Source organism: Mytilus galloprovincialis, chromosome 1, assembly GCF_965363235.1.
Source record: "Mytilus galloprovincialis chromosome 1, xbMytGall1.hap1.1, whole genome shotgun sequence".
Lineage (NCBI taxonomy): Eukaryota > Metazoa > Mollusca > Bivalvia > Mytilida > Mytilidae > Mytilus > Mytilus galloprovincialis.
Window position 1 is genome coordinate 126,745,709 of NC_134838.1, and position 72,089 is coordinate 126,817,797.

Sequence of the window (72,089 nt, forward strand, 5' to 3'; positions counted from 1 at the left end):
ACTGAAAATTTGAGCTTTTTTTTAACCTTTTTTTTAAATCCATAAGAATGACAGCAATACACCAAACTACCAATCAACCTGGCATTCTATAAGATCAATATATAAATGAAATAGCTGTAGAGTTTTATAAAAGTCCATGTTGATTTAAAAAAGTTATAAATAAATCAAAGATGACTATCTAGATTCAGCCTAAACTTAAAATTTGAGCTTTTTTTTCTTACCTTTTAATTAAATCTATAAATTTAACAGCAATACACCTAACTACCAAGCAACCTGGCGATCTATAAGAGCAATATATCAATGAGATAACTGTAGAGTTTTAGGAAAATCCAAGTTGATGTGAAAAAGTTAGAAAAAAATTTAAAGTTCACTATCTGAATTGAGCCTTATCTAAATATTTAAGCTTTTTTTTCTTACCTACTACTTAAATCCATAAATTTTACCGCAATACACCAAACTATTAAACAATTTGGTATTCTATAAGGTCAAAATAATTTAAAAGATAGTCTGAACAGAAAATTCTAGCTTTTTATTCCTTAATTAAATCCTTAAAATTGACAGAAATGAGCCAAGCTACCAGTATGTTGAGACATGTTTTGAGTGCCCGCAAAAGAAATATCCTACAAACCAATAAAATTGATAGCAAAATTTTTCCTATAAAATATGTTCTGGCCCATCCACTAAATATTTTAAAAAAAGTTCTTGCCTATCCAAATATTTCCACAAAAAAAGTGCTTGCCCCGACCCATTTTGCACCGGCCCATCCATCTGATAAATATTGAACGGTCCCTTATAACCGAAACTGTTTAGTCCATTTTTGTTGATATCATATTGGCGTGGCTTGGTACTTGATACATCCCGTCATTTTTTATTGTGCTATTATATATGGTGATTTTTCGTATTCCAGTTTTTCATTTTGCTATGTCTATATGCTATTTGCTGACATAATTTTATATTATTTATATTAATATTATAACATAATGATGACTGCTGTACCCCTTTTTGACAATTTTACCGATTATGTCCGTTTGAACCCATTTCTTTTCAACATAACGTTATACCTATACCAAGTCAACATGTCAATTGTTTTCCATTTGTTTGGTGGGTTCGAGATTTTTATTTTGCCAGTTGTTAGGGACTTTCCGTTTTTAAATTTCCCTTGGAGTTTGATAGTTTTTTATTTTACTTGTACTACTTGAGGACCAAAAATGGAAACCAGGAGACGGTAAAATCAATTTGGCTGCAATGATTGTGGAAATCAACTGTGCCTGATTAAACGCTTTACCAAATTCCACAATGAAAAGAATTGTTACAACTGATCAATGAAGTGAATAGTGTTATTTTGTTGATATTTGACTGTTTTACTTACTTATTGAAATATGATAATATTTCACAGTTAAAAAGAATCGTATAAACCCATACATATATGAATGAATTTACTGAACTGTTATAAGAAAAGGTTGGTGTAAAATCTATTTATTTACTAACCCAAGTGGGTTAAAAGGGATGATAAACGATTATCTATTCCAAATTCATCTATTTGGTTTTGATGTTATATTTGTTATTCTCATAGGATTTTGTCTAATGCTTAGTCCGTTTCTGTTTGTGTTACATTTTAATGTTGTGTCGTTGTTCTCTTATATTTAATGCGTTTCCCTCAGTTTTAGTTTGTTACCCCTATTTTGTTTTTTGTCCATGTATTTATGAGTTTTGAACAGCGGTATACTACTGTTGCCTTTATTGCTACATATTTAAGTGTTAATTTTGCTTGCATTTGTGCCTGGATTTTGTTAGGTACCACATTCAAATTCTTGCTTTATAATTTACTATTATGGTAGAATTAATTTTCCTCAATATGTTAGAGTTGTCTGTCATCTTTAACCGTCTTAACAATAACACGGTCGCAATATTGTAATATATGAGTATTCCATTAGTTCCAATGTAGATACAAACGTAAGTAGTAGTCAATACAATTGCATTAATCCCTCATAAAAGACCAACTTTTTCTTTCACCAAGTGGAACAACGATTTTAATTTAAACGAACAATTTACTGTTGTGCCCGAATTTGTCGATTTCCATACTCACGATTTCTTTCGATAGCACCTGTAAAAACAGATGATACCAGGCCTAAAATAAAATCGATGAAAATCGATTTAATAGAAAACTAAGGCAATACAAACACTACCAGCCCGTTGGGTGTAGCCATATCCCCCGAAAATTAATTGCTGCTTATCTAAGATGACCTCATGTTTAGAAAGAAATCTGTGATTTGACGATTATAGAATGAAACCGGATGGAATTATTGCGTAGACAATTGTTACATCTCCGTTGTCAACTGTAAAGCATACTGTATTTTCTGAAATCTGCTGTTACAAAATATTTGAAATTATTTGAAATTGAGGAATGTATCTTCCTCATACAAAACTCCGATGTATTGCCCGATACCTTTTGTACTTTTTGGTTTTATCAGCTCTTCAATTTTGAATTTGAATTTAAAAATTTGGACTTGAGAATCACTGAAGACATTTATTGTCAAAATGATCATCTGATGTGGTAAAATGTACCGTTAATTTTATTACAAGTTAAACATTATTTAAAAAGTGTTTTGTTTATTTTTTACAGTATAAAATCCAAACAGTTTACAAATAAAGAAAAAAATACTATAACATTAACTTTAAATATGAATCTATGGATTAATGTACATTATGATATGTATTTATAATATGATATAATATTCTATATTCTATTTACATGTTCATGATAATTGAAACAATGACTTATATGATTTAGTTGAAGTATGTTACAAACAAGAATATCAGTAGATACTTGTAAACATAATTACACCATCATTTGAATACTTTCTCCGTATAGTCACTAATATAAATAATGATGGAGACCAATTTAAATTTTGTTCGGCTTGCCACAAAAACAGGTTCAACCCACCATTTTTTCTAAAAATGTCCTGTACCAAGTCAGGAAAATCGCAGTTGTTATGTTCTAGTTCATTTATGTGTGTGTTGCATTGTCGTTTATGTTGCACTTCAGTGCTCCTGTTGTTCCGTTGTATTCCTCGTATAGTTGATGTGTTTTCCTCGGTTATAGTTTGCAATCTGGATTTGTTTTCTCCTTTCCGATTTATGACTTTTGAACAAAGATATACCACTGTTGCCTTTATTTGTAATACCAAAAATGTATTCACCGATTAATTTAAAAATTGGCGAACCAAAAGCTATGTTTTTCGCGTGAAATGGTTAATTGCAAAACCTTTCAGTTTAACTATATATACCATTCTTTTAAGTTAAAAATATTTTCTTCAAACCATAAAAACATTTCTTTAGAAAAGTGTGTATTGGAAATACAACAAACAAAATATACTACTATGTATGAACATACTAAGATGTCAACAATGTACAAAACGTTTTAACATAGGTCTGGTGTCTTTATTGAACATCCCTTCTGGCGATGTTGCAAATATACATTTTAAAATATTTACCAAGAATAATTTAATATATTATAAAAACATATTAAAATTAAAAATAACCTTGAAAATTCACGGCAGATAATAATACTAAATTTGATAGTTTAATTTGTATTTTTCTGATTTTTCAAGAAAATAAGTCATTTGACCCCCTATCTTTATTTAATATTTCGAAAGTATTATAAAAATTAGTTCTCTCATTTAATTCTAATGTTTCGACAATAAGGACATTTAAATTTACCAATATAAAATGACTGTCATTGCGTTAAATTTAATGATTTTTAGCGAAAAAAGAAAGTTCATGACCCCTAGGTTTTTCTGTCGATAATGAAGTCGAAAAAGTGAGATTAAGGCGCGCTATTTCCGACGGCAGTGAAGTTGATTGGGAACCACTAGTGTGACTAGTGATATGTCAATTTTATTATAATGCAGTTGGCATATGCATTGGGAAATCTCACTTCGATGGAGATTATTTGGCCCTACCTCCTATGTGATGGTCTATTAACTTTTAAATTTGCTTTGTCAATATGGATTAATTTGTGATTGTGGCAGTTTGGGAGTAATCATTAGTAGAAGGCAATTGTATTAGGTATGCAGCGTTTCCATGGAGCTTACTCATCCCTTATTTTAAGTCATGGTTCATTAGCTTTGAATGTTTTGTATTATTTACATGTTTGCCATAACTAAGATCAGTTTAAGATGAAACGACTAAAGTTGAGTCAGTGATATTGGGTGTTCAGTTGTATTAGCATTTGCAAGTCTGATTTCTATTGATATTATAAAGCCTCACCTCCTCTCATGATTCATTGACTATGAAACTTCAACATAGTTTTCAAGTTAAAGTATGTATATATTTTAATTTAAAGGGAAACAACTATGATAAGTCAATGGTATTTGGTATGCAGTTTTATAAACATAGCCATGTCACATTTCGATGGTGAATATTTCGCCCTGCACCTTTTTTTAGACTATAGTTTCAACAATGCACTTATGTGTGACTACAAATAAATGACAACATATTTCTATACAAAAATATACAATAAGAACAGTATGCACTTTGAAAACAAATGTGTTTTTTTTTCTTGTGATTCGTTTAAATTAAAATTTTTATCAAGTTTAACAGATTGTAATGTATAAAATTATCTAATCTATAAAATAACATACTCCTCAAAAACTCAAACTTTAAAAACATGATGATATTTAAGCAATACAACTTACATTGTGTATGTACACGATAAAACGATAGGTTAAGGAATTAAATATATAACAAATATTCTAACAAAAAACTGAGATTAACAAAAAGTGTTTACATGGTTAAAGTTATAAAAATTTGAGACAAATTATTGATCAATGATTATAATCATTTTTATAAGACACAGCCTTTTTTCTTATAAAGTCTATATCATTCTGTTAGCTAGTGGCACGCCATTTTGTTTTAATACTTTTATCAACTGTCTTCTTGTTCTGCAATATCCGACAAGGAAAGAAATAGATAGAGCTGCAAGAACTATACATATAGATATTAACACCCACGAGTTCGTTTCCTGCACAAAATAACTTTTAGTAACAGTTCTACTTTGGTCGATGGTTTGTCTATGTGTATTTGATAACAATTGAGGGAGTTTTTTATTCCAAAAATGTATCTTTTTATCTTTATAATTAGCGTTGACTTCGACTTTCGGCACCATTTCTCCGTCGAAAATATTGCTGTACTGTTTTCTATGGAGTGAATAAGGTGCCATGTGGAACTCCTTGTGTGGAACGAGACTTGGAAGTCTGAAAAAGATAACCACTAGTAATACAAAAAGGATAAATCAAATGAGAAAATGCTACTTGCATGACTGGTGGTTTATAAATTTGGTGATGTATTAGGGTTAGACAATAGTCAACTACCAATACGCAATAGCGTGATGCCTAATCACTTGATATAAATCATCAAGTTTTTTAAGGGAGTAATATGATGGCTGTCAGAAGAGAAGAATCAGCTTACCATTCAGCGATCCCCTTTTTTCGTTTATTTCGTGTTACTCATTCTTTCGTTTTCTATGTTGTGTTTTATGTACTGTTGTTTTGTCATTTCATTGTTTTACGATTCTTTTCCATTGTCTACAGATATTAGAAGATGAGATATGAGTGGCAATGAGACAACCCTCCATTCAAGTCACAATTTATAAAGGTAAACCATTATAGGTCATAGTACGGTCTTCAACACGGAGCCTTGGTTCACACCGAACAGCAAGCTATAAAGGACCTAAAAATAACTACTGTAAACCCATTCAAACGGGAAAACCAGCGGTCTAATCTATATATAAAAAACGAGAAACAAGAACCACTTATGAACCACATCAACAAACGACTACTACTAAACATCAGATTTCCTGACTTAGGACAGGTGCAAACAATTGCAGCGGGTTTTCAAGTTTTGTTTGTTTTCGACTTAAGAGATCTACTGCCCTTTGATATCTTTAACATCTATTAAGATACATCGAATATAACTCTATGGTAAACGTATTTTCACATTTTTATTCCAAGGTTAGTTATATACGGAGCCCTGCTAGGGACATGCAAAGAAAAAAAATTATATTGTGCGCACAACTTAAATAAATTGTGCGCACAAAATAATATATTGTGCGCACAATTTTAATATATTGTGCGCACAACTTAAATATATTGTGCGCACAAAATACTACAGTGTGCGTTAAATTCTTTGACCTTGCACATGGTACGGGTCTTCAATGTCTCCTTTTTAAAGTGACAGAATGGAGAAATGCCTATGGTTTTCTTTTGGAATAGGTCTAGAATACATGGAAATATTCATCACTGCATTTGTGTTAACTCCTGACAGGAATACTGAAGAAATTACGTTTATTTCGTCTGACACTTGGTTTACCAACAAATGCGTTGGAAGCCTCCACTTTATATCAGAGTTTATTGGAACGGTTTGAAACAGAATTGACAAAAGAGCGAGGAAACTATCGAACTTATGTAGACTCTATAGTCGGGTTGTTGTCGCTTTGACACATTCACCATTTCCTTTCTCAATTTTATTTGATACTATGGCTTTACCTGTTTTCTTGTAACAAATATAAAAAAAGTACTTTTTGCACTTATGCATTATACTTTATGTCTAATAATCTCAAGATTTTGTTTATGTTGATTGACTCAAGACTGACATGTTACTCAATTCACGACATTGATTTTGTTACCCTGTTCGACGATAGAGATGGTCATTATATTTAAAAGTCTTTACGTCCGTTCATCCGTCCGTCTCTGTTTATTGTAAATGTTTTGGTTATAGTTTATGATGAAGTTTTAGTGTCACCAACTTCATTGAACTATGTGGTTTCTTAAAAGGTATCATTGTAAAAGTGTAGCGTAAGTCAAATCCACTGAAAACTGAATACACGTACAAGTTGTTTTTTTGTTGTTTGTTTTTTTTATTAAAGATGACTATGTTTGATCATGATTAAGTACGGTTTTGACCCAAAATGTACTGTTCGTTATTGAAATGTGACGGTGTGTTCAGTCTAAGAAATTCATCATGAAGTTGTGATCAAATAAAGATAAAACTGGGTACATAAAAAAATATTATATAAAGCAGAAGATGCAATATGAGTGCAAATGAGACAGCTCTCCATCCAAGTCATAATTTATTAAAAGTTAATAATTATTGGTTATAATACGGTCTTCATCACGGAGCGTTGGCTCACACCAAACAGAAAGCTATAAAAGGCCCAAAATGACTATAACAAAAGATAAACAGATATGAACCACACCAATAAACGACAATCACTGAATAACAAGCTCCCGACATAGAACAGTATGCTTATTATGATTTAAATTTTTAAGCGTTGTATACAAATGTTTCAGGTCAAGTTATAGTTTCATTCTGATTAATAGAAGAGAGGACAAGAGGTCACTTATAGGATCTATTTTTGATCGATTTCATTATAAATTTTACAGTATGTTGTTCGTATTCATTATGAAACTGAAATGTTACGAAACAATTTAGGAATAGTCAATGAAATTTCTCAGTGGAATATTTTGAAAATAAACGAAACAATTATGATTCATTTTTTCCAAATATGGTCCGTTTTGGGGTATCATTTATTCAAAACATTGTGGCCCGATTGATCGCGATCGATGCGATTGCCAAAGAGACAACTATAAAAATATTAACCATAGCTCATATATTTTTATGATGGTATGATACTCAACCCCTAAGGGGAAGGATTGTGCTTGATATTCATATGATTAAAACATAATCTTTCAATCAGTTTAATTGAGGTGTTGAGCTTGCATGGCAGTAACTGCTAGTAGTCCTTGTTATTTTATGTATCATTGTCATTTTGTTAAGTTTCATTTGTTACCTATTCTGACAACGGACACGGGCTTCTTTACTGTCAGTATTGCTGTGTGTTTTTTTTTTTTATCTGCATTGGCTAGAGGTATAAAAGGAGGGTTGAGATCTCACAAAACATGATTAACTCCGCCGCATTTTTGTGCCTGTCCAAGGTCAGGAGCCTCTGGCCTTTGTTGGTCTTGTATGATTTTTAATTTGAGTTTCTTGTATATACTTTGGATAGATAAAGGAAGAGGTGGTATGAGTGCAAATGAGACAACTCTCCATCTAAGTCACAATTTATAAAAGTAAACCATTATAGGTCAAGGTACGGTCTTCAACACATAGCTTAGGCTCACAACGAACAGCAAGCTATAAAGGGTCCCCAAAATTACTAGTGTAAAACCTTTCAAACGGGAAAACCAACGGTCTAATCTATATAAAAAACGAGAAACAACTGTAAAGTTTAGTATGACGTCCATTATCACTGATCTTATCGAGGCCTTTTGTAGCTGACTATGCGGTATGGGCTTTGCTCATTGTTGAAGGCCGTACGGTGACCTATAGTTGTTAATGTCTGTGTCATTTTGGTCTTTTGTGGATAGTTGTCTCATTGGCAATCATACCACATCTTCTTTTTTATATAGTCCATATTTTTGTTTATAGGCCACGCATTTGGGTGCGGGATTTTTTCTTGCTGTATTGAAGAACCAAATGTATCTGAGAAACAAACCTTATATGATTTGCGCGCCTTATAATTATTTTGTACATTAAATACAGTTTAACTATACCTTTATCATCGTATCTGAAAAATAGACCAATTCTGAGATATTTAACATTAACCAATAAACCATGAAAACAAAGTCAAGGTCAGATGATAGCAACCAGCCAAATATATATACATTACAATCATTCCATAAAACAAATATAGTTAATTTATTCCTTTTAGTATCTGAAAAACAGACCAACCAAACATCAAATAACATGGACCAATGAACCATGAATATAAAATCAAGGTCAGATTAAGATAATTGCAAGATAGACAATTTCACCATACAAACATTCCATACTCCAAATATATATCTAACTAAATGCTTATAGTATACGAGACATACAACAAAACACAAACATTTTACTTTGCCGGACCACTTAACCCTGAAAATGATGTCAAGGTCAGATGACACCTGTGAAGTGGACATTTAGACATTAAAATCGTTCCATACAACCAAATAAAGAAGAACTATTGCATTTGGTATCTAAGATTTTGTCTAAACCACGAACACATAACACGAACACGTAAAATGAGGTCATGGTCAAGTGAAAACTGTGTTCCTAATTTTGGGAGCACACCATATTATTTTAGTGCGCACAGTATATTATATTGTGCGCACAATATGTTTAAGTTGTGCACACAATATATTTAAGTTGTGCGCACAACATATTTAAGTTGTGTGCACAATATATTATTTTGTGCGCACAATATATTATTTTGTGCGCTCAATATATTATTTTGTGTGCACAACATATTTAAGTTGTGCACACAATATATATTTTTTTCTTTGCATGTCCCTATCGGGGCTCCGTAGTTGTAAGGATATTGCAGGCCAATATTAGTTTACGTTTTTTCAATTATTTTTTTGTCAGGCTTATTATGCTTATAAATATGTTTGGTACTAACATGCTTACTTATAGTGATTCATTGTGTGTATGTGTGTCTGTGTGTAACTTTATATTGTATTGTGATGCTAGGCTTATCGGTTAAAAGCTCAAAAGAACTCATATTATGTACTCGTTTCGTATCCATGTACCATACCGACTCGAAAAAAAGCTTATATATATAGGGTTCGTGTTGCTTAGTCTTTAGTTTTCTATGTTGCGTCTTCTCTACTATTATTTGTTTGTTTGTCTTTTTATTTTAAGCCATGGCGTTGTCAGTTTATTTTGACTCTCCCTCTGGTATCTTTTGTCCCTCTTTTATATATTTTTTCTTCATATTTCATTGGTAATCTAGATATGAGTATCAGAATTTTGTTTTGTTGGATACTAATATTTTAAAATGAACTTACAAGGAATTATTGAATTATTATAATAAGTACATACCCATTTTTGACAAAGTTTGCCCACAGATGCATGAGCATTTTCGCCGTTTTTCTGTCTTTCTCGCCATATAGAAATGTCGGATGTCCAGTCATTGGAAATCCACACAAATAAAATATTTCTGATCCATGAACAACACCTTAAAGAAAGAGCAAGCGACATGGCAAACAACGCACTAAAACACGAATATCATCAAGAGTTTATATTCCTACACACGTGGAAGAGTTTTGTAGTTTTGGATGAATTGTATATTTGTACAACATTTTATTAGTTATAAGTAATAAAGGTTATCATAAGAGATATCAACTAAAAAAAAATCCTACATTGTACTCATTTTGCATTTTGAGGATACTAGTAGTTAGCAATGTATGTATTTCTCTGTCTTTGGTGTTCTTGCATTTATTGGTACTGTATTCCCGTCGTATAATGCCGTCCTTTTAGCGGTATATTTTACATTGCCATATAGAGGTTTGGCTAGCCACAAAGCCAGGTTGGACCCACCATTTTTCTTTAAATATTCTGTACTTAGTCAGGAATATATTCTGTACTTAGTCAGGAATATGGCAGTTGTTAATAACTAATGGTTCGTTTCTATGTATGTTGCATTGTCGTTTGTTTTTGTTGCACTTCAGTGTTCTGTTGTTTCCTCGATTCCTCTTATATTTGATATGTTTCCCTCAGTTTTAGTTTGTAACCCGGATTTGTTTTCTATCAATCCATTTATGTACAGCGGTATAGTACTGTTGCCTTTATTTACCTTCATTATCTCAGTCAGTAGAATATCAAAATGTACAGAGAAAATAAAAATATGATAAAGTTGATTGAACACTTTGACTCATTAAAATTGTTCACAGATAATACGAACATAGCTACAGTTCAACCATAAATGCATAAAACAATGGCAATTAATATTGTTGCATCGTGTATAAGCTTATTGTACCTAATGTTGTGATAAAGAAATCATGACAAGCCCTCCAATATTGTACCAAAGTGCAGTTATATATATCAAATGCAATAAATCTAATGTTGATATGTGCATACCAATGCTAGCATAACCCGCAACATTTGTAAAACATGTTTAACAATTGAAATAGTATTAAAGAGAAATATTAAGAAACTGTCAGACTTTATTAAGCAAACACATTCCATTGATTAGGAAGATATGAGTGCCAATGCGACAAGTCTCCGTCCATGTAACAATTTATAAAAGTAAACCATTATAGGTCAAGGTATGGCCTTCAGCACGGAGCCTTGACTCACACCGAATTGTCTACTTTTTGTCGCAGCATTTTGACGTTGATCTGACTATGCTACTATCTATGTGCATAAGAGAATGTTTGACTTGGATTAGTTTACTAATAAATGATAAGTATACCTTCTTCTTTTCTTTGGAACTCTGATCTGTATTCAAAGTTGTACAAGTATACAGTGGAATTACGTTTAACTAGAGCCTCGGCTAAATCATGGGTAGGTGCTGTGATGAAATGGTCTCCTATAATCTAAATAAATTTCGTAAATAATATAATACCGCCAATTACAAAATATGTTTAATTATTTTCTAGTGATTACGCTGTCGCTTCTAGTGCAGATCGGTCGAGAGGTGCGATTCGAACGCAATAGGTTTTTTAAACCGTGTCTTTTCAATGTCTATTCATTTGAGGTATGGTTGCCAATGAGACAACTCTCCACAGTTTTGGCTGCTGAATTCCAATCATTGCCAGATGAACATATAATGTCTGTGTGGGTAGCTCATCCAATTTTGACAATATAACAGAACTATAAACAACCGTCATACATGTGGGAGGTTTAGCTAGCTATAAAACCAAGTTTAACCCAACATTTACTTTTGAAAAATCCTCTACCAAACCAGAAATATGACAGTTGTTTTCCATTTGTTCCGGTTCTTGATAAAATCTAACTTCGTCCGTTTTTAATTTACCTTGGAATTAGGTATTTTGATATTATGGTTTACTACATCAACTCAGCTAGTAAAAATATATCAGAGTTAATACCTATGAAAGAGTAGTATTACCTCAGAAAAGATCTGTCTAACATTTTCATCTGAAGTGTCAAATGGCCAGCTAGCATAAACTTCCAAAACTGTATCTGTAGAAAAGCAAGAACAATATTTACCAGTTATGAATTTATTCAAAAAGCTATTAAAATGTCATACTTTAAGAAACACTACATCATTGTTTTTAGTCAGAACTAAGATGTGTACACTATAAGTATAATTCTTGTCAGTGTAAACGATTCCAATATACAAAATATAATCACATCAAATGAGTATTTATTGTTTGGAAAAGGACATACTCAGCACATTCTATTTCAATATATTTCTAAAAGCAACCAATAACGATAATGTCCCGAAACTGATACCAATGTTTATACTTTAGATTTTGTTTTGTTCGCCAAAGCAAGATTCGTACGATGACCGCCAAAAAGTAACCCAAAGTCAATAAAAGCTAAAGAAGGAAAAACGTTAAAAAAAAAAACAACGAGAAAGCAAGCGATGCACTGTAAAATTCAAAGTATTGGCACACTTTTTTATACTGATCAAAGGAATAATCTAAACATGTTGTATCGACAATCTAATTCATATATACATTTGATGATCTGCACCACATCCATATGTGTTTACCTACTATTCCGGGTAATCTGGGTAAATCTCCTCTGATACAGTGTATTAACGTCAACAGCTGGTCAAGACCATGTAGGTCAGCAGCAAGTGTATAATTCAAATGGTTGGCTGAAATAGGAATACAATGCAAATTATTTCAACTCTTATTTCTACAGTTATATTTTCACGAATTGTTTCTGTTGTACAGATGCCAATCATAAATGCATTCTTTTTTTCTATTTTGAAGTTTAATACCAGTATGTTTGCGTACACAACAGCAGTATCATTTTAATGGTGTTATACAGATCTTTTTTTTATCAGGTTTAACAATAACATTATCAAAAGAAATCTAAAACAAATATGCTGGTATATATTATCTATACCTGCTACAAGTCCTTCGTCCTTTGTAGCTCCAGTCATAACGTTGTCTACATAGAAATCTCCTTCTATAAGCAGCTCTCGAGGATGTTTGGGTAGAAAATAGCCATCTACTACTGGTGTAAACTGAGGTGATATTCGAGGACTGGACTGAAATCAAAGTAGCTTATATATAATTGATTACAATTAGAGTAAATGGCACTAGATAATCTCCCCTCAACAAACATCAAAATGATCATTATTCTAGTTTTCCTTTTGCTAATTTTCGCTGGAAATCCTAAGTCGTAGAAATCTTTCAATACCAAAGAAAAATGGTGTAATTTAAAAGACAAATAACAAATAAATCTTTTTTTTACAATGTATAATTTGCCCCTTCCTTAAACAAAATATGTGTATCTACGTTTGATTTTGCGAAGCAAAGATTACTGAAGTTCTGTCAGTATGACTTTTTAAAAGTGTTGAACAACGAGAAATACTTATATAAGGTTTAGAAGTCAAAGGTACTTTTACATCTTATGATCAGTAGAATGTGTATAAGATTATTGCCTACGTTCCTATACTAGTTATTCGCCGTTTATATATTTTTTTTCTGTTCTGTCCCCTTTCCTGAATACATGCTTACGTGTACCTATGGGTATATATCTTTTGTTTATAATACCAAGGGTTTTAATCGTATTTCTTGTATTGAATAAATAGCGCTTTGACAATTAATAACAATTTTAGTATACAATTGGTATTTTATGACATATATAACTGATTAAAATGTCTTCCAAGTTATATCATGATCATGCAATTACTTTCCTCGATTGAATCAATGTGGGATGTTTTTTATCAGTACTATATAGGAAAGAAGCTGAAGTTATACCATAACTCTAATTCGGTGAATTAAATTTTAGGTTTATATTTCTGTTTAAAAGACAAACTCCTCCGTAAAAATTTCAGAAACGGAATCTTATTTGTGTTATCGTGAGCGAACAGTTAAGGAAATAAATATTGGGTTAAATGTCAGATCGTGATTGTATACTTCTATGGCAATAATACACACATAGCCAAATTATCTCGTTTGTTTTATGTCTTCTTTTTCATAATTGTTTTATATGGTAGATTCATTCTCCTATTGCATTTAGTCGAAACTATTCCTTAATTCTGTTCATACATTTTTACTCATTGATGAACATGATGAAGAAGTACTTCAAATATCACCAAACATGTTGGCCAATCAAAACTTCAAAAATTTATAATTCAGTCTTTCAAAATAAGTGATGAATGGATTTGCCCATATGAAGTTTCACGTTACACATTATTTATACTGTAAAAAAAAGACAAAACAGAAGTAATTAGATTTTAAAATCACATGTTACATGTATGTTGAATATATTACTGCAAAGTGAAAAATATTCAATCAGATGACAAATAGAAATCAAATTAATAATGTGGTAAACGACAAAGAAATCTAAAAGACAGCTTCTGTGCTGACATGAATTATTATTGATATGGTTATATTCATATATTAACTGTTTACAAAACTTTTGAATTTTTTAAATGCAAAGGCTTTTCTATCTTCGGAATACATTGCCTAAGCTGTATTGGGCGAAATTTTTAGGAACTTTGGTACTCCAGCTCTTCAACTTCGTAATTTATTTGGCCTTTTTGACTATTTTGGATTCGAGCGTAACTGATGAGTCTTCTGTAGACGAAACGCGCGTCTGTCGTAAATACAAATTCAATCCTGGTATCTGTGATGAGTTTATTTACAACCACTGAGTCGATGCAACTGCTGGTGGAGTTTTAATTCCCCGAGGGTATCACAAGCCCAGTAGTCAATCTTCTGTGCTGACATGAATTATCATTGATATGGTTATATTTATAAAATTGTTTACAAAACTTTTGAATGTTTGAAATACAAAGGCTTTTCTACCTCAGGAATAGATTACCTTAGATGTATTCGGCAAACTTTTAGGAATTTTGGTACTCAAACTCTTCAGTTTCGTACTTTATTTGGACTTTTTTACATTTTTGGATTCGAGCGTCACTGTAGACGAAAAGTGCGTCTGGCGTAAATACAAGTTTAATGCTGGTATTTATGATGAGTTTATTTATGGTAAACAAAGAACTACAACTATCAAATACAATTGTCTATGCAATCAGTCAAACTCGTAAATTTATACCCCTTATCCGCCTCTAATCTAATAACAGTTGTAAATAAAATTTGCAAATTTACTGTAAAATTTTTAATTTCTAAATGACAAAAAAAAAAAAAATTAAGTATGCCTTACAGCAAAAGAATCAAGTAAATTATAAAAGTCGTACGCTTAGTTCGTCTGAAAATGAAATGCAGTTAGACATCAACGCTAAAGTGAAAATAATCTTTTAAAATCTATAATGGGAAATTGAATTTGAAAGTCATAATAAATCAAGTAACTACTAAGTTTTGAAGAAATTTGTTATTTATGTTTACCTACAAAATATATTTATGTTTTAATTTCTAAAAAAAAAAAAAAAAAGACAAAAACTTGATATAGTATATTATTGTATAGCGGGCGTATGACATTTGCGCCGATTTTGAAAATTTTCATTCTTTCATTTGCGCCGATTTCATTTTTTCATTTGCGCCGATTTTATATTTGCTCCTAATTAGATTTACAGGTAAGTTAATACTTGTACATGTACTGTACTATACCATTGATAAAATCTGGTTATAATTGTTGTTCATTTATGTTTAAGTTTATTTTGATTCATATTGTTCTGGAACTTCGTTGTAACATGATAGACATATAACACACTGAAACGAGCCGAAGAGTCAATTCTTTAATCATCGAGGGCCATACATATCGGAAGGTTAGTGTCCTGAAACATAAGAACATATCTTACGAATGTACCACAAATCGTGTAAACCCAGAGTCACCACGGATTATATTGTCAAAACACTGATCGAGCATAAACATGTGGCAGATGCCCGAAAGACAGAGGTTAAAGAACTACGGGTACTGTCAAGAAAAAGTCTGGAGGTGTATCTTGTTTCTTCCATCTCCCAGTAGTGAGCAGGGGACAACAGTTATATACATGTTATGATTGACATTTCATTACATTTGTACAAATGGCTAATGGAAGAGGTCTTAAATGATAAATGAAAAATAACATGACTTGGATGGAGAGTTCTCTCATTTGCACTCGTACCGCATCTTCTTATATCTATTCACCTGTAATTTACCTGTAAAAAAAATCGGCGCAAATGAAAAAAAAAATCGGCGCAAATGAAAGAAAAAATCGGCGCAAATGAAATGCAGATCGGCGCAAATGCAAAACGCCGTGTATAGCAATATAATATTTCCCACAGAACGTAACCAAAAGTTAGCGTGCAATAAATTCTATTATTGTATAGTAATATAATATTTCCCACAGAACGTAACCAAAAGTTAGCGTGCAATAAATTCTAATATTGCACTAGTGCAATAAATATTCAAAATTCATGACGTCATCAACGTTTAAATCTAAGTTTAAACCAATTTTTACCTTTAAATATTATATTGCTATACAATAAAAGGGTTATTGCATGAATATTGAGGAATATTGTCCCTCGTAGAACATATATTGCACTCGCAAGCTCGTGCAATATAAAATTCTACTCGGGACAATATTATACAAATATAGCCTTTGTATGAGGTCGATACAAGGATATATTGACCTGAAAGAAGTATATTGACTGAGGACGAAGTCCGAGGTCGATATACTTCTTTGGGTCGATATATCCTGTATTGACCTCATACAAAGGCTATATTTGTTATATTATTAATTTCCGACCATGTTTGTATCAAAATCGTCATTTAGGTTTTTTGGAACTTTATAGATATTACATTGTCTCCTTGACAATAACAAATAATTAGTTGTTATTTTATTTACTTTTTTTTTCGGGACATCTTATGTATTTGAAGATTTTTTTTTCGTCAAATAATCGATCACAGATATTATTTGTTTCAAAACGTTAAACAATATCCTGAAATTCATTACATGACGTCACAAAGTATATCGGTTTTTAGATATTCTAAAAATAACCGTGCAATATGCTTTTTGCCGGTCAATATGCTTTTTGCTATACGCCGTTTTCTCTCTACCTTCGAAAATATAGTTTAACATGTGACTATCCCTAAACGAATCAAATTTGTTAAAATATACGAATTAATAATATTCCCCAATATTCATGCAATAACCCTATATTATTCTTTTTCTATATGAATTGGATTTTGAATAAAAAAGCTTATTTCTTATGCAGCAAAAATACTGCAATCTGATTGGTTAATTACCCTGGTGTAAATAACACCCCACCCTGGTTCACTCCGGGATAAAAAAAAAAAATTGCCAAAAATTTCAGAATTTTTTATTTTTTTTGGCCAAGATAAAAAAAAAAAATCAATAAAAATCAAAAAAATAATCAAAATAAAATGTTAAAATTTCAACAAAAAAAAAAAAAAAAAAAAAGATTTAAAAAATATTTTAAAAAGTTTTTTTTTTCCGGAAAACTCAAAGAACACAAAATTTTTCTGATTTTTTCAAAAAATTAAGTAAAAAGTATTTTACAATGTGCAGCAACATGGACATTGAAAAAATGTTACACTGTAAATTTTTCATTACCATTTTTTCAATTTTACATCCTGGTTTCAAAATGAGTAAAGGAAATGTTCATAAGAAATAAATTCGTTATCTTGGTGTAATCAGGGGTGTACGGAATTTTACACCGTTGTTGAAAATTCATACACCCATTCGGCTACGCCTCAGGGTGTATGAATTTTAAACAACGGTGTAAAATTCTGTACACCCCTGATTACACCAAGATAACTAATAATATTCACCCGAGAAAGTGTTATTCACCGCGCTAAACGTCACGCGCTTTTACATGCAACGTTATGGTAAAGTCAATAAAACCGCATATTTACCTCATCAAAAGACAGTAATTGTATAATATTGCACTAGTGCAATAAATCTTCAAAATTCATGACGTCATCAACGTTTAAATATTAGTTTAAACCAATTTTTACTTTCAAATATTATATTGCTATACAATAAAAGGGTTATTGCATGAATATTAGGGAATATTGTCCCTCGTAGAACATATATTGCACTCGCAAGCTCGTGCAATATAAAATTCTACTCGGGACAATATTATACAATTACTGTCTTTTGATGAGGTAAATATGCGGTTTTATTGACTTTTAAAAAAATGATATTCACTGAGGCCGACGGCCGAAGTGAATATCAGTTTTTCAAAAGTCAATAAAACCCCATATTTCCCGAAACAAAAGACAGTATTTGTTTTATTCCATAGCCCGAGAGAAGAAAATATATCTAATGACAAACATATACCAATTTTTTTTTTACATGAAACATTTTACCATAACGTTGCATGTAAAAGCGCGTGACGTTTAGCGCGGTGAATAACACTTTCTCAGGTGAATATGCTTTTTTATTCAAAATCCAATTCATATAGAGAAACCTACTAAAATAATACCAATATGGAATAATCCCCAATATTCATGCAATAACCCTATATTATAAGAATTCGGGTGATGGCTGCCAGAGGAAATATTGCTTTATTTGGTATTGCCAGAATACTTATTTTTATTCGTCTGCATGATAAAAACTATGTCCAAGGGAACGCATATATACAAGAATCACTTACGGCATGTCCTCCTGATGTCTTTCGGAAGATCTCATCTGCTGTCACAGATTGTAGACATTGTTTGACAGTGAATGTATTGTTAGAGAGACAGTCGAAAGCGCTGGTGAAGATATTATAATAGACATCTGGTAATGAAGGTCTTTGTCTTACTGCCCAATGAGCCAATGGTGATCCACTCTGAATTATTACATTTCGAAATAAACCTTGGAAGAGGAAAATAATATTCAAATAATAATAAATCATAAAGTCGATTTCGTGTTAAAAATATCTTTCCTACACATTCGTCTCTTTGACATTACGTTATAAACTGTAATTATATTATGTAAATATTTTATGCCTGTATTTTAGCTTTCGTCATATAAACTCAGCTTGAAAGCATGGAAAAATGTTTCTACAGCATGCAGTCTTATCTGAACTAAACTATACAGCAGCCTAGCCTGGGATCCGGCCCAATCTAGCTGCTCGTCGTAAGGGCCAGGTGGGGAACAAATACCATGTGATCGATTCAGTGCCAGTTGACTCTGAATCTAAAGTGAGGCTGAATAAATATTTGCATAAATTTTGATGTTTGATGTAAACCAGCACAATTGGAATCCAATTGACACCTTGGACATGTGAAATCTTAAACTTTTAACTTTCTCACCAGGCGATTGCTGATAAGAATTAACCCTTTTCTGCTTACTAATTATCATCATACTACTAATTAGATATGATAACACTATACATCAATTCATAAAGAAAAATAATTACAGTCTAATTTTTACTAATTGATGTTAAACAAGAATTGATTGGATACAGATGTAAAACAAACATTGAGGACAAAATTAGTATTAACCAATCATTGACAGGCAGTACATTGATACACGCCTGGCTATACTGACAAGATTAGCCAGGACCCCAGGCTATACAGCAGCCCAGGATGCATTTTTGTTTAAAGTATATCGACTATTGTACAGAAGAAATTACAACTTTTTAAATATATTAATATATAGAATTGATTACAAATCTCTGATACAATATGGCCTGTCAATAATAAAACTGATTTACTATGATTGAAATTGATAAAGACCTTTAAAAATGCGATAAACAAGTAGACTCCACGCTGGATTTTATTTCACCAAAGTGTCGCGAACTCATCCGAACAGTGAAATTTTGTCGATAAAAAAGACGCTTAGTAATTGTCTTTAGGTTATAAATCTTTTTTGTGTATGATAGTTTATGGTATTTCGTAGTACCCAATTTAATGTGCAATAAATCTCCGAATACTCGATGTAATATCCTGAGACAGAAGTTTAATATAGTCTAATAAAGAGATGGTTTCTAGTAGATCATAACGTAATAAGATCGAACTCTCTTTGTCATAGTGGTAGCAATAGAGTATGATAGATTTTTAAAGAAGAATATGTAACTACTTCCTGTTTTGTTATTTATTTTGAACGACAGATTATTCGACTTTTGATGTGACACCTATTAAGCTATAGACGTTCTTATGTTACGGGCAAACACTTCGGTTCTAATTAACGATAAGCATTTCCTTATAGAGGTATGCAAATAAGGACATTGTCAATAGATCCACGTTTAGGTCTTATCTTCATTGCATATATAAAAGGAGATTTTATCATTAATCAAGGACTATAGACCTTCAATGATTGGCACCACTATAAATTTCATGGATAAAGATGGAATTCGAAAAACTAATTGTGAACTAATTAAACTATTGTGTCGATTAATGAAATTATAAAGATTGTAAATAGACAAAATAAAATCCAGAAAATAAATTTATTTAAAACAAAACTACATGTCTATAAAATTAAATGGTAACACATTATTGAATCATGTGTTAATCTGAAAGAAGCGCATAGGAAGCACCAAATTTATAAATTGTCATTCTCAATTTAAAATCTACGAAGATAGAACAAACGATATGCACAAGAAAATATATTTCAGATCCGATGTATCAAGATGGCAAATAAACTCTACATAAGATGTCACATAATCTAGAAAACGTTTACTGTAGTAGTTTTATGCCATATTAAACTCAGAATTATAGGAACAAACCAGTTCGAGACACTAAATCGGTCGCAAACATAGACATGAATTTAATCTTAACGATGATTGGTATTGTAAAACTTGTCTATTGGGTACCATTAGATCTTTTCCTCAACACATAATGAGTATGACATACAAACAAGAATGACTTTTCAGAGATCTTTTGAAATTATAAGATTTCTTGGTAAGGCTTGTCAACTGATACATGCATTGCCAAACACCGAGATAAGGGTAAATCACTACTGTGAAAGTATGCAATAGTTTATTGCGAAGTTCTTTCTATACCTTTCGTTAAAGGGGATATCATTAAAAGTCCAACACTGCATCCTCCAGCGCTATGGCCGTCAATAGTTATTCTATCAGGGTCACCATCAAAATGACCAATATTCTGTTTGACCCACTTTAAAGCTGCCACTTGATCTAACATGCCATAATTACCAGGAATGTTCGAGTCTCCCGTTGATAGAAATCCTGAAAGAAGTTCGTCAGGAATTTTATATCATATAATATTTATGCTTCCATTAAAGTTATTTTATAAAGTATGTTCTAGTTTTTCTAATACGCCCAATATCAAACTTTTGTTTCTTATTGATTTCTTGTGCAACTTTACTGGTATTAATTGCAGGTTCAGTTTTAAAGAAAATTAAATACCGATTTAATGAATGTTATTTTCTTACAATGAGTGTATATCATGATATGAATGAACACGACCAACCAAGCTTTACATTGATGCCATAAATATAGTCAGAAAATTTATAATTTGTTAATTTGGAAAGAATTGACAACTTTCGGGGAATACTAAATTCTCAATTTTCTGTTTTATTTTTAACTTTTGCTTAGAAAGGTGTGTTCTTTTGTAAACAAGTGCGGCTTTATTTGTGATTAAAAAAAACTTATTTTGATTGGGACTTGTACGATAGATACGGTTTTAATGAGAAAATAAAGAGAATACAACATTGTGTAATTTGTATTCGTGTCCGCAACGGGACATCGCTATATATGTATAGTAAATATAGTTTTGGAACTGTTTCTTCTTTTTTTTTATTAAATCGCTGAAATGTTCCCATTATGATAACTATAAGTGTATTAATTTTTCCCGTTCAGGTATTAAATAAAATGGTTAAGGTTTCAACAGTAGAACTTATCCTCATATTTGAGGTGTGTGGCTTAATTCTATATAATTCAGTATTTGTTGTTTGTTTGCGCTAGGTATAATAAGCATGAGTGTTTTGTCATTTCAATGAGATTTCTGACTTATTTTAAGACTGAATGTTCATCTTTAGGTTTTTTTTAGTTTTATTTGCGTTCGTGGGGTTGCTGTCACATTGAAGTACTCCTTAATATATCCTTGTATTTGTATATAGTAAGTACAATTCGACCCCTATGTACTTACCTAAAGCTCCTAGTCTGTAATTAACAGTAACAACAATGATACCCTCAATAGCTAAAAACGACCCCTCAAACATACCACCCATACCATTAAAGTAAGATCCGCCATGTATAAATACCAATACAGGCATTCGGGAATTATGATTAACAATCTGCAAAGTAAAACTGTATGTTTATAAACTGTAACATAGTGGTTTACATGTTAAGAAGTCAGGCCATCGATGTTGACACCGGAATTCATAAAATATTTATAATGGTTTGACTGGTAACGAAGGAAACAATAAATGTCCAAGATATCATAATTATTAATTTACTTATATGAAATACAATTAAAGTTGAGAAGGGAAATGGGAAATATGTCAAATGGGTCTTCAACGCAGCGAGAAAATTCCGTACCGGAGTTTAATCATAACTTTTAACAAGAGAGAAAAAACAATTTCTTTAATTTTCCTTTCATATATATGTTTGATGCACTTTCATGTGATGGTCTGTCCATGCACTAGTAAATGAATTTAGGCTGAACAGATCTTTATTGACTGCAAGAGAATTGTCCGAACAATACTGAATTTACCGCAGTGGATCAGCCTGAACTCCGACGTAAGATGAACTTGTTTATTGGTCAGTCTTCTAAGAGCTGTTCAAATAAATATGACTTTTTCAGTTCAAAGTTGGTTTAATAGTGATGGGATTCTTGCATCTCACATTGTTATAGGACAAACAAATTCAAGATCTTCGACATACGCGGTAAATTTAGTTGCCCAATTGGCAAAAGATTATTCCAAACAAGAATAAGATTTCTATAGCCCGATAATATCAGGAAACCCGGTACGATGCACTCGACATAAAATGTTGAAGAATATATCGAGTATTAATTTGGGAAAGTAAAAGGCTTAACATTTACATCTTGTTTTTAGTAACTCGTGAAACGCCTGTCATATCGTCTATGACCGTTAATTCCAATAGAAAGTTCATCTTATATATACATTTCTTGCATTATGATAAGACATGAATATGAACAGATCATTGAATCTATACTTATATAAAGTTTTTTTAATGTTCAAGACGGTGCCTTATCAGTGAAACAGTTAAACAATCGTCAAAAGATCATATCATTCGTTCTCCTGTGATCTTTAACGTTAGCACGTGTCGAATTAATCATCAAAACAATACTGACTAGGCCTTTGATTGCATTTCATTGTTTTGACAATGTTCAATGTTTCTCTGCATGTGCAAACAAACAGTTATGCTGATTGACTCCCAAGACGTTAATTCTTTCGTCATCAAATCATCATAAAAACAGTTGATCGTGCACCGATCTCGTCTCCAACGTTAATTCGCACAATTAGATCCTTGATGCAATAAAAACAAAATGCAGGAACAATTGCTTCTGGTTAACGTTGATTTTCTTATTGAATTAATTTGTGGTTTACGATTTCTTCTAATTGTCTGTGTTTTACTATGAAATGAGTATGTCTAGTCTACTGATTTCACTTTTATAAGAACTAGTTCTAATCAACCGCAGATCCCGTATTAAATTGTCAGTATTATCTTTTATTGCATTGCCGGCATGGGGTAAATAGTAAACGACTTCCCTGACCTAGTAATCAAAAGAGAGTAAGACTTCAATTGCTTAGCACTAATTTTGATGTTGACAGGAAGAAAGGTGACAAGCATGAATGTTAGGCCAAGTCGTATGATCGCCTCAAATTGACGAAAAAAAGAGTTTAAAGCAGTATTCTGCTTTCAACAGCGACAAAGGGAACGCTATAATAGATCTGTACTTTGATTTTTGTCAGTTGATTTTGTGCTTTGTGTCGATACCATGAGTTAATATAAAAAAAAGATATAAAGCCTTTTTCAACTGAGTTTTACAGTTTGTCCTTATTTTTGCTGCTACACTACTGTTCCAGGTTGTTGGGGCGCAACATGTTTAATCCCGCCAAATTTTGTATGTACCTGTCCCAAGTCAGGGATCTCTTGTTACTGTTAATTCTACTGACTCTTCGTTAACCGTTGTTTTCCTTAATCAGGTAGTTTGTATACCCCACTTCGATAGTAGAGGGGCATTATGTTTTCTGGTCTGTGCCTCCGTCGTTCGTCCGTCCGTTCCATACCAACTGACAACATTGAACATATTCAACTAACGGAGCATGTGAAAAACAACTGCCATATTCTTGACTCGGTACTGGCAGTATTTTAAAGTAACTTTTTCTAGATTTGAACAATTTAAATCCGTAAGAAATAGAGTCCTCTTCATAATCATCGCCCTTTTCCACTTCGGAACATCAAGACTTTAAATAGTTTAAACTTTAGAGTTTTTGCAATTTCTTATAAAAGTAAAAACGCATACAACAAGAAAACATAAGTTTAAATTTAGTAGTAATGCAACGAGGAAATTTTCACTCACAAAAATCGAGGTCTATGCCAAAGGTATCTGTTTACCAAGTGAGAGTTGCGTTGTTTGGGAAATGAAAGAATTGCATGAAGCGCTCAATTCCAAAATTCATGTTTTACACTCAAAAGAAAAGAAAAAGAGCAAATGACAATAAAACAATTAAAGATGCAATACTGGGATCAAGTTTATAATAGCAGAAGTTTGAAAAAAATAAGATAAATATTTATTTTATATTCTGTAAAAAGTTTGATAAAACAATTACAAACATAAACGTTTTATCCATGTTTTTGTAATGCTGTGATTTGTTACCATTGATTAAATGGTAGGAAGGAAACATAGCATTCAGCCAAGATTATCATAGAAATAAACAATATACATAACAGCTAAAAGTAAACAAACAAACCCTCTCTGTTCATAACTATAGATGTTGTAATTGGAATTCTGATATCTGTGATAGTAAAAACTACAATGAGACTTACAGATGTAAATATTGAAGAAAAAAATTGATTGTTTCCATCCATCAATGTCAAAAAGTCTGATAATATAAATAAAAAAGGGGGTAGTTTTTATAGGCAAAACCTGCGTACTACATAATACTTAATACTTTCTTACAACTCAACAAATTTTTATAAGCGTCTAAAACACTTAAAGCTGTTGAATTCAAACTGGTCAACATGTTTTCACCAATCTCTTTAATCCAACCAGTTTTCGTTTGAAGATAAAACAATTTTATAATTGTTGTACCAATCGCAAAAAGTATAGTAAGTTGCAGAAAAAATGAGATGTACACAGAAGTTGTGCGACTTTATCGAACTTTCATCCGGGTCTTAACATTGTTTTTTTCCAATCGCAATAAAAGTAAGAAATTAAATGTAAACATTCATTACAGCCATTTTAAAATAAATTAAATAGAAATAAAACAAAAAAGAAAAAAGTAAGTCGATTGATAATTGAACGATATGGTAAACTATAGATCGTAATAAAGGCATTCAATTTCTCTGACATTAAACTAAAGATTTTTGTGTTAAGTACCAGATTCTGTGGTAATTAAAACTAGAAACCAAATTCTAATCAATAATGTAATTATGTTTTCATGGTCATATTAGAGGGGATTCGTTTTATTGCTCTTGTCGTTAGTCCGAGTGACAATGCACGTGTTAATATTAAAAATTTCTCTTTCATCACTTCGAACTTTATCATTTAAAGGATCAACAAGAACTTTTGTTGTTGACATTATAGTTTTTCTTAGACTAGTTAGTCCACCCCTTCAATAGTGCTATAACGGATTAACATGTACTCTCTATCAGCAGGTAGAATAAATATTTGATAGCACTGGCAAAATATGTGCATTCGTGTGGGCTATTTTCCCTTAAAAATAATTTAAAAGGTACGAAAACAACTAACAAAAATCATAAAGACATAAAGTACAGAGTACTCGCAGTTACTTAAAAGGTAGTTCATTGCCAATAACAAACAAAAAAGTTCATCATCACAGAAGTGAAATATATAGAAGTAAAATATATAAAAAAAAAAACGCCACAGCAAAAATCAATGTAATATAAAGTTGACGTCTTCATCAAGTGATTAAAATAAGAAGTTATTCTGATTTCACTGTTCGGCCATAGTTATTGTCGTTTCCGAGAAAAACAGAAAAATTATACTTCCGATAGATTAACATACCTTATACTACTGATAGATTAACATACCTTAGGCACATATACATTGAGGTAGAGACAATCTTCACTTGATAAATCAAAGCCAGGATGATGCAGTTTGATATATTCCATACCTCCTGCGCCCTGGGGACAGGCTGGACCAAAGTTTTCTGTACGGAGTATTTCACTGCCCCAGCCATGTGGAGGGATTGGGGCCTACAATTAAACAGAAAAGACACATTTTAAAGTTATTTTACCCGTGATTGACTCTTTTTATTTCTGACTAGAGAGTGTATTTAACCCATGGCTGTCTTGTTATTTCTTACTGAACGGTGTGTTTTACTGTGTTTGTCTTTGCATTTCTCCTATTAGACAGCTTATTTAATCCGTGACTGTCTTATTATTTCTTTTTATACAGTGTGTTTTACTGTGTTTGTCTTTGCATTTCTCCTATTAGATTAGACAGCTTATTTGACCCGTGATTGTCTTGCTATTTCTGACTATTGACTAAACAGCTTTTTAAACCGATGGCTGTCTTATTATATCTTGCTAGACAGTAAATGTTACCCATGACCGTCTTGTTAATTCTGACAGGACCGTGTATGTTACCGTGGCTGCTGTTTTATTATATATGACTAAACAGTGTATATATATGTAACTTGGACTGTCTTTGATATTTTGATTGGACCATGGTTGACTTGTTATTTCTGACTACACAAAGTATTAAGCTAATATGTCCTGGCCAATAGCGATAATGATAGCTTTTTATTTTTTTTTTACCACTTTATAAATCTGCATTTTTTTTCTACATACACAGTTTTAAACTGAAGTACTTTCATTATAATATTCAGAAATGAATTAGAATATGTATTATGACCGTTTACTCTTTATTTTTTTGCTATTTAAAAAAAAAAAATAAGGCCACTAGTGCTTTTAGGTCTTTTCTCATGCATTGAATACAAAATTATGAAAATTATAAAAAAAAAAATAATTTTTTACCTGGATGTAAAATTATTTTATATTTTTCTACGCCTGAATCATATAGTCTTGTTATGTTTTACTGAACAGTTTTGTTACCCGTTGTTGTCTTAATCTATGATACGATATAAACTTGTAGACTACTCGGACAGTCATCAGCTACAGTATACTACGATAAAATGTTTTGAATTGTTTGTTTGTTTTTATTAAGATATCATCCGATGAATACAAACACCCAGTCTACTTTCCTTTGCCGTGAACCTTTAAATCGAACGAATTAAAAAAGACCTGACACAGTTTCTTACGGAAGTCTACTGAAATTTTATTTTGATAATTGAAATGTATACTTCAGTGCACTCAATGAATTTTAGTTTGGCTGTTTTAATTTAAATTTAAGAACTTAAAATTCATTTTAATTTTCTTTAAATTTCAAAAAGCGTATTGTAAAGTGCAAATCTGCATGAAATATATTATTATCTTTTGACTTTCCACTGATTATTATATCTGATAAGACGATGATACGTCTGAGAGTCTTTGTTTACTTGTTTTAATGATTTGTTTTGACGTCTTTTATTAAAAAAGAGGAAAGTGTTTCACTATGATATTGTTTTGCACTATTTCTCTAATTTGTAGGTTACTATTTGGGTTAAGATATATGAACCCGAGAAGTTAGCAGTCTGTGTCTCCTTGGTTTTAATAGTTAATGATTTGCTCATTTCAAGAGGCTATTCTTTATACAATGCTGCCAAACCACAAGAATGGTGAATTTCATTTAAATTCTTAGATTGCTTTCAGCAGTGTAATATGAGGACCATACTTAATGGAGGAAGGACCCTTCACACCGTCGACATTGTTTATGCAGCTGATATATTTACGTTATCCTCATCTCTAGAATCCAATAATATGTCATTAAAATTTACGATATATGTGATAATAGTTAAGGAACTTGTCTCCAAAGTATCCGTCACTAATTATTTGACGTACAGATTTAATACCGTGTTTCCGTGACCTAGAAGCTCGGGGTAACAGTTCGTCTACAGCATTAGTTCGGTTCTGCCTAATTTACATTGCGTTGAAAGACGTTATAGTATTCAGGTCATCAGTTCAGCTAATTGCACTGAGAGTGATAAAATAATTAATAATATAATGTCGATAATTATCATTCTGTAATTATAATAACAGTTTCAACAGAAGAATTCAAAATCTACACTCAAGAACAAGATCAACAGTATAGGAACACAAACAAATATCAAGAATAAGATCAAAATTCAAGTATATTTATACAGGAACAAAATCTTATTTCTAACACAAAATCGACATTCAAATACTGTACAGGAACACAATCTACTCTCCAGAATAGGAGCGACATTCAAATACTGGACAGGAACAAAATCTACTCTCAAGAATAAGATCGACATTCAAGTACTGTATACAGGAACAAATTTTACTTCCCATAATAAGATCGACCTTCAAGTATTGTACAGGAACAAAATCTACTCTCCAGAATAAGATCGACATTCAAGTACTGTTCCGGAACAAAATCTACTCTCCATAATAAGATCAACATTCAATTACTGTTCAGGAACAAAATCTACTCTCCAGAATAAGATCAACATGCAAGTACTGTATACAGGAAAAAAATCTACTCTCCAGAATAAGATCAACATACAAGTACTGTATACAGGAACACAATCTACTCTCAAGAATAAGATCAACATGCAAGTACTGTATACAGGAACAAAATCTACTCTCCATAATAAGATCGACATTCAAGTATTGTACAGGAACAAATTCTACTCTCCAGAATAAGATCAACATGTACGTATTTTACAAGAACAAAATCTACTCTCCAGAATAAGATCAACATGCAAGTACTGTATACACGAACAAAATCTACTCTCAAGAATAAAAGCAACATTCAAGTACCGTTCAGGAACAAAATCTACTCCCAAGAATAAGAGTAACATTCAAGTACTGTATACAGGAACAAAATCTACTCTCCAGAATAAGATTGACATGTACGTATTTTACAGGAACATAATCTACCAATCTAATTAAAAACCGATCTCTCATAGCTCCCGTTTTCTGATATGTCGCGTGGGAGATCTAACGAAAGTCGCTTTGAGGTCACATGTGAGTGAACTAGAAGTTATGAATTTATAACGATACGCAAATGAATGAACGACCTATTTATAAGCCAATCAAAAAAGTTTATGAATTATTTTGACTGACAATTTTGTCGTAAATAAAATGAGTGACATCCCTTTACATTACGATAAACTTTCAAGATCGTGGAAGACTCAATTTCATTGGCCGAAAAAGACACACCTACGAGGTCACTCACATGTGACCCCAAAGCGGGTTTCGTTAGATCTCCCACGCGACATATCAGAAAACGGGAGCGATGAGAGATCGGTTTTTAATTAGATTAATAATCTACTCTCCAGAATAAAATCAACATTCAAGTACCGTATACAGGAACAAAATCTACTCTCCATAATAAGATCGACATTCAAGTATTGTACAAGAACAAAATCTACTCTCCAAAATAAGATGTTCAGGAACAAAATCTACTCTCAAGAATAAGATCAACATGCAAGTACTGTATACAGGAACAAAATCTACTCTCAAGAATAAGATCAATATGCAAGTACTGTATACAGGAACATTATCTACTCTCAAGAATAAGATCAACATTCAAGTACTGTTCAGGAACAAAATCTACTCTCAAGAATAAGATCAACATGCAAGTACTGTATACAGGAACAAAATCTACTCTCCAGAATAAGATCAACATTCAAGTACTGTTCAGGAACAAAATCTACTCTCAAGAATAAGATCAACATGCAAGTACTGTATACAGGATCAAAATTTACTCCCCAGAATAAGAGCAACATTCAAGTACTGTATACAGGAGCAAAATCTACTCTCAAGAATAAGATCAACATGCAAGTACTGTATACAGGATCAAAATTTACTCCCCAGAATAAGAGCAACATTCAAGTACTGTATACAGGAGCAAAATCTACTCGTCAGAATAAGATTGACATGTACGTATTTTACAGGAACATAATCTACTCTCCAGAATAAAATCAACATTCAAGTATTGTACAGGAGCAAAATCTACTCTCCAGAATAAGATTGACATTCAAATACTGTTCAGGAACAAAATCTACTCTCCAGAATAAGATCGACATTCAAGTACTGTTCAGGAACAAAATCTACTCTCAAGATTAAGATCAACATTCAAGTACTGTTCAGGAACAAAATCTACTCTCAAGAATGAGATCGACATTCAAGTACAGTTACTGCACAGGAACACAATCTACTCTCCAGAATAAGATCGACATTCAAGTACTGATTTTAAAACTTAATAACGGCAAATTTCAATATGAACGCCAAAGAGATAGCGGAAAAACGACAAAAACGTACATAGAAGAGGTCTTTTAAAGCTGGGGTCCCACATTCACGATTTTTACTGCCGTCCTTGACAGGACCATTCCCGATCAAAATTTGTCAAATGTCTGATCAAGATCCTGTGAATCGAGGATGAATATTCTAACTTTAATTAAAATTTGTGAAACAAATAATTTAATCACGACAACAATCAGATATTGTTCAGGAAGCGTCGATATTCAACCGTTTCCAAGCGAATTTATTCCGACAATTCCGTTCTCAATCCTCTGCTAATTCAATTTGTATCTTTCGCCCGGTAAATTTCGACCGAATCTGTCACGACTGCGTCCCGATTCTACCGAATGTAATCCGACAGAGATCAGACAGTGACCAGACAGTGAACCGACGCTGACGGAAGTTATCCGTTTGAAAACTGTCGGCATAATCGGGATGATCCGGTACTGTAGGAACGTAATCCTATCACGGTCCGCTCTATCGCATTTCAAACGGCTTTGACTGGTCTCAGTCGTATTGTATTTTGTAATTGTCGGGACTCTGACATGGGTATCATTGACGAATTTCGTATTAATAACGGGACTATTCAGGAATGGTTTCGGCAAAAACGGCTCGCAATCGACAAGATCTGGGTGCAATCTGGACTCCATCGGCAGAAAAACCGCAATGAAAAAATTCTCCAGATCATTCTCGTTCCACAGGACACCGGCAAGAATACACAGAACATTGTTAGGATTTTGATCCGATACAGCAGAATCTGTCACGACATAGGCACGATTGTAATCCGACTAGACTAAATCGGCTGACTTTCCCCGAATGTTACGGGACGCACCTAACTGTCGGGGTGCTTCGCCGAACTATTCGGACCCTTCCTGACCGGAATCTGTTACGAACTTAAACGACTGTGTTCAGACAATGATAGGGCATTCCAGATAATTGAGGATAGTAATCCGACTTTTTCACTTTTCGTGTCGTATCGCTGTCTGATCTCAAACGGGAGCAATCATCGGCAATGTGTGAACCCCGCATTAAACTGTAATGCGGTAATTATATAATTGTTACTGTATGACTCCCTGTGGCGCGCACGGACTTTTATGTAGAAGGATTCAAAATATCAATCATAAGAACTACCGTGTAGTATTTAGCACACCACAATCAATCATGTGCACATTGTCGGCTGCTTTTGTCGGCTAGTACAAACACAAACTGCTGTGCGAGTGCTTATTTTAGAAAAATGCATAAGAACAGGCAAGTCTAAATTGAAAACGATGTTCAAACTTATTATTGCGTTGGATAAAAACCACAATTTTTAAATATTTATAATAATATATAGAAAACAACCAAACAGGTACATGTAATTTAATAGGTAACAGATCATCTAGAATTGACAAATCTACACAAACAGGAAATATTATAAGTCTAAAAAAACGGATAAAATATAATACTACACGAACAACGAAGAGGAAATATTAACGTTTTGTCAAATATTTTGGGACAAAATGGCTAACATCCGTGTCAATGTTTTTCTTCAAAATACATTAAGAATTTTCTTTAATTTAGTGTAAATGAAAACAATCCGGCTTTTTATTTGAATTTTTGTGTTGTGTGTCAAATGTACTTTTTTCTTATGGTGAATTCTCGTTCTTTATTTCTAATTTCATTTTTTAAATAAACCTATGATTCTATCATTGCCATAAACGACATGGATTATTAGTTATCATTTTTTAATGAAAGTGTAAAGGACATTGATCTGTATAGAAGTTTTTCATGTGATCTTGAGGAATTAGATTTTGTTAAACATTTAATATTATTATTTGCGTTTGAATCGCGTGAAACTATTCTAAATCTCAACGATTAGCTCCCGTTTTCAAAATTGACAGAAAAAAAGGAAAAAGTCTTTGATTTATGTCTATCATAACAATGATAGCTATTTCTTTTTTTTTCAAAAACACAAGTCATTCTCTATTGATACTTGTGTAGTGTGGGACATTTTTGACAAGATCTGATCTATAGGAGGGCTTTCTATTTCATATAATGTTAACTCGAGAAATAAATCAATGTAACATTTTAATTCTAGGTGACACATTTTAGAACATTTATCCAAATAAACCTCACCAAAATGACAGGTTCAAAACCTACACGTTTTCTGTACTCGGAAACGAAAAAATACAGTTACGATAAGTAATGAAGCGTTTTAAGATTGAATACCAATGATATTTGATAATTTATCATCATTTTCCCGCTGTGTTTACATTTGGAAATTCACGCTTCTACTTTACTTTTTGTTGATAAAGAAATTCTGATATTGGTGTTTAAAATTGATTCTATTAAGAACATTATAAAGATATAGCATGTCACCGGGGAGGTTTATTGCATAACACTCGAAATAAAAGACGTGTATAAATAAAATTATAATTTATTTTGTATGACAAGACAGGTCACTGTAGGTCAAACAGGATCAAAGAGGCATTCCATAGCATCGTCTTTGGTTGTTTTTGTTTATATCTAACGTAAAGACTCAAACTTTGTAAGTGGTTAAATAGTGCGAGATCCACACCACGAATTAAAGCCGCCTCCACCAAATCTAAAAAGGACTACGTTGTTGTCTTATAAGGTAACGCCAATGTTTGACTGGGGTATTTACATATGGTTATTTTTGGAATTCTCCTATTAGACAGTAACACCCTTGCTAATGTGGGTTGTGATCAATGTATAAATCTGCAGCATTGTTTAGTCGGATTGTTGACGTTTCATCTTATGCCTCGTGTAGGTCGAGTGCAACGCTCTCCCAACATTTAAATACATAACCATTTTAGGGTCTATAGGTTGTCTATAGCGAGGCGAAATTTTGCCCTTTGCACCATACTTTCATTTTCAATCTATCTGGACGACCGTCTTACACAACAGAACATACACCTAATGTATGAATTATTCATTTCTTGAATATGCATTAAATACATGCATTTATATGTTGTATTATAAAACAGTTACATAGTTCTAATGTAAATACATGGTATTATAGTATAGATTATATTCAGAGAGAGATTGAATTACCAAATTTTGACCAATCAATTGGTTCTTTATGTCAGTATGTTAAAAATAAACTATGTAAAAGTTATTTAACATTTTGCAATAAACTGAAGTCAAACAATTAACTCCGAAAAAGGGAAGCTTGGTACTTATTTTCCTATAAAAAATTGTTTTAAAAAAGAAAAATATTTAGAATTACAGGACCTCAAAAAAAAAGACAGTCAATTTGTAAATTAAGAAGAAGCGCTCACCCTATAGAAATTGAGACAGACAGATATTCAAAAAAACATATAGAAAGATCTGAGCGTCTTTGTTCTAATTGCTCACTTGGTAAAGTTAAAGATGAGCTTCATTTTTTATTAGAATATCCTCTTTATGATATTCAAAGGGCGATTTTTTTCAAGACATTTCTAACAATTGTTATAATTTTATAAATTTAAATAAATTTTCTAAATTTGTATGGCTCTTGACCCAAGAAAATGTTACTCTTATGGAAAAACTGGGCTGTTATATTTGTGACTGTTTTGAATTAAGGAGATCAGGTATGAACACTGACACTAAGTCAAGTAAATAATTTGAGAATAAATACATATATAATGTAATTTTATTATTCTTTTATTCACAATATATATGTGGTTTTAAGCTTGATTCTGACCAATGCTTATATTCCAAATTTATTTGTATATGCCTCTATTATTATTGTTGTTACCAATTATGCAAATCAATTGTATCTGATTTTATGCCCTTTATGGGCCCTGTAATTTGGGAAATAAAAATATTCTATTCTATTCTATTCTATTCATGCCATTATTCCTTCGAAATTCTATGTATCTGATTTTTAAGAGGTTTATGATTCAAAAGTAGCCTTCACATTTTCTTATTCTTTCTTTTCCCTATTACATTGATATTACTAGGAGAGAAATCTATCGTATAAAAATGATTTGCATACGACTGTTTAGTAAGTTACATTGTTAATTGTTTGTAATTAAGCACTTATTTAGGGAAACTTTCATTGTGCATCACTGAAAAAACCGTATCTTGTTCTCTAAATGTCTTTAAATTTGTTAGCGGTTACTGTGGTGCTCTAGACCAAAAGTTTTAAACAGCACAAACACAAAACTTTTAAAGAGCATTAAACATGTAAAAGGTATGAAAAAAATAACAGCAAAAACTGTCTAAGGTCAACGACACCTATTGATGAAGTTTGAAACTTACTTCTACAAAAAGTTGACCATGTTATTTTAATCTCGACAGAGAAGATTTTTCACTGAAAATTAGTTCAGATTATATTTCTATAGTCTCTACTTGAGCAAGACGTGTAACAATAGGAAGCTATTCGCATCACGATCATACATTACTCCGTCTTTCAGTACCCCCTATGACTTACATTCTATAGTCTCCACTTGAGTATAGTGTAGCAATATAAAGCTATTCACATCACGACCATACATTACTCCGTTTTGCAGTACTTGCTTCGGTTTACTTTCTATCGTCTTCACTTGAGTATGAAGTGCAACAATTTGAAGCTTTTCGTGTCACGACCATACATTACTCCGTCTTGCAGTACCCGCTTCGGTTTACTTTCTATCGTCTTCACTTGAGTATGAAGTGCAACAATTTGAAGCTTTTCGCGTCACGACCATACATTACTCCGTCTTGCAGTACCCGCTTTGGTTTACTTTCTATCGTCTTCACTTGAGTATGAAGTCCAACAATTTGAAGCTTTTCGTGTCACGACCATACATTACTCCGTCTTGCAGTACCCGCTTCGGTTTACTTTCTATCGTCTTCACTTGAGTATGAAGTGCAACAATTTGAAGCTTTTCGTGTCACGACCATACATTACTCCGTCTTGCAGTACCCGCTTCGGTTTACTTTCTATCGTCTTCACTTGAGTATGAAGTGCAACAATTTGAAGATTTTCGTGTCACGACCATACATTACTCCGTCTTGCAGTACCCGCTTCGGTTTACTTTCTATCGTCTTCACTTGAGTATGAAGTGCAACAATTTGAAGCTATTCGCATCACGAACATACATTACTCCGTATTGTATTACCCCTTACGATTTTCATTCTATAGTCATTGCTTATAGGGACTGTGTTTTCATTATGTAGAATGTGCAAATACTCAACCACACACCATGCAAATGGGGCCGGTTTCTTTGTTTTTAATACGTTCTCTTCAATGTAAGGAACACTCACTTTTATACTCTTTTTAAGAATCATTAGACGTTCTATTGCAAAACACGTGTTTGCTCAATTCTGGGCTGCAACAATCCCTTCTTTTCAGAGACTGTTTTCATGTCTCAAGAAAATAATTTGTAGCCCAGTGGTAGTTGTTTTCCCAAACAAAGGACATTTCAGTGTAACGGAAGTCGTTGTACCCAAGGTTGTACCCAAGGTAGGGTTTTTATGAAAAGGTTGTCGGTGTATCAAATCGCATGTCCAAACATCATTTGCTTGTCTAAATTATTGTCTGTCTCCCCTCACGAGTTCGTTATTTGCCATTGAACCCTCTATTTTATCACCAGCCCAGTAGTGTGCATTTTTGTGTAAACAAAAATTAACATTGCTGTGCTCACTATTTTATATTAACTATCTTCAAAATTTAGAGGGTTTTTTAAATACTAATGATTTTTTCCCCAGGAATAGATTATCATGCCTCGTTTGGCAAAATCTTCCGTAATTTGGATCCTCAATGCTCTCCAACTTCGTACTTTGTTTTTTGGGGTGTTTTTTTTTTTGGTGAAACTTATTTTTATTCAAGCGTCACTGGCGAGTCTTTTGTAAACGAAGCGCGCGTCTGGTGCACATATTTTGCTTTATCTTGGTGTATGTTTAGTTTATTTATAATTCCTTAAATAGATTATTATGTTTTTGTTATCCTTGTTTGTGTTTTTCTCTAAGAATGGATAATCAACCTATAGCAATTTGATAGCACGACAGTACGTTTAAATGCAAATAATATAAAAACAAACTATTTTCCTTTTCTGTTATCCTACAGTTATTAGGTATGAAACAAGCCATTTTGTTATTTTTGATAAGGTCATGACATATAGCTTTCAGTACAAGTTTTACCCACAAATCATAAGTAGGCAGTGTGACGTTGCGGATCTTAACCATTTATTATTGAAAGTGCAGTACCAACATCAAAATTTTATAGTAGAATCTGTGGGTTTGAACAGTACTTTTCATATAATTTCACAATATTTTATCACTGCTAAACTAAGGATCCAACTTTCAATGTACTGTGATATTATTTAGTTAATTGTCCATCTTTTTCTTGTGAAATTTAATATACGGCTTTCCAATGAATAAGATGCATTTACTCTTTAAAAATGCGAGAGGCTCGTACTTTAGCAAGTATAGAAACTTGACATTATCTTATAATATCTCATTACTTTTTTTATTTCAGTTTAAGAACATGTATGATTGGATATTAATTTATTAGAATCAGAGTGCGAAAATACGCACTTGATAAAAAAAATTTCAAAATGTATAAATATTTATAATACGTACATAGAAATCCAAAATAACACAAACATGACAATTCAATTATTTGGTTTAACATGTACTTTACTGAAATGAATGTTTATATCTGAATTATTAAAATCGTTCCTTATGTCCTGATGCAGAATTGTAATGGTAATATATTAAATAATAAAAGACATTTTTATTTAAATTGAACATAAATAAAACCAATTTAAGTTATGTTTGCAGCTAAGTCGACATGCATCTGAACATTCATATTATTTTATATTCATAGATATCAAACATATAATTGAAATCCTGAAGTTGAATACAAATCTTAATGTAGTTAATACGCAAATGCATTTATATCAGAAATCTGTCAATAGACAAATATGAAATATATCAGTTACTTTGATTTTTAATCATGTTTCTTTATGTGTTACATGATTATATAACATGGGGAGTTATGAATGTTGAATAAATAGTTTGAAAGTCATTTACAGAAATAAACTAATTAAGCTTACCTCGAATCTTAATTTCCCAATAGGTGGTTGCGCGTATGGAATGCCTAAAAATTTCTCTATTACTTTCCCATGCTGAACATGTTCCAAAACACCTTTAACTTTACCATACTCCGTGTGTCTTATAACATGATTAACAGCTAAACTATATTTATAACATAACACAATAATTACACAATATAACTGTATATTTGTCATTTTGTAAAATGTAGAAAGAAAAGCTCGGTCAGTAGGTATTATGAGAGATCGCATGGTTTCCACCTGACTTGCTCACTGGTACACCATTGTAATTGTGATGCGCAGTCAGAAGGCTTATCTTTTATAGCAGTTCTCCGTGTACCCGTTCAATCAATCAATGAACACTTGGATAAGACGTTATATATTACTGTAAAATTATTCATGAAAAATTGACCCGTGAATACCTCAGCGTCTATCAATCGAAAGCCTTAATTATGGGTGGTAAAATGTAAACGATACCTGGTTAAAGATGAAAGGAACAGGTAGCTTAAAGAATTACCTGTATTTAACAGGTAATAACTGGGTTCAAAAACACTTTGACAGGACACAAATCACATTCTTATAAAGGTCAGCATGTTATGGCCAAACAGTTTGTCGAATTTACATTACAGTTAGACATTTATCGACAGATGATAAGATGGAGGATATAGTAAATTTTCAATTACACCTTCCTTGCTTTATTGTAGTGTAATAAGAAATCGGATATTAAAATGAAAATAACAGTGAGATAACATGATGTTGGAAAAGATGTTTTACCTTAACTTGACACGAGAAAAATGTTCTTAGATAGATAGTACATTTTATCTAGATTTTCGTAAATAAGCTTGTAGGTTATGGATTATCAGATATTCCATTTAAAAAGGCTTTACCAAGATTTTAATTGTAAAAGAATGGTTTTTAATTATTCCATAACTTTATAAGTTATCGTTATACATTTATCAATTATATATATCTATCCGTCATAATTTATAATATACGTAGCTCCAAAACTAGCAAAGAAACTTGATTGATGTTCTAAAGAGTCGAATACATAACGACTATCGATGTAAACAAAAATGGGAAGATGCATAAAAACACACATATTGATTATAGAAAAACAAACGTTATAGCACTACCTTTAAAACTAATGAAAGTAAACCCTGCAAAACAGGTATGTACTGATATGTTTAGGATATATCAACAGTTCCTGCTCCCATCGTAGAACCGTCGGGCTGTCCATACATGTAAGAAAATCCAATTATAGTCCGCGCTCTTTCACTTGTCAAACAAGGATCCTCCATTGTTTAGGAGCTCTATAGATGTTTAAGGGGCACTAGCTACGAGATATATAAAAAATCTAAAGTATGATTTTATTTTGTTCAATCGTAAATGAAAGTGAAATAGTGAAATAATAGTGAAATAATTGCTTTTATCAGCTAAAATGGTTCAATGTTGTCAAATTAAGCTAATAAACACTGATGATGAATTATTCACATGCAAGTGAATAATTCAACCTCATTAAATCCATATTCATGTGAACTCCAATTTAATCCCGTGAAAGAGATAGAATAACGCATGCATTGTCCGTGTACGGTTATTTAAAGGAAAAGAATGTCAACATTGAAAGTGAAACAAAGGTAAATAATTTGATTGACTGATTCGATCCACAAAAAATCATACTTATAAAGGTAAAAACGACGATAAACATACATTTTTAATCTATATTACAAAATTTAACAGACCTATAAAAATCCAATTGCGCGAGTTGCTTAATCTATTTATATCTGTGTTTATGTTTACATCGCTGTTTTGGTCATAGAAGGTCAACTCGATAGTTAATAAGATGTCGTCTTGGCTAAATTTCACACGAAACAAAGCTACATCTTATTGAGACCATGTCCTGTAAATTGTTTATTTTGTACTTTTGATAGTTTGGGAAAATGTTTAACAATTTAACATTGTTATAAATAAAATATGAGAATTTGAGTCAAATCGGTGAACATGAATTTGGCAGCTAATGCCCCTTTGAATAAACATTTAACTTAAAATAGTTATCAAATTAACATTAACAAGTTTAGATATTTGCCTTCTGATATCTGTTCATATATCATTTTGGAAATATAAACATGTCATGTCTTGACCTTCTAGGTGTTCTAAAGATAGCGTGCTCGCCTCGAGGGTTGAGAATCGTGTTTATGGTCCCTAACCTGGTCAAACCAAGACTTGAAAGTTGAAAATGCTTCCTCACTAAGCACACGATATTTAGGAATAAGAGTGGACGACCTGGGGTCAGAATATTGTGTCATAGGGTGGCATATCTTCTTTGGAACGGATAAAACCCGACTCAACGTATCGTCTAGTACAGTGCAGAGATCATATCAATAACGCATTAACTTGCATGTTCTCGTCCCTAAATATGCATTTAATTTGCCACTCAGTGGAACTGGACGTTACTCCATCGTCATGATAATATATTCCATTTAACATTGCCATGTAAGTCGTAATTTTAATAAATTAAAACATAGACAATAATTTACTGCATTAGATATATTTTGACTATTATGTGTTTAAATACCATAGTAAAATTATAGAATTACTGTTATATAAAGCAAAGGTGACATTAAAGAAACGGTAAATGTATATTTATTATATATTTTTAATCGAGCTGAGACGGATCTTTACTTATATAGTTTAACCATTAATTGTGATTCGTATCAATACAGAAATAAGTCTGCCATTAAAGAGACACCCTTAGTGCCCATTAGGATGTAAATATCGTCCATAAACGATGTTGTCCAAAATCCCCAACGCTTTGCGATTACATAGTACTTACAGTTTACGCCGAATAATAGAAATGGTTGTAGATTCGATGTAGAAAACCAATTTGTTTAATGTTGACAAGCTAATTACATGGTACTGATGGACAATTTAACACAATAACTGATGTTTGAGGCACTTGTAAAACTCTGAAGTTTTAATGCTAATGACGAACGATAAGCCATTATATCGTGTCGCGAGGCGCCCGATATAGAGCGGCCATTCATAGAAATTGTAGTTTTTGATTCTATTAATTTAACCTTTCGTAAAATCGCTTAGGCTTCAAGTCGGTGCCATATGTCGGAAATAAATCATTTATTGTTTTGTTATTGAAACAAATATTTCTTTATAAGTACTATATATACCATGGGTCTTACGAGTTAACATATCATATTAGTGGAGTTCGTGTTGGTTCTTAATTATTATTTATATACTGTTGATGTAAATGTCCTTTGGTTTTTGTGAGTTTTGTTTACTTCTTGGTTTTGATTGTTATTGTCTTAAACGGATGAGTTTGTTTAAATATGTTAATGAGTAAGACACATGGTATATAATATTTGTAATATAAATAAAATGATTGACAGCTTGAAGACCTTGAGCTAATATTGGAAATTGATCACGTTACCGTTTTATCTAATGAAATCGAAGCTCGCGCAACTCACTTTTGCTCCTCGTGTATGATCTGCGTATTTCATTTAAAAGAGCCCAAGAAGTTGCAGTTAGTTTTTTAGTTTTGCGCCCCTTGTATGATCGTATGAGCAGGTAATTTCATTATGTCATCAAAAAGTAAACATTGTCAATTTTTTTGTTGGTTTTCAAGGTATCATACAAATTAATAATGTTGTACAGGTTGTTACATTTAAAGTTTTGTACAAACTGCTTTTCTTCCGTTATTTTATTAATTCGATTATTAGATTATTTATTCAAACACACTTTTAATAATAAAACACTTAATAGTGGCGGATCGCAAAAAGAATCGTGTGTTTTCACAAATTTTTGTAGCCGATATTTATTCATTTTTCATCGAAATTTAATTGAATTTTTGCACAGGAAATGGTACTTCATTGGAGTATTGCATTTTATTTTTCTCAGAACTGAAAGAAGAAACGAATAGATATTTGAAAAAGAAATAATCCACATTAAACCATACCGAGACTTAGATACTATATTCCCGTGCTTGCATTTCCTATCATGATTCTTTTGATAGAGGTTTGCTGCTCTCAAGGAAGCTATTAAACCAAGAGTTCCAAATGGTGAAGTTGAAATTATCCCTTCGTAAACTTTACGGACGCCATCACGAGTTGGTTGACCGTTATGGAATAACCGTTTCACAAATGATATCGGATATGTTCCTTACGTCGTAAGTACAATCCCCTTCCCTTTCATGAATGTGACCTACCGAATAAGACTATTTACCGGATTAGTTATAACATGAGCAACACGACGGGTGCCACATGGGGAGCAGGATCTGCTTACCATTCCGGAGCACCTGACATCACCCCTAGTTTTTGGTGGAGTTTGTGTTGCTGATTCTTTAGTTTTCTATGTTGTGTCATGTGTACTATTTTTTGTCTGCTTGTCTTTTTCATTTTTAACCATGGCGTTGTCAGTTTATTTTCGATCTATGAGTTTGACTGTCCCTTTGGTTTGGTATCTTTTGTCTCTCTTTTTCAAATGCCGGTGTTTTCTTCTCATGCTATTTTTGAAAAGATTGTCTCCAATCTTCATTTTTTTTATATAAATAAGGCCGTTAGTTTTCTCGTTTGAAATGTTTTACATTGTCATTTCGGGGCCTTTTATAGCTGACTATGCGGTATGGGCTTTGCTCAGTGTTGAAGGTCGTACGGTGACCTATAACGGTTAATTTCTGTGTCATTTTGTCTCTTGTGGAGAGTTGTCTAATTGGCAATCATACCACATCTTCTTAGTGGACTTATTCGTTCTTCTTTTTATTCATGCGAGTTTATCTACGGTCACCGATTGGGTTATTTTTACAACCGGTTCGAGATATTTTTAGGAATATGAATATGTTTTTAAATCTTAAAAAAAAACATAATGAAAGAAAAATTGAGAAATTGAATGGTAGTATCAAACACCAAAATTGAAAAAAAGTTAATTCATTCCTTTAGTGTTAGAAGTGATTTTCAACTGGAAAATAAGTACACACATTGTACAATATGTATAAGTTCTGTATAACTCGAATAGTTCAAGCCCTTTCCGTATCTGATTTTCTCCCACACGAGATTAATGTAGCCTTCGTAGATCAGCGGAATATAACGACTGAATTATTCGGGTTAAAGTTCTATATTACAAACAAAATATGAAAGAGATACTCATTTCCACAATGATTTATATTTTTTTCGCCATTTTACGGTCAATTTTAGCCAGGTTTACTTGTTTTTTGAACCTATCATGTAAGTGGACGACAACCAAATTGTCTTTTCATCTAGAATCAAGTGCAAGACCTTTAAGCTTGTCCACAATTGAAGGTGTCACTTCTTAAGCAAGAGATGTCCATTTTTACTTATTTAAAAACTATTAATGAAGACCACAATTGTGTTGATGTTTTCATATTGTAACATACAATAACACAAGTTTGAGCTTTCTAAAAAGCTATGGACTTCATCGCTCTATCCTAATTGAAGGTAATATGCGTGCATGTGGTTCTTGATAGAGTATTGGAAGTGTTGTATTTTTAAATATTGATTAATATACATTTGGATTTACTTAAAAAGTGTGCGTTAGACACCCATGCTCCACTTGGCTTGTTGAAAATTAAAACATTTACAAATAGACATGACTCTGGAGGTGTGCCTAGATTAGCTGAAGTTATAAAATATAGATAATGCATTTTTGTAAACATTGTATAGGAACATTAATTGATTAGCAAAACAAATCATGCATATTGCAGATTAACAAAGGCTAGCAAAAAACATGTATTAATAATTCATATTTCAATATTGAATTTCAGTGTGCAAAAATACATAATAAAAAGAACATGAATCAATGATAGTTGATCGGAACTGAAATACACATAGTTAATTTTCCGGTATCTGATGTGTTAACTGGAACGGGAACCGAATTATTTGCACCATTGAAACCCATTGAAAACGATAGTAAATAGATGGGATGCTGTTCAATTAATAATTTTGATAGCCACCTTGGGACTTCTGGTTCATATTTGGCATTTGTTTTGAAGTTTCTATGTAGAAATTCAGTGCCTCATGACCGGCTATACGCAAGAAGTCACAATAGTTCATCTAACATGGTAAAACTGCAAAGAGATAGAATTGTGTGTCTTTCCCTCACTGATGAAATGTTTACCTATGTGAAATTATGAAAGAATAGTTGTCAAATATTGGGATGTTAACAATATAAAGAAATATAAGAAATGGTTACAAGCATGATGTTGAATATTAACTTGAGTATTTGATCCCCAAACTAAATTTATAATATTAAAAAGACTTGTTTTTGTAATTATTATTGTTATTGTCGGGGTCCAAAGTCAAAAGTGATTGTCCTTTTATCCTATTGATAGTTTCCTGCTGGCATCTTGTAATTTATATAAACAGAGAAAACACCGTAATCTTAACAGTTCTACGGTGGAGGGATTTTTTAATTAAAGCAATTACAACTGTGTTTTCTTTTTATATCCGGTTACATTTTCTTCTTAAAACAGATTACTTGGTGAAAGAAAACCCGGTCTTCGCTCAGAATCAATTTTAGCCAACTTAAAATAGGGTTAAACGTCTATACGCTACATGCACATATAAACGAACTTTATTACAACACAGCTAATTGTTACTGTGATGTTGTAATCATCTTGCTAATGATTTTGCAATGGCTTTGTTTTCAGAGTAGGCGTATCAATACCAGGCTTTGACCCAGGAAAAAAAATATTTTTAAACATTGCAAATTTGCGTAGATAAAATGATTTTAAACAAAAAATGAACGAAAAACTAATACCTAACACAGCAACAAACGACAACCACAGAATTACAGGCTCCTGATTTTGGATAGGCACATACATACAGAATATGGCGGGGTTAAACATGTTAGCGGGATACCAAACCTCCACCTATCCTCGGACAGTGTCAGTTGAAAAAGGCTTAACTCATCAGAAGGATACAAATAAAAATACAGAGAGGAAGCGACCAGGTAGTTGTACATCCCAACAAAAAAGAAAGACACTAAGTACAGATCTGAAAGTACTCGCAGTTACTCACAGCTAGTTCAAAGCCAATAAAAACTATTAAAAAGGCTGTTTCGATTTTGTTTTCGTTGACAGTATTATAACTCCTGAATTTTCATGGCACAGATTGTTCAATACTTAGATATCAAAAAAAGGTTTTCGAAGGGTCCTTGTGTACCTCTGTTTGCGAAGACCCCTTTTAAGTGTGTAAATAAATGTTGTGCAGGGGAGCTTATTACAGGATGATACATGTATATTCAATCAGAAAATGGGAGTTATCATTATAAAAATTATCTTTCAATCTATGTATGATGGATTCTGCTGATTATCAATAGGCCATTTTTCGTTCTATTTTTACATGGAGGTGACCTTGAACATCCATTTGGTATCTTCCGTTTCTCTTTATCAAATATGTTAAACTTGTTTTCAGGATGCGGCCTCTTGGATTACATTATTACTCTTAATTTCCATATTATATTCAGTCAGATCTAAGAAGTTATCTATAAACGATTCGTCAACGGAAACGGAATTAAAATGTTCAAATCGCTTAAGATATGATGTCTTAAAATTTGACGTAAAAGATTCAAATATAGTTTACCTTTAAAATTAATAGGTGGTTTTCAACAAATATCATATTTTTACACAATAAAGTAACGTTTTTTTTTATCTACTGATACATATAATGAACACCACAATGTGGTTTGATCCTTAAATACCATATAAATTAGTTGCCCACACCATCCAAATATAGATTTATATGTAGTTGAAAAAAAGAAAACTGCATTTCTCAGCAGATATGAATAACATTTATGTAACATGTTTGAAATTTTAATAAAGATGTTTTTAGGACTTTCGTGCTATAAAGGAGACATTGTAGCGCTATGATACTTCTGGAACAACAGTTCAAGTAAATAAACTCATCATAGATACCAGGATTGAAATTTTGTATCTGCGCCATACGCTCGTATTGTCTACAAAAGGTAATATATTGCCTAGGTAGAAAAGCCTTAGTATTTCAAAAATGTAAAGTTTTGTAAACAGCTCCTGGAATGATGATACCCTCGGGGAGTAGAAACTCCAGCGGCAGTGGCATTGACCCAGTGGTTGTAATTGTTCATACTATTCGACAATTGGTCTGATAGTTGGAACTGATTGATTCAATAAATGCGGTACCATATTCGATCAAAATAGCAATGAACAGTGCTTTATTATTTTATGTTTACTTCAGGTGAGATTTTGACGATTTAGGATTATGTAACGTCACCAGAGTACAAAGATTATTAACAATAATACCGAACTCAAAGATCAATTGAAAAAGGAGAAGTAAAAAAAAAACTGACAAAAAATAATTGTCTACTATATCTTGGTTTATATCAACCAACAGAACAAATGGAGAACAACTGCATTATTCCTGCCTTGTTCCCCAACCCAACCAACAGAACAAATGGAGAACAACTGCTTTATTCCTGCCTAGTTCCCCAACCCAACCAACAGAACAAATGGAAAACAACTGCTTTATTCCTGCCTTGTTCCCCAATCCAACCAACAGAACAAATGGAAAACAACTGATTTATTCCTGCCTTGTTCCCCAACCCAACCAACAGAACAAATGGAAAACAACTGATTTATTCCTGACTTGTTCCCCAACCCAACCAACAGAACAAATGGAAAACCACTGCTTTATTCCTGACTTGATCGCCAACCCAACCAACAGAACAAATGGAGAACAACTGCTTTATTCCTGCCTTATTCCCCAACCCAACCAACAGAACAAATGGAAAACAACTGCTTTATTCCTGACTTGTTCCCCCAATTCAACCAACAGAACAAATGGAAAACTACTGCTTTATTCCTGCCTTGTTCCCCAACCCAACTAACAGAACAAATAGAAAACAACTGCTTTATTCCTGCCTTGTTCCCCAACCCAACCAACAGAACAAATGGAGAACAACTGATTTATTCCTGCCTTATTCCCCAACCCAACCAACAGAACAAATGGAAAACAACTGCTTTATTCCTGACTTGTTCCCCAAACCCAACCAACAGAACAAATGGAAAACAACTGCTTTATTCCTGCCTTGTTCCCCAACCCAACCAACAGAACAAATAGAAAACAACCGCTTTATTCCTGACTTGTTCCCCAACCCAACCAACAGAACAAATGGAGAACAACTGCTTTATTCCTGCCTTATTCCCCAACCCAACCAACAGAACAAATGGAAAACAACTGCTTTATTCCTGACTTGTTCCCCAACCCAACCAACAGAACAAATAGAAAACAACTGCTTTATTCCTGCCTTGTTCTCCAACCCAACCAACAGAACAAATGGAGAACAACTGCTTTATTCCTGCCTTGTTCCCCAACCCAACCAACAGAACAAATGGAGAACAACTGCTTTATTCCTGCCTTATTCCCCAACCCAACCAACAGAACAAATGGAGAACAACTGCTTTATTCCTGACTTGTTCCCCCCACCCAACCAACAGAAAAAATGGAAAACTACTGCTTTATTCCGGCCTTGTTCCCCAACCCAACCAACAGAACAAATAGAAAACAACTGCTTTATTCCTGCCTTGTTCCCAAACCCAACCAACAGAACAAACGGAAAACAACTGCTTTTTTCCTGCCTTGTTCCTCAACCCAACCAACAGAACAAACGGAAAACAACTGATTTATTCCTGCCTTGTTCCCCAACCCAACCAACAGAACAAATGGAAAACAACTGCTGTATTCCTGACTTGTTCCCCAACCCAACCAACAGAACAAATGAAAAACAACTGCTTTATTCCTGCCTTGTTTCCCAACTCAACCAACAGAACAAATGGAAAACAACTGCTTTATTCCTGACTTGTTCCCGCAACCAACCAACAGAACAAACGGAAAACAACTGCTTTATTCCTGCCTTGTTCCCCAACCCAACCAACAGAACAAATGGAAAACAACTGTTTTATTCCTGACTTGTTTCCCAACCCAACCAACAGAACAAACGAAAACAACTACTTTATTCCTGCCCAACCAACAGAACAAATGGAAAACAACTGATTTATTCCTGACTTGTTCCCCAAACCAACCAACAGAACAAATGGAAAACAACTGCTATATTCCTGCCTTGTTCCCCAACCCAACCAACAGAACAAATGGAGAACAACTGCTTTATTCCTGCCTTATTCCCCAACCCAACCAACAGAACAAATGGAAAACAACTGCTTTATTCCTGACTTGTTCCCCCAACCCAACCAACAGAACAAATGGAAAACAACTGCTTTATTCGTGCCTTATTCCCTAACCCAACCCAATCAACAGAACAAATGGAAAACAACTGCTTTATTTCTGACTTGTTCCCCCCAACCCAACCAACAGAACAAACGGAAAACAACTGCTTTATTCCTGCCTTGTTCCCAAACCCAACCAATAGAACAAACGGAAAACAACTGCTTTATTCCTGCCTTGTTCCTCAACCCAACCAACAGAACAAATGGAAAACAACTGCTTTATTCCTGACTTGTTCCCTAACCCAACCAACAGAACATATGGAAAACAACTGCTTTATTCCTGACGTGTTCCCCAAACCAACCAACAGAACAAACGGAAAACAACTGCTTTATTCCTGCCTTGTTCCCCAACCCAACCAACAGAACAAATGGAAAACAACTGTTTAATTCCTGACTTGTTCCCCAAACCAACCAACAGAACAAATGGAAAACAACTGCTATATTCCTGCCTTGTTCCCCAACCCAACCAACAGAACAAATGGAAAACAACTGCTTTATTCCTGACTTGTTCCCCAACACAACCAACAGAACAAACGGAGAACAACTGCTTTATTCCTGCCTTGTTCCCCAACCCAACCAACAGAACAAATGGAAAACAACTGATTTATTACTGACTTGTTCCCCAACCCAACCAACAGAACAAATGGAAAACAACTGCTTTATTTCTGCCTTGTTCCCCAACTCAACCAACAGAACAAATGGAAAACAACTGATTTATTCCTGACTTGTTCCCCAACCCAACCAACAGAACAAATGGAAAACAACTGCTTTATTCCTGCCATGTTCCCCAACCCAACCAACAGAACAAATGGAGAACAACTGCTTTATTCCTGCCTTGTTCCCCAACCCAACCAACAGAACAAATGGAGAACAACTGCTTTATTCCTGCCTTGTTCCCCAACCCAACCAACAGAACAAATGGAAAACAACTGATTTATTACTGACTTGTTCCCCAACCCAACCAACAGAACAAATGGAAAACAACTGCTTTATTCCTGCCTTGTTCCCCAACTCAACCAACAGAACAAATGGAAAACAACTGATTTATTCCTGACTTGTTCCCCAACCCAACCAACAGAACAAATGGAAAACAACTGCTTTATTCCTGCCATGTTCCCCAACCCAACCAACAGAACAAATGGAGAACAACTGCTTTATTCCTGCCTTGTTCCCCAACCCAACAAACAGAACAAATGGAGAACAACTGCTTTATTCCTGACTTGTTCCCCAACCCAACCAACAGAACAAATGGAAAACAACTGCTTTATTCTTGACTTGTTCCCCCAACCCAACCAACAGAACAAATGGAGAACAACTGCTTTATTCCTGACTTGTTCCCCCAACCCAACCAACAGAACAAATGGAGAACAACTGCTTTATTCCTGACTTGTTCCCCCAACCCAACCAACAGAACAAATGGAGAACAACTGCTTATTCCTGACTTGTTCCCCCAACCCAACCAACAGAACAAATGGAGAACAACTGCTTTATTCTTGCCTTGTTCCCCAACCCAACTAACAGAACAAATGGAGAACAACTGCTTTATTCCTGCCTTGTTCCCCAACCCAACTAACAGAACAAATGGAGAACAACTGCTATATTCCTGCCTTGTTCCCCAACCCAACCAACAGAACAAATGGAAAACAACTGCTTTATTCCTGCCTTGTTCCCCAATTCAACCAACAGAACAAATGGAAAACAACTGTTTTATTCCTGACTTGTTCCCCAACCCAACCAACAGAACAAATGGAAATCAACTGATTTATTCCTGACTTGTTCCCCAACTCAACCAACAGAACAAATGGAAAACAACTGCTTTATTCCTGCCTTGTTCCCCAACCCAACCAACAGAACAAATGGAAAACAACAGCTTTATTCCTGCCTTGTTCCCCAACCCAACCAACAGAACAAATGAAGACAACTGCTTTATTCCTGACTTGTTCCCCAACCAAACCAACAGAACAAAAGGAAAACAACTGATTTATTCCTGCCTTATTCCCCAACCCAACCAATAGAACAAATGGAAAACAACTGCTATATTCCTGCCTTGTTCCCCAACCCAACCAACAGAACAAATGAAAAACAACTGCTTTATTCCTGACTTGTTCCCCAACCCAACCAACAGAACAAATGGAAAACAACTGCTTTATTCCTGACTTGTTCCCCAACCCAACCAACAGAACAAATGGAAAACAACTGCTTTATTCCTGCCTTGTTCCCAAACCCAACCAAGAGAACAAATGGAAAACAACTGCTTTATTCCTGCCTTGTTTCCCAATTCAACCAACAGAACAAATGGAAAACAACTGCTTTATTCCTGACTTGTTCCCCAACCCAACCAACAGAACAAATGGAAAACAACTGCTTTATTCCTGCCTTGTTCCCCAACCCAACCAATAGAACAAATGGAAAACAACTGATTTATTCCTGCCTTGTTCCCCAACCCCACCAACAGAACAAATGGAAAACAACTGATTTATTCCTGCCTTGTTCCCCAACCCCACCAACAGAACAAATGGAAAACAACTGATTTATTCCTGACTTGTTCCCCAACCCAACCAACAGAACAAATGGAAAACAACTGATTTATTCCTGACTTGTTCCCCAATTAACCAACAGAACAAATGGAAAACAACTGCTTTATTCCTGACTTGTTCCCCAACCCAACCAATAGAACAAATGGAAAACAACTGCTTTATTCCTGCCTTGTTCCCAAACCCAACCAACAGAACAAATGGAAAACAACTGCTTTATTCCTGCCTTGTTCCCAAACCCAACCAACAGAACAAATGGAAAACAACTGCTATATTCCTGCGTTGTTCCCCAACCCAACCAATAGAACAAATGAAAAACAACTGCTATATTCCTGCCTTGTTCCCCAACCCAACCAACAAAACAAATGGAAAACAACTGCTATATTCCCGACTTGTTCCCCAACCCAACCAACAGAACAAATGGAAAACAACTGATTTATTCCTGCCTTGTTCCCCAACCCCACCAACAGAACAAATAGAAAACAACTGCTATATTCCTGCCTTGTTCCCCAACCCAACCAACAGAACAAATGGAAAACAACTGCTATATTCCTGCCTTTTTCCCCAACCCAACCAACAGAACAAATGCAGAACAACTGCTTTTTTCCTGCCGTGTTCTCCAACCCAACCAACAGAACAAATGGAAAACAACTGCTTTATTCCTGCCTTGTTTCCCAACCCCACCAACAGAACAAATGGAGAACATCTGCTTCATTCCTGCCTTGTTCCCCAACCCAACCCACAGAACAAATGGAAAACAACTGCTTTATTCCTGCCTTGTTCCCCAACCCCACCAACAGAACAAATGGAAAACAACTGCTATATTCCTGCCTTGTTCCCCAAGCCCATTTTAATGAATCTATATCCGATTTAAAGACCACATCACAACTAAAGATCTCTATGAGGACTGAAGTGTCTATCATCATTGGTTTATGTCAACTCTCATTAAAACAATCTTAGATATTTGATGTTTAAAAAGATGGTTAAAAAAATTCCTTATACCACAGAAAAAAAGACGCAAGAATACAGTTTTCACGAAAAATGGAAATATAAGCAAATGAATAAGCATGTGTCCAAAAATCGTGAAATAAAGTCAGTGGTATGGAGTTTAATATCAACAATTATTTTCTGTCAGTATGCGGTAAATTCTTAACATGCTTCAACAAAAAACCTACCAGGAGTATTAACTTGTCGACGCACCTGTTTTTTCTCCTTCTGTAGGTTAAGATTCTTGCTGGTTCTTTATATCTATATCAGCATCATTTGATACCCTTTGTTATATAATTATGACTCCACGGGGATATATGAGATGTAATAACATAAAAAGGGTTATTGAGTGAAGGTTTTTCTTCTTGACTTTCTGTTTAATGCGAGTACACAGTAAGTTTGCTAGCACATTATTTAATAATTTAATTATGGATGTAATGCGTCATCTGATTGGCTGACGTCGTTTTGTTTATCAGCTCATAGACATAATATTGTCATGTGATCGTGACGTCATCGACGTTTATTCATGATTTACTCCGGTTTAAAATGGAATTAAGAATTAAATTATAAGCCATGACTGTAATATTTTTTCTGCCTATTCGAAATAACATAAAATATGTGGTGCACACTTTAAAAAAAACCTCTACGCGGGTAATTTAGTGTGCACCACATTTTTGATGTTATTTCTTCATAGACAGAAAACATATTACATTCATTCCTTAAATGTTTCTATTGGAATGATCTTTTATGGAAATATATATCCACCAAACTCAACAAACAGTCCATCATTTTGTGATTTTTTGATTTTAGTATACACAAACTTTTTGACATACCTTTCTCACCGTTTTAATATATTTGAATATCTACAAACTACTGTTGCCTTAATCTATATTTCTCTGTACTTCGTCTTATTCGTAACAGTGTAATGTTGTTGTTGACTATTCTGAAATTAAATGATCCTTGTATATTAAGAAGATTGTGTTTACTTCAAAGTCGTTATGAATGAAAAGCAACAAATGAAATTAAGAGATAGTCCCTGCTGAGTTTAAAAAGTGCATTACACACCTGTTCGGAAGCAAGTTATTTTGTGGCATCGATAGTTAAGCACTTATAAGAAATTTGATACATTTAATTTACATGGTACAAAATGTACCTCAAGTCGTACATCTAACGACTTTTTTTCAATTACAACTTCTAATTCTTTGTTATATAACACCATTTAAATAACTGAACATATCCGAATCTTCTAAAGACATTATTAGTTTACGTCAAAAATGAATTATAAAACTGTAACATGATTAATGACTTTTCTTTTTCTCTTTTGTGGAACAAAATTAGCTCAGTATGTACTTTCTAACATATATGGTTTTTCATGTGTCATCTGGTGTGAACTCAATTCTTCCTACACTGGGGACATGATTTTAACAAAGATTTTCATTATTGAATGTTGTTCAATTTTAAACATTTGTGAATACAAAAACATAGTCCAATATCTATTCAAAGATTACCTAACATCTTCCCCACAATATGCTCTAAACAATATTGCTCAGCATGTACTTCTACAAAATAAAATAAAAGTTTAACTTATTACATCATTGATATGGTCATATTTATAAATTAACTGTTGCAATTATCATGGACATTGCTAACCATAGACTATTCAAAACCGTATCGACTACATCCAATAGTGAGGAAAAACGTTATTTTTTTAAGGTAGAATTCGCCAATAAAGGTTTAGATGCTGTAAATATTTTCCATCAAAAAATCTGTACCAAAAACTATACCTGATTACTTAAAAAATAAAGCTACACCTGTTATCTCTTATACTTACACCAAGTCTATTGCATCCAAGATTTTCAACCACAAGAGAGTTTTAGAGGCTTTTAACCTCAAAGATACAAAATCCAAGCTTCCGGATTGCTCATGTGCATCGTCACAATACAATTACAGTCCAGCTGGTCATATTATTACTGGAGACCTTGGCATCGTTACCAAGAACAACTAAGAGAGTTGTTAGCCAAGGGACCAAAATATAGAATCCCCCAGCCCATCAACTGGAAAAAGAATTTCAAGTTACTGATGAATGCGGTTGAGGACTATGCAAGAACATGGATAAAGCGCGAACCAGACGAACCAGAACTGGACACTTTGTCTGAATGGATCAAAGCTATTCGATCATGCATTCAGAGGCGCAAAAAAATACTACGATGTAATATGAGTACTAAAGTTTCTAACCCTTTCAAGAATCTCGAGGTTGTGGATGCTTTATCCTCTTTGCATGACACATATGTCGTTGTTCCAGCAGATAAAGCCTCCAATAATATTGTCTTCATATGTAAAAAACATTATTTGCAATGTCTCACTACAGAGCTTGGAATTGATAAAACTACTGGTAATCCTACATATTCTTTAACATCATTTACCAAGGACGAAATTTTACAAAATCATAAATCTGTCCTTCTTTCTTTTGGTATCAACATCAAAGAAAACGAAGAAAACTTGCATTCATTATACTGGATACCTAAATTACACAAAACTCCATATAAAGAACGATACATAGCTGGGTCTTCAAAATGTTCGACCAAACATCTTTCTAAAGTACTGACTACTATTCAGATATATTCTACCAGTGGTGTTAACCAGATGTGGATTCTCAAAAATTCGAAAGATCTACTGCTTAACCTTCAATCACAATCTTTGCAATTTTGCAGCAACATAAAATCTTTTGATTTTTCTACGCTATATACTACTATTCCCCATGCTCAGTTGAAAAATCGACTACACCATCTCATAAAACAGAGCTTTTTCTATAAAAATGGAAATCGTAGATAAAAATTTCTTGTTTTGGGTTACAATAATTCATATTTTGGGAAAAATCACACTGAATCTCCCAGAAAATATACAGAAGATGATATTATCAAAATGCTGGACTTTTTGATCGACAATATATTTGTTGAGTTCGGAGGATTTATATTTCAACAGACAGTCGGTATTCAAATAGGTACTAATTGTGCACCCCTGCTGGCTGATTTGTTTTTGTACTCGTATGAAGCAGAATTCATTCAGAACCTTCTAAAAGACAAAAAGAAAAAGCACCTTGCGAAATTCTTTAATTTTACTTTCCGATATATTGATGATGTTCTATCATTGAATAACCCATATTTCAGCCAATACTTACATCTCATATATCCAAGTGAACTTGAAATTAAGGATACCACTGATACTAGAAGGACTACTTCATACCTTGATCTTTTCCTCAATATTGACGTAGATGGACGACTTCACACGAAAATCTATGATAAACGGGACAATTTCAACTTCCCAATTATCAATTTCCCATTTCTCAGCAGTAACATACCCTCTGCCCCTTCGTATGGTGTTTACATATCACAATTGATACGTTATTCTCGTGCTTGTTCACACTATACGGACTTCATATACAGGAGTGTGCTCCTTACGCAGAAACTGCTCCAACAAAGTTATGAGGAGGACAGATTAAAATTGACACTCCGTAAATTTTATGGACACCATCACGATTTGGTGGATCCATACGATGTTTCGTTGACCAAACTAGCTAAGGACATTTTTACCACATGGTAGATTGTGTTTTGTCATAATGTCGTCTAATCCTTTAATTACCAATTGTGACTTATTCCCGATTGTGACTGTTTTGCCGAGTGTGAACTCGCATTACTATAAGACGTGGTACGGTACTTGTCTATCCCAAATTCATGTATTTAGTTTAAATGTTTAATGTTATATTTGTAATTCTCATCGGATTTTGTCAAATGTGTTGACGTCTTTTCTATTATATTTATGTGTTATGGTAAAGAAAATTATTCACCGCCTTCATTTATCAGATTTGATTTCGTTCAACGTAATCAGTACGATATTTTACGTTTGAAGTTAGATTCAAAACAAACCGGACATAGTTTTATAATATAGTTAATTGCTACCTTAGTTTGATACTAATAAGTATTAAAATGTGCTTTGTTATTAAATGCAATATCAGTATTTAGTTCAAATATATAATCTTAAATCAATCCTAATTCTATCTTATTCATTCTTATGTGACGTCATTTTTCATTGTTTGATGATCTGTTTTACAAATTCAAATGACGTCATTTTTTCGTCATTTTTCAGTTTCAAATAGGACGTCACTTGGCGTAGAGGTTTAAACTTATTCGGATGTGTCTACTTTTGTGTTTCAAATGTCTGGTTATGTAAATGTATTTCAGTTGTTTCCTGTAATTAGTTAATACTTCAGTTTTATCATGTACATCTTTTGAATATTCATTTTATAAAATTTACTGTTTGCAAAAGTATAAATTATTCTAAATTATAGGGATTTTCTGGTAACTAACAGAAAACCCTTGCCGTTTTTGGCACAGCCTTTTTGATCTTTTGGTTCTCGATGCTGTTCAACTTTGTATTCGTTTCGGCTTTCAAACTTTTGTATCTGGGCGTCACGCGTAGGTCTTGTGTGGACAAAATACACTTCTGGCGTATTAAAATTTTGAACTTGTTGCCTTTTGTTGGCTGTTGTTCGTATGATTCTTTGTCAATTGTGTTCTCCAATTTATTTATATTGTAGTCCTGTGTTGTCATTTTGATGTTATATTTCACATGGCCATAAAAGTGCGAGGTTTGGAATGCCACAAAACCAGGTTCAACCCACCATTTTTTCCTTTAAAAATGCCCTGTACCAAGTCAGGAATATGGCCATTGTTATATTATAGTTCGTTTCTGTGTGTATTACATTATAACATTGTGTCGTTTGTTTTCTCTTATTTTTGAGTGTAAATTCACATTGCGATAAGACGTGTCACGGTACTTGTCTATCCCAAATTCATGTATTTGGTTTTGATGTTTTATATATATATATATGTTATATTTGTTATTCTCGTTGGATTTTGTCTATGTGTGTTACATTTTAGTGTTATGTCGTTGTTCTCCTCTTATATTTAATGCGTTTCCCTCGGTTTTAGTTTGTTACCCCGATTTTGTTTTTTTTCCATGGATTTATGAGTTTTGAACAGCGGTATACTACTGTTGCCTTTATTTACAAAACTTCGAATTTTTAAAATACTAAGTCTTTTCTACCTCAGGAATAGATTACCTCAGCTGTATTTGGCAAAACTTTTAGGAATTTTGGTCCTCAATACTCTTCAACTTTGTACATCATTTGGCCTTTTAAACATTTTTGATTCGAGCGTCAGTGATAAGTCTTTTGCAAACGAAATGAGCGTCTGGCGTAAATTCAAACATTAATCCTGGTATATATGATGAGTTTATAAATATTTTCAATTTGAACAGTTTAACAACGATGATGTTTTTGGTTACATCTTGTTGCCTGAAATGTTCAAATGTTAAAACTGAAATCATGTCTTTTATTTGGTGGTACGTTTAGTTTCATTGTCTGTTTTTTTAGATGTTAATCAGGATCTTACACAGATTTAATTATATTTATTGTATAATCATTATTCAAGTTTAAATGATCAGATGTTATCAAACCCCATAACTTTAAACGATAAGATAACGTCTTTTTTACAAAACTTTAAATTTTTCAAAAAAACTTAGGATTTCCTTATCCCAGGCATAGATTACCTTAGCCGTATTTGGCACAACTTTTTGGAATTTTTGATCCTCCATGCTCTTCAACTTTGTATTTGTTTAGTTTATAACTATTTTGATATGAGCGTCACTGATGAGTCTTATGTAGCCGAAACGCGCCTCTTGCGTACAAATTATAATCCTGGTACCTTTGATAACTATTTACACCACTGGGTCGATGCCTCTGCTGGTGGACGATTCGTCCCCGAGGGTATCACCAGTCCAGTAGTCAGCACTTCGGTGTTGACATGAATATCAATTATGTGGTCTATTTTTTTTTTTATAAATTTCCTGTTTACAAAACTTTGAATTTTTCGAAAAACTAAGGATTTTCTTATCCCAGGCATAGATTACCTTAGCCGTATTTGGCACAACTTTTTGGAATTTTGGATCCTCAATGCTCTTCAACTTTGTATTTGTTTGGTTTATAACTATTTTGATATGAGCGTCACTGATGAGTCTTATGTAGACGAAACGCGCGTCTGGCGTACTAAATTCTAATCCTGGTACCTTTGATAACTACTAACTAAAGCTGAGATGGAGTTCTAGAATACATGATATATTCTTTTCAATTTCTTTAGTCGCTATTTCATGAATTGAAGCCCGAACTTCAAGGCAAATATTAAAAGGGGAAGAAGTTTATCAAAGTTGACAAAATCAAACGTTGTGAATCAACGGATCAAGTAAAAAACCACATGTCTGACTATTAGACTATTATGGATTGAAGCTGATTTATAGCTAGCTAAACCTCCCGTTTGTAAGAAAAGTTTTTTTATTCCGTTATATTGACACAATTAGGTGTGTAACCCAAACATACATAATTGGTTAATGTGACAATAATTAACAAAATACTGATGGATTCAGTCGAGGATTATGCCAGGCAATGGGCTAAAAAAATGTCTGTTTTATGTTCTGTTTGAATTTTAACCAAAGATGAAGAAATGGATCTTCTCTCACATTATTGGATGCCTAAACGACATAAGTGTCCTTACAAACAATATTGTATTGCTTGGTCTTCCAATTTCTCCACGAAACCGTAGGGAGGGATAACTTCTACTTTTTAAAGGATCACTCTGATTCAAACAAAGAAATCTCTGAAACTGACATTGGCAAGATGCTTGATTTCTTGATTGACAACATATTTGTTACGTTTGGAGGACGTGTTTTTCAATAGATTGTCGGCATTCCAATGGGAACCACTTGTGCTCCTCTCCTCTTACCGACTTTTTTCTTTATTATTATTAGACTGACTTTATACAGGAACTTCTTAGGAAGAAAGATAAGAAATTAGCAATATCCTTTAACTTCTCACTAAATAATTCAAAATTTGGTGACTATGTTGAACGCATCTATCCCATCTAACTAGAGACAAAGGATACAACAGATATAGTTAAGTCGGCATCATATCTTGGATAACATCTAGAAATGGAAAATAAGGGTCGGATAAAAATAAAACTTTTCGACAAAAGAGATGATTTCAGCTTCCCAATTGTGAACTTTCCATTTCTATGTAGCAACATTTTAGCAGCGCCTGCATGAATATATCTCCCAATTGATACGATCTTCTCGTGCTTGAATTTATATAATGATTTCCTTGATAGAAGGTTTGCTGCTCACAAGGAAGCTATTAAACCAAGAGTTCTAAATTGGTAAGTTGAAATCATCCCTTCGTAGATTTTATGAATATGACCTATCGAATTAGACTATTTACCGGATTTGTAATATTATAAGCAACACGACGGTGCCACGTGTGGAGCCGCATCTGCTTACCCTTCCGAAGCACCTGAGATCACGCCCATTTTTTTGGGTGGGGTTCGTGTTCCTTTGTCTTTAGTTTTCTATGTTGGGTCTTGTGTACTATTATTTGTCTGTTTGTCTTTTCATTTCCAGTCATGACGTTGTCAGTTTATTTTCGATCTATGAGTTTGACTGTCCCTCTGGTATCTGTCCACCGTCTTTTATACACTTTTTCGATCAAGTGTAAATTATGAAGTAAATATGAATAAAAGGATAAACAAAAAACAAACAACAATGTAATAAACTGTTGTCTCCAAATCTAATATCAGAACCGAGCTGCATCAGGAAAGCCAAAAACTAAAAATATGTCAAAAACCAGATGGCGGTTTGTGTTAATACATATTCGTGTCAAAAGTCAGACAACCAAAAGAAACATTATGGACAAATAACGGTGAAACTAAAATAAAATTAAAAGAAACGCAGCTCCAGCATCAAGAATTTATTACTCAAAAATGATACTTTCGGGGACATTTACCGTCGAACTCATTGATACAGAGTATCCGTTATCTCTGGACAGTGCTAGACATTTACTGGTGAGCTAATTGATAACGTCGGAAACAGAGCTAGATACCGCTGAACTAATTAAAAACCTCATGGACTGTACTGGATATTTATCGCTAGACGAAATTATGCCTCAACATTGTCCCGAACGTCACAAACGGAAGGAATGATCCTGCGCAATCTTTGGGGAAAAGATAATGGAGTTTCAATGCAGAACTGTTGGTCACCGTACAACCTTTAAATCTGGTTTGATATGCTATTAATAAGTAGACTGTTAATAATTCAAAAAAACATACGCAAAGTTTGAACAACAACATCACGAGTATCACCTTTATGGATAAATATCTTAACACAAATCAGAAAATCAAAAGGACAATTATCTGACATTAATCACGAACAATATCAATATCTTTAAGTGCTGTGTGTGAAATACAAATATCTATAATACTAAAATTACGAGGTCCAATTTGTCAGCCGTCATCACGTAAAAACGACGAATCACAGAATTCAACTTTATATATAACTAATATAGTACAAAGGTGTAGATTAAAAATTACACCACTCCAGGCTCTTTTGTTTTCCACGTAATTAATATTGCCAATAATGAAAAAGTTCCGGGTCGAGTCCGCTACCGATACCAATAGTATATTCACCTGTTACCTATTACCTTATCTGTACGTTCCGCATCTGACAGGCGCACCACCAAACGTTGTATTCAGGATTAATATGCTATATACACGGGTCATAACGACAGGGTTGACACTACTAAATTGTCAAATTGTTACCTATTGTAGTATTTTAATCAGTTAGACTTTCTAAGATAACAATACGAATACTAAAAATCTGGACAAAAATAAGGCGTATAGGTACAGTTTTCAATTTGTTAGAGGGCATGACGTAAAACAGCGAGGCAAAGATTCAACTTTACTTATAACTTATATAGGACAATGCTGTTGATTAAAAAATACTCCATTCCAGGACCTTTTGTTTTCCAAATAATAATTAATATTACCAATAATTGATAAGTTCCAGTTCGACGGGTTCAAACAGAAAGACTTGAAAGCAGAGAAAAACTGTGTATCTTATAATCGGCATGACTTTATCAGATGACAATACTAATACTAAAATAAGGCTTGCGCATAGTTATATACTTTGATTCAATAACGGGTGTGTTCTAGTATATATAAAATTGAGAATGTTTATCACATCTTTGAAACGAAAACGTTGGGTTTTGAATATGTAATAACCTAAAAGTTGTTATCTAACATTGCTGACCGGGGCAAAAAAATGTTTATAGGTTATTTTGCCCCGTTTCAAAGGACGTGACGTTATTGCGTTCTTTATGACAATGGCAAACAATGACGGTAAAATATAGAATGGAACTGTGGAATATGTCAAAGAGACAACAACCCGATCATAGAGCAGAAAACAGAAGAAGGCCATCAATGGTTCTTACACACAGCGTGAAAATCCCGCATCTGAAGATGGTCCTCAGCTGGTCCCTGAATAAAATAGTGTACCAGTTTAGTGAAAAATGGACGTAAAACTAAACTCTACGTACGGTGACCTATAGTTGGTAATGTCTGTGTCATTTTGGTCTCTTGTGGACAGATGTCTCATTGGCAATCATACCACATCTTCTTTTTTATATTGTCTAATACATATAAATGAACTAAACTGTAAAACCAACATACAAGAAAAACAAAGGCCAGAGTTTCCTGACTTGGGACAGGCGCTAAACTGTGAATATTTGTATTCAAAAATGAAGGGCGAATAATACCAGAGGGACATTTAATCTCATAGGTGATCTCAGGTGCTCGGGAAGGGTAAGCAGTTCTTCCTCCACATGTGTCACCCGTCTCCTTGTTCATGTTATTACAAATCCGGTAAAGAGTCCCATTCGGTAGGTCACTATCGTGGATAAAAGGGAAGTAGATTGTAGTTGTGACATAAGAAAACTATCCGATATCATCTGTGAAACGGTTATTCCATAACGGTCAACCAACTTGCGATTGCGTACTTTAAATTTACGAAGGGATGATATCAACTTTACCACTTGGAACTCTTGGTCCGAGTACACAGTTATTTCGTAGTGCATTTCTTTTAGACAATACATGAAAATTAAAAAAATCCCACCTGCGCTTTCTCAATAATATTTTTACAGTGTTTTGTACTACTTTTGGGACAAATTATATCAAAATTATAGAAAACTTCATCAGCTCGAACTCAAAATATGGACAATTTTATGTAAAGGGGGTCTTGAAATCTTTTGACAGCTTCCGAAGTGCTAATTTTTGACCCTTTTCAGCTGGACCTAATCACTACTTTACATTAATATTTATGACCCAAATTTTTTTACAGTGTCATTTCATCCCCCAACTTGCTATATGAGGCATAAAACATGGAGAAATAAATTTGGAAGGGGTAAAACAAAAATTGGCAAGTAACACACTGTCCACACTAAGGACTAGATAACTGTGTACTCGGACCTCTTGGTCCAATAGCTTCCCTGCCAGAAGCAACCCTCTATCGAGGAAATTATGAGAATTTTGATACAATAGCTACTTGTAACAATATGCAACTAACTATTATCGAATTATACCTAGTTATGCCAAAGTATTGCTCTTGTGTATTACCGTATTCAATTATATGAGGAAATGTTACAATAAATTTAAAAAATATCTATACCACTGACTTGTCAACACCGATGTTGTAAGTTCATATATCACATAGGGGCCTCGGTAGCCAGTCTCATTAGTATAACTACAATACCACTCACTTATCAACACTGAGGTTGTCAGTTCATATATTACATTGAAGCCTCGGTAGCCTGTCTCATTAGTCTAACTACTATACCACTCACTTATTAACACTGAGGTTGTCAGTGCATACATTAAATAGGAGCCTCGGTAGCCGGTCTCATTAGTCCAACTACTGTACCACTGCTTTATCAACACTGAGGTTGTCAGTTCATATATCACATAGGGGCCTCAGTGGCGAGTTACACTAGTCCAACTACTGTAGCACCCACCTGTTAATCCTGAGTTTGTTACTTCGAAATAAGTTACTTTTCTTGTCGAAGGTCAGATATTCTCTCCGCCACTCTGGCTCCCTAAACACTAGTAATTAAATACGTCCGCCTCCGAATAGATCAATAGTGCTTAAAATGGCATTAAACCTCATTCAATGAATCATTCGATTCATTAATTATATGACATATATAGTTCCTGCATAAAGGCATATAAACTCAAACTTTTAATCTAAACCTTTCGTATACAATTTATGATACTATAAATTTGAAATTTCATCTAGTAAAAACGAACGTTCATTCGAATTCATAACTTTAAATATTTTTTCAAATCATATCTTCACTTTGACTGAACTCAAAAACAAAACAAGTAACCCAGATCACCTTTCATCAAGGATTTGTATAGTAAGTCTTACTATACAAATCCTTGCTTTCATGAACTGTATTTTTTTCAGGGGCGAGAACTTTGAAAAGCAGGTATAATTTAAGTTATCAAAACATCATTCATTGTAAGTAAAAAGTTTTTTTTTGTCTCATAGACGAGAAAGAAGGACAATATAATGACGTGAAAAATATTTGCAGTTTCATTTGAGAAATATAACTGGCATAAATTGTTTTAGCCGAAAGTAGTCAATGTTTGATTCAATTGCTTACGTTTAACAATCACATGATTGGTACTAGTTAAAGCTACTCTTTTCTAAAATATTGGACACTACTAGTTGTGTAAATAAAAGCAACAGTAGTATGTTACTGTTCAATAATCTCAAATCGATTAAGCAGAAAATAGAACCGGTCACAAACCAACACCCAGGACAACACATCAACTTTGAGAAGAAAACAATGGAACACCAGAAACACTGAACTACGACAAAAACTAAAGCTAACATACATGGAATGAAATTTTTTGGAGGCAACTACCAATTTCTGATTTGGTACAGGACGTTTGAAGAAAAAAAAAATGTTAGTTGAACCTGGGTGACAGAGAAATTCATAAATAAATAATATAATAGTATATTACAACATGTAAACTTCAGAATTACAACAGAAATCTCCCATTGATTTACGACATCTCACCAGTACACCACAAACGAAGTATAAACTGCGCCTAACACGAATGTAACAACGCCACCAAAAGTGACGTATGTTTTGTGCCGTTTCAATTATCACAGGTAAATTTTTAAAGATAACATAATTTGTTCTTTATTTAAAGACGTTTGAGAATATAAAATTGACATTGAGTATATTTGACGATTCGTTACAATAAAGTTATTAACGTTCATATTTGAATTTGTATAATTTCGATATTTTCTTTATGTTTCCATTCATTACAGTTTAAATTAATAATTTTATTAATGATAATTTTAGACAATTGGTTAACAGGCAGGTTCTTAATCTAGCGAAGTGTGCAATTCGATGTCTGTCTTTAACCCGTAACCAGAGATTTCGTCTTTGATGAATTCATATACCTTATCCTTATAAATTGTCTTATTTTTAAACATCTCATTATTACAATGATGTATTTGCTTTCCTATAAAGAGACATTATTCACAAATGAGGCTATATTATGTTAACATTTCATTTGAATATTCTGAAATAAATCAAAACGCTGTATCTTGACTTATATACTTCTTTGACACTCACTAACAGCTGAACTTGTATTACTCTATTGTTCCAATAATATGGAGAAAACTAAAGCCTCGGTCACACCTTACCGGATAGCACGAACGGACGCCTAACGAATGAAAATAAAAGTTGTCCGTTGACAAAATTGTTATCCGTTGGGAGTCCGTTGATGTACTGACCGAATAAAACGGACGTGTAACGGATGCATAACGGACACACACCGGATATGCAACGTACGAGAAACGGACACGTTCCGGACAGAACGGATGTCGAACGTACATCCAACGGACGAGTACCGCATAAAACGGACACCTAACGGAAGCGTACCGAATAAAACGGATGAACAAGATATACGGAAAAATCAAAGGCGACAATAATAATACATGTTAATCGCATATATATTCAAAATATTTCTATGTAAATGGTGTTAGTTTATTTTTCAAAATTCCGCCAAAGGGCAGTGTCTGGCCTGAATAAGAACTTCTTGATTGTGAAGACGTGCCTATACTCTAAGATCGATTATGAATAATAAGAATTAATGAACCTTAAGAAATCTGACATACCAATAATTGGCATTTCTGACGCGAAATTTTCAATTTGCATTTATCCGTTTCAGATCCGTTCATCATCCGTTATACGTCCTGTAGAAGTCCGTTTCTCATCCGTTTTATCCGTTAAACATCCGATAGAAGTCCGTTGGTGAATTATCTCCCAGACCTCCAACGGATGTATAAAGGAAACGAAACGGACGAGTACCGTACAAAACGGACGCCTAACGGACGTTCAACGGACATTTTATCCGTTGGAAGTCCGTTCAAAGTTTTGAACATGCTCAAAATTTTCCACCGGACAGAATGGATGCCGACGGATAAAACGTACGCTTAACGGACATGCAACGGATATGGACGGACGTCTAACGGATAACACCGGACGTCTAACGGATAACACCGGACGTCTAACGGATAAGACCGGACGTCTAACGGACAAGAACGGATTGAAAAAAAAGTTATCCGTTAGGCGTCCGTTCGAGCTATCCGGTAAGGTGTGACCGAGGCTTAAGACTCACACAACGTGCTTGATTGCCTATCTCATATCAGTCAACTCGTCATATTTATAGGTTCGATACAATATGGTATATCATAAATTGTCTAACTGAAACTCACTTAGTCTTAGCGCTTGACATTTCAATGTATATTCATTGAAAATCGCTTAATGACGTTTATAATAATAATATTTGTTTTATTGTTTTCTAGTTTTCAGTACTATTTGACCAGCTGTGGTTTATAGCTTGTTTTAACATGGTTTGTTTCCTCCATTCAAAACCCTTAGGAAATTGAGCACATTCCTGCTAAAGCTGATTTCTCATTTGATTGAGCTCGTCACTATAGCATTTACTGATTAATAAGGGTGGTTGTGCTATACATCCTTGCAACATTTTCTACCAGAAGTCGATAAGAACCATAAAAAATACCCTTTCATACTTATACCTAACCTTTAACTAACAGATATGTTTGACACATCATATGGATCAAGTGTAAAGACTTCATTAACAGGCTGAACAAACATGGCCTTGGGCAATGAAAAAATATAAGTATTGACAGGATTTAAGACTTCAAGCATTCGGATACGTATTTTGTTTTGTTTTTTAATTTTTAATTAACCATATTAGTACCGATGCAAACACTATTTAAACTATGTATTACTGGTTAAGTATTAAGTCAGGGATTCGTTTCCACAAATTAATTAAAACCTTTACCTAATTCTTTCATAAATACACAAATTTGATTTGTAAGTTTTGCTGAAAACGACCAATTCAACACTGTAATTAGATCTTTAAATATTGTTTTATTGGTGAAGATATTGATTTTGCTATCAGTAAATTAAATTAAAACTAATAGTATTGTGATATACATATAGATATGCACATTCACAGTTTAACAATCTGCGAGTAACTGTATTTTGGCATTACACAAATTTTTCTCCGACTATAAATGACTTCTATACACTAAATCCATTTTGTTTTGGATATATGCTGATTGGAACTTAAGTTTCAGACGCATTATTTTTTATTAGTTATTTTTGTCTTTGAACTAGCTGAGTTCCTTGATATCTTTTTAGTTCTAAGGATGTATCAATACACTGCCATGTCCTGTTTGTGTTTTTCTATCTGAGGGTTGAAGCCATTATCAAATAATTTTTATAGTTGGTTCATATGTTGTATTGTTACATCGCTGTCCCGGGAGATATGGGGCTCGCTAACAGAACAATACTCCTTTTCTTGTTATAAACACATTGAAGTAACATTCCTTTATTTAGGATTTGAGTTATCTCCCCTTATACATCTAAGATGACAGAAATTGAATTTTGGCTTGTTAACAGTCGTATTAATAAGATAAACCATATCTATAATCATATTATTAATTAAGACAAAGCGTTTTACACTTTAATAACATTTAAAAAGAAACGGAATAAGTTTGTCAATCAAAAGCTCGAAACCACGATATAAATAAAGAATATTTTGGTTAAAGTCATATGAAACCAGTGAGTGGTGAAAAATAATGTTTATCTAATTCTTGAACCAATGCATGTTTATATCATAAACTTAGAGCTCTGTGCACGATTTTGTCATTTTTTACGCAAATATATCGTATAATCTTCAATTTTTTTTCTCTCTGTCTGTTATGATCTAACAAATATGGCTGCTCATTAAATGCCGTGTTTTAAAGCCGAAGTTTACCGATTGTCACCTTATAGTAAATAACTGACAAAAAGCATGGGTAATGAGCACGTGAACATGTACAATCAGATAATTGTTTATTTTAATGACAGATCCATGCGTATTGCGATCGCCGGATTTTTACGAGGAGGGTTACGCTCAGGTCACTATGCATACGGAAAATACGTCGGCGAATTGCTTCCTGGAAGCAAGCAATTAAAAACAAATAAACTTCTTGTAAATGTGGACACATTAAAGCATTTTCCTCAGAAAAAAGTATATGTACATAAGTTGTATAATGAAAACTATCCATTTAGTTATAAAAAAACATATGCATGATTTTTTTTAATTTAAGGTTTCTTATGACTTTAAGCTCCAAAGATAGTGATGGGGATGATATATTTTGTTTGTCGGCTGTGCTTAGATGTAAATATTCGCATTAACTTATTATTTCCAAAAATTTCTTCCCTATATACTTTGTCATTTTGGCTTATAAATAAGAGAGGCGAAAGATACTAAATGGGACATTCCATGATAATCACATGTTAATCAAATCTCCAGATGTAGTTTTGCAGCTTATTTCCGCACAAAGCATAGATGAAAAACAATTATTTTCACACGAAACCAGTTTTTTTATTAGCCCATGACGTAAACAAATACAAAAAAATGCGAAAGTCCCTAATGAAATAGTAAAATCAAAAGCTCAAACACATCAAACGAATGGATTACAACTGTCAGGAGGAGCTTAGACTCCTGACGGACATTGTAACAAGCCAATACTTGAAATAAATATTTAGTTAAAAAAAAAAAGCTGTCATATTCCTGACTTGGTACAGGCATTTTCTTATGTAGAAAAAAGGACAATAAGTCACATTTCCGTGACATTTGATATTTTAAAAGTTTAAAACGAGACAGGAGACGGGCATTTTATATTTCATATCTATTTTTGTTTTCTTTTGTTCAATTCTACGTTCGTCAGTTTGTATCGTTGGATACTCAAAACCTTCTGCATATAGCCTTCAAATAGCGTGTCCTACATTTTATCTTTTTTCTTAAGTTTTCTTCAATTGAGTTCCGATTTTATCAGCTAAATTTCGTGCCGACTTTGGGCCGATCCGTCTTCTCCCAAATGGTGCATGCTTTGGGACGAAGCAGAAAATGCCAACTAAAGCTAACCGACGTATGTTGAATACAGTACATCGATACAACGAATAAAATACTATTTAAAAAAAATAGCAGGGGAGTTTGCCATATGTATTGAATGCGCTTAAAATCAGAGAAAAAATTTCGCACAACTATCAATATCTCTTATTAGGGAACTACTGTTTACTCAGATATGGGTTTTCTCAACAAAAAAAAGATACTCTGCATTGACACTTTGAAGAAGATTTATTTTATAAAATGTAATGTGTTGTTTAAAAAAATTAATAGGACGTTACGCGGTACGAACAAACAAATAGAATGAAAAATAAGCATAACTCAACTTCTCCTCAAAGTTAAAAAAAAAAAAAAAAAAAGCGTTCCCCATACTTTTTTCCTGGAAACCAGTCAATAAGAATTTCTTTAGAATGTTGTACATATTGAATTGCTCCAATATCTTCTGTAAATGACATCATGACATCATAGATTAATTACATTGTGTATGTGTTGTGTACAAGTTGCGATTCTGTACAGGTTATAACATGTACAAAAATGTGTACATGTTATAATTTGTACAATGCAAAAATACATGTTATAACATGTACAAACGTATCTCATACATATTGCTTCGAAATGATTATAACTTGTACAAAATTTGAAAAATTAAAATATGTTTCTACAATTGCAACACATTCATTTAACCTCAACAACATGTTCATGATTTTTTTTCATTGTCCATTATTGTTAGTGTGATACCATTTTGGTACAGTAATGGCAAGATAAATAGTTTTTACAATTACGTAAAACCTCTGCAACAAAATCCCCATTTTCAAAAAGGAGGATAGAAATATTGATAAGGAATGTTAAGCAGGTAAAATATGCAACTAAACCTACTGCCAAAGAAAGAACCATTTTGAAGCAGTAAAAGATATTGACAGCTGGTAATCAAACGAAAAATATCGGAATGTGGATGATATGTTGATACAGTCTGTCGAAAGTACATTAGCAAAAATCGAGTATATTATGAAAAAATAAAAAAAATATGTCCCAACTGCAGAGTAATATTTAATGTTTGCATTGGACCAATTCCACAGTGACCTCGCTGTAGTACATCTAAATGACATTCGACTATCAATGATCTATTTCATTATCAAAACATAAATTGCTGCATGAGATTTGATTAGATAGGATACCTTGCTTTCAGTTTTGAATGTTACAAAAAAAGAGGGGGAATGATTCAAATTTTAAGGCATTGTCCTTAAAAATCTCAGATAAACCAATTATAAACTTTGTGGAGAGGTACTTTTGTACATATAATAACTTGTATTTGTGCACTATACAAATTATAACATGTACAAAATTGAAACTTGTACAGGACATATGCTTCATTCGAGGTACAAGTAGTTTAAACCGTCAAAAACAGCCTACCATTGAGGTGCTGTAAAGATGTAAATAAAGGCAACAGAAGTATACAGCTGTTCAATGCATTTCAATTCAGGAAACATGCATACATGCCTGAACCAAGTCTGGAATATGACCGCTTTTATTCGTTTAGTGTGTTTTAGTTTTTGATTTTGCTATTTGCTTAGGGACTTTTCGTTTAGAATTTTCCTCGGAGTTCATTTTTTTTTGTTACTTTACTCTTAATGTTTAAGATTGCACGCTAAAATGTCAACAAATATGTACAGTTGTATGACCTTTCAAATTTTCGAAGAAAAAAAACTACTGATAGATTATTTTTTTATTATAAGTTAAGTAATTGAGTCCAAGTACACATTTGATTATACTATAATATCACCTATTTCAAACAAAACGGGATGTTTTTTAGTGTGAATATTGTAAATAAGTATCGGTAAATTGTAATAATATAGTAAAATACATTTAATTAAAAAAAATAAGTCGTCAATTATCACAAGTGTTTTTGTTCTCTTTTAAAAACATTTATTTTATTTGGTCATTATATAGTTCCTCTCTAACGTCCATCAGAATTGTTCCCAGAAGATTGGTTCCGCGCCATTTTTCTTTGTTAAATGCACCTGGATGATCTGCCGCTAACCCGATTCCCCATTTCTCATCAAATGGACTAGCCTCTGCTAGTGTTTTATTTCTGGTTTCTAGCAGTAAGGCTTTAAGTTTTGGATTCTGTGAGAACTGAAAGAGAATTTTTAAAGAAAGAATAACACATTTTGTATTATCTGTCTGTAAAATTATCAAGGTATATATAGTAAATAACAAGGCCGAACACATTAATGATCATTTTTAGAAATCAATTGTTTGCAAAAGTATGAAATATTCGTAATAGTTAGGATTTTTTAATCCCGAGCATGGAGTACATATCCGTATTTGGCACTATTTTGGGGAGTTTTGGGTCCTCAATGCTCTTTAATTTTTAACTTTTTGGCTTTCTAACTATTTTCATCTGAGCGTCACTGATGAGTCTTACGTTATGTACATGTTTGGCTTTATAACTTTTTTTAATCTGAGCGTCACTGATGAGTCTTATATAGACGAAACGAGCGTCTGGCATATGACATTATAATCCTGGTACCTTTGATTACTATTATGTAGAAAAACGTGCGTCTGTCGTATCAAATTATAAGCCTTGTATCTTTGATAATATTTTTGGGTCTATAGAAATATTGTCGAGTTTTCTTGTGAAACATTTGAGAGTTTTGTATACGCATTATGATAGAAACTCCTAATCTCCGCTGTGAAAGAAAAATATGACTTAAATAAGCCTTCATTAGTTTTGGCGATTTTGTGAAATCCATGATAACTTGTTTTATAAACATGATATTAGAAATGTGTTTTCTTCGTATAAAATTAGACCAATTTTTTTTAGAATATATTTTTATATTTTATATGCCTGTACCAAGTCAGGAATATGACAGTTGTTGTCAATTCGTTTGGTGTGTATTAACGTTGTGTTTCCGTTGTGTTGTTTGTTTTCTCTTATATTTGAGTGTAAATTCACATTACTATAAGACGTGTCACGGTACTTTTCTATCCCTAATTCATGTATTTGGTTTTGATGTTATATTTGTTATTCTCATCGGATTTTGTCTAATGCTTAGTCCGTTTCTATGTGTGTTACATTTTAATGTTGTGTCTTTGTTCTTCTCTTATATTTAATGCGTTTCCCTCAGTTTTAGTTTGTTGCCCCGATTTAATTTTTTGTCCATCGATTTACGAGCTTGGAACAGAGATATACTACTGTTGCCTTTATTTATCATTTGATTTTGCGTTTTGATTTTTCTTGGAGTTCAGTATTTTGTGACTTTGCTTTTTATATATTTCTAGTTAACACGTTTGTACAGCGATAATGAATGAAAGGCATTTGAACTGTTATTGCATACGATACAATTACAGGGAAGGTAATGACGTTGCTAACAATACATGCTATTTTCTCGACATCAAACTGTGACACATCGGTTTGATTACGTATGAAGATTATTTGTACCAATTTTAAAAAGATATTAACATTGATTTTGTTTTTAACTTGATAAATATACCGCAAAAATGATGTTGAATATATTAAGAGCATATTAATGTTAAAGAGTTTTTCATAGTTATTCTACAAAAATCTGCGGTTATAAGTAACAAGAAATTATCTGTCTATGTTTTTCTGTAAAAATAAAAAAAATAAAAAATTTAGTAAGTTTTGAATGTCACCTTTTTTTTATTGTGTGTGAACTAAATACATTGATTAAAATCTAACGCAAATGAAGAAGTAAAGTAACTTGTAAACGAAATCATGTCTTGTTTGCGATTTACCTTCGCAATATTTCCCAGTTTCACAATTTCTTCACATTTACTGTTCCATAGCGGTCTATCAAAGCTAGGTAGTTTTGCTGCCTGTCGACCCAAATCCTTTTGTTCTTCCGGGTCTGTTGATGTCATAACTCTTTCTGTTAACTTTTTGTCATCACACAAACCTTTTAAAGAAGAATAAAAATAAATAAATGTATGCTGAATAAATAAAGGCAACAGTAGTATACTGCTGTTCGAAAGTCATAAATCGATTGAAAGAAAACAAATGATTTTATTTGATAACATTACTCTTTTTCATTTTTGTTTGTGAGTTGATGAAGCGACAGCCAAACAGTCACATGACAACACATCTTTTAAATTGTTCTACACTAAACATTTTGTTTATAAAAATAAAATCATTGTGTACACAATTCCAGATATTTCAAACTGGGTTCTAAATTCATTGTATGAAATGGGGTCGACATACATTCAATAGCCAATTATATCTTACGTGTTTTATGATACATCATAAACTGCTCTGCACAGTTAAACGTCAGTTCCTCAACTGTAAACATTGAATGATGCCACTGACTGAACACGGAGCCCTTCTGCCAGAATAGTACGAAATCTTT

General features: G+C 33.2%; 2 protein-coding genes across 2 annotated transcripts in view; both read right to left on the bottom strand.

Annotated features, from left to right (window-relative positions):
- Positions 1-3,539: 3,539 nt before the first annotated feature.
- On the bottom strand, positions 3,540-37,900 carry LOC143058074 (pyrethroid hydrolase Ces2e-like). Its single transcript, XM_076231539.1, has 11 exons — positions 37,493-37,900; positions 26,130-26,294; positions 22,033-22,180; positions 20,925-21,110; positions 18,591-18,793; positions 12,922-13,066; positions 12,560-12,667; positions 11,951-12,024; positions 11,294-11,417; positions 9,922-10,057; positions 3,540-5,255 (listed from the first exon to the last, which is right to left on the bottom strand). Exons 1-11 carry the CDS (start codon positions 37,739-37,741, stop codon positions 4,877-4,879), a joined length of 1,917 nt encoding a protein of 638 aa, XP_076087654.1. The 5' UTR covers positions 37,742-37,900; the 3' UTR covers positions 3,540-4,876.
- A 31,659-nt stretch (positions 37,901-69,559) lies between these two features.
- The window catches only part of LOC143058082 (protein irg-1-like), a 2,948-nt gene continuing 418 nt past the window's right edge, over positions 69,560-72,089 (bottom strand). Inside the window, exons 1-3 of the mRNA XM_076231550.1 lie at positions 71,969-72,089; positions 71,482-71,642; positions 69,560-69,858 (exon numbers count right to left, since the gene is read on the bottom strand). The exon at positions 71,969-72,089 is cut by the window's right edge and continues 418 nt beyond it. Coding sequence (XP_076087665.1) covers positions 69,649-69,858; positions 71,482-71,642; positions 71,969-72,089 — 492 coding nt within the window. The 3' untranslated portion in view covers positions 69,560-69,648. The remainder of the gene's footprint in view (positions 69,859-71,481; positions 71,643-71,968) is intronic.

Coding starts and splice junctions, on each gene's coding strand:
- LOC143058074 (XM_076231539.1), bottom strand. CDS start 37,741: ATGCGATCTCTCATAATACCTACTGACCGAGCTTTTCTTTCTACATTT. Junction 12,025..12,559: donor CAGATTACCCGGAATAGTAG/GTAAACACATAT, acceptor GCTTTTCTACAG/ATACAGTTTTGGAAGTTTAT. Junction 5,256..9,921: donor GCAAACTTTGTCAAAAATGG/GTATGTACTTAT, acceptor TATCTTTTTCAG/ACTTCCAAGTCTCGTTCCAC.